This window comes from Epinephelus fuscoguttatus, linkage group LG22 (genome assembly GCF_011397635.1).
Source record: "Epinephelus fuscoguttatus linkage group LG22, E.fuscoguttatus.final_Chr_v1".
NCBI lineage: Eukaryota > Metazoa > Chordata > Actinopteri > Perciformes > Serranidae > Epinephelus > Epinephelus fuscoguttatus.
In genome coordinates this window covers 29716529-29782852 of record NC_064773.1, presented here as the reverse complement: position 1 = coordinate 29782852, position 66324 = coordinate 29716529, and the positions used below count along the sequence as shown (strand labels likewise).

The window sequence follows — 66324 nt, the reverse complement described above, 5'->3', positions numbered from 1 at the left end:
GCAGCAACCTGCAAGGCTGAAAAATAAAGACGATGCAGAAATGCCAAAAAAGTGCAGTTCATCGAAAAAGCCACTTGAGGCTGGCTCCAAAACAGAGTGAATCTCTATAAACCCCCATGTTAAAATGGCCAGCTTTACAGTGGAAATAAACATGCAAAGCTTTCGATTTACTTGTCCATCTTCAGCCCTTTTTAAATAGGAACTGTGCAAATTTGCAGGAAAGCCTAATCAGAGGTAGTGTTCCGCTGGTGGGAGGCCCCAGGGTAGACCCAAAACACGCTAGATTGATTATATATCTCATTTGGCCTGGAAACGCCACGGGATCCCCCAGAAGGAGCTGGAAAGCATTGCTGGGGAGAGGGGCATCTGAAGTGCTTTGCTCAGCCTGCTGCTCCCACAACCTGGTCCCAGATAAGCGGTTGAAAATGGATGGATGGATGTTTACAGCCCAGAACGCTGTAGATGTCTATAGTTAATTTCAACATTCATGACAACTATATAACACACCCGTTTACATTTTATCAAGGCTTAAAGTTATAGGCTACTAAAGGGCATGGCCACTTAAATGGCAGGCTGTCTGCTGATAGTGTCCTCGGTTTCCCAGTCAGATCAACCCTTCACCCCTCCACAGCACCAGCCTCTCGTCCAAACACGGTCACTTCTGGCTCCACAAAACCAAGATGGCGACAGACCAAATGTCAAACTCGTGGCTTCACAAACAATGGGTGACGTTATGGCAGCTACGTCCATCATTTATACAGTCTATGATTTAAACAAAAACGGCAAAGCGTTGAACACCCTGATGTGTTATGCAGGTTCACTGCATTTCAATATGGTGGGAATTTAAAAGGGGCTTTATTGGCATGGGAAACATATGTTTACATTGCCAAAGCAAATGTAAAATAAAAACAAAAATTGTACAAACAATAAGTAACAATCTCCCAGAATTTTTGTTTATGTAGGCTACATGTAGCTGCTGGCTGGTTACACCTCAGACACACCCACTAAACGAGAGAAAACATACCTTAAAGCCGTTGCCATTTCAAGGAAACACGTCATTCAACTGGGAAACTTTAGTAAAATGGTGTGCAAATTTGCGAATCCTAGGATAGCGAAGGAATAATCTGCCCTACTCTCCCTCTGATGGGCAAGTACTCATTGTCTTCATTGGTTGAATTGGTTAGGTTAAGGCAAGAGGGGTTTGGCTGGTTAAGGTTAGGGTAAGAGTGTCAGGGTAAGCCAATCAGACGCACAATTAAGTGGTGGACTGTTCCTTCACCTTCCTAGGATTCACAAATTCGCTAACAGTGTGCGCCATTTTCAGATTGAATGCACCCCTTGTTGCATTGCCATGTTTCTACAGTAGCGTCAAATGGACCAATCAAACACTGGCTCTAGATAGGAACGTTGGCATTTTTGTGTCTGCCAATGTGGTTAGAAGCCTCTCTGCAACAAGCAACATGGGAAATACAGCATGAAACTGCTTTTCTGTGTTTTTACTGTTAAATTACCAATTCTGTTTGATTTGGAGAGGAGGAAACCTCAGTGGATAATTCAGCTCCCAGCAAAAACCTTTGAGCGTCTGGATCAGAAAAAAGGTAAGTCGGAGAAAGACTGATTTGTAGCGTTAACTGCATTATTCAGTGTTTTTACCAGTTTTTGTCACCAGGTCTGTTTGTTCCGTAGTGGAAGAGACCTCTGCAGATAATTCAGCTCCCAGTAAAAACCTCCTCAATAATAAAAACTGAAGGAATTCTTACTGGGAGAAGTTTCTGCTGTTTGCTCTCTGCAAGATGCCACTAAATCCCCCTAAATCTTACACACTGCTCCTTTAATCCAATGAAATAACAATTTACAGGAAATAGTGGGTGTGCAAGAACTGTGTGAGAGCTTGTTTCAAGTCTAGTATTCTGTATTGCTTTCCAGAGGGCGGTGGAACAAACATGCAGTTGCTGGAATAATTTGGTCTCTTGAGGGTTTTCCGGATGCAGTGGGCTCTTAATGTCCTCTAATGTTGGAATTTGTGGTTGAGTGGTTATGATCATGCTGGTGTAATATGAGTAGCATGTTGTTTTGAAATATTTCAATATTCAGTGGCACACCAGTAAAAGCTGACAGATAGCTGTCGGGAAGGAATGCTTCGTGTTTGTTGTAGAACAAGATGTGTTAATATAGAGGGTTACAGAGTATACCCACCTCTTTTTGTGGATGTTTACAGTATGCCTACCTAACAGCCAAAAAAACATTGGAAGATATAGTTTACCCACTTCCTCCTTGGTAACAATCTACCTATTATCCATCTCATCAGCTACCACCACATCTCTGGCTAGGTTGCTAGCAGTACACCAAGTTAAGTTGATCAGTTTTTCTGTGGGTTGCTGACTCACTGTCAGTAGAAATCAACCCTATTCTGGTTGTATCATCGGCAAACATATTGGGAAATACGGTTACTTCTTTACTTGCAGAGAGTTAGACGAAAACATTGAGTGTGACGATGACAAGTTTTGGTTTTGTGGGTTGTGTCTTGCCTGGGAGCAGTGACTTCTGGGACTCTTGTCCTGACTGTCTGTTTGCCACTCCAGTTTATGTAGTAACCATTCTGCCCCCATAATCTGTGATGGTCTTGCCACAGGGGTCAGGTCTCTGTGTTGGAGTGTCCCTCTATCTGCTATTTGTGGCAGCACCTAACCTGTCTATACCCTTGACGTTTGCCTTGGCTAGGAATCAATATTTCTCCTAGGCCCTGACAAGTCCTGGACAGACATAAAACAAGCATTATGTGAAGAAATCCATATTTAACTCTTACTGTTCATAAGTCACTCTATTGCACACCATCAAATGTTTCAAAAACTTGTAGTACTCAAGATCGGTCTTGGTCTCAAGACTGCTTTTTGAAAGTCTTGTATTGGACTATATAGCATTTTTACATGGCCTTGACTCAATCTTGGACAGATGAAGAGGACTCTGGGTTTTATTTCAAGACCACAACTGCAGGGATACCACTAAATTGCCTGTGCAGAACAAAGATTTGGTAAGCTCCTTAGTTACTAAATTTGTTTGCTCATAGAAAACCAAAGAGAATTCCCACACATAAAATTCATCTCTGCAATGCCTTTTGCCTACTCTGGTCTTGCTCATGACTTTGTCTTGGTTGAGATGGTCTTGACTACAACACTGTCAAAAACCTTACCATAGCCACAACTTTGACAGGCTGGTGGAAATTTTACCAAATAACTAACACCACAGTCTCACCTACCAAACACACTCCCATCTCTGACAATCCCAACTTCTCAGTGAACAGACACACATAACATTTCATCCTTGATCAGTAAAGCTTTCACACACCTCAATCATATAGTCAATAACACCACTCCCTCATCTGGTCCAGAAGTACAGTGTTGGGGAGAATCCCTTTTTAGAATTTCTCCTTTAAATTTAACTTAGACATTCCCCAAATAACACTGGACCTGATTAACAAACCAAAAAAATACTATCCAAAATCTACAAGATAATTTCCAGGCCCCAAATAACAATTTCCATACCTTTGCTTTATCCATCAAAAATATATAACTCAATAATTCAATACCAGATCAATCATAGAGTACACCACATAGGGAACAGGATATTTAAAATAGGTTTACACTGAATTTTGCCTGCACACAAAACACCACAGACATGCCATATGGAACTGCACACCAATTAAGACTTCCCAAAGATCGCTTAACAATTCAAGTGTCATCAAGACTGTAACATTCCTTGGATATTCTGTTGATGTCATCTGGATGTCTGGAAGCAATATTTAGTTCATTCCAAATAAATCAAATTTGGAAGAACAAAAGACATCACCTCCTCTGCAGCAAATTTTTCTTAGGGAAGACTTTCCAGACAGTTTTCAGAAGAAAAAAGAAGTACTAGACACACTACACTTCACTGCCATAATAACTTATGAGAGAAAATAGAAATATCTTTCCTTGTCTAAAAGACCTTAAGACTGACTCAACATGAGACAAAATCTCCTTTTGCAGAATGATCACAAAGAAGTGGTGGTGAGGACTGGCACTCTGCAACAAAGTACAGCCAATGTATTCATCACTCATCAGCTGTGTATGTAATTCCTTTATATCCTAACAGTTTCTCACAAATGTGAAATAATCGCTTTTATAAAACTTACCGTATTCTCCACAGACAATCAAAGAGTTCATCTGTGTTGATGTGAAAGTTTACATTGTTTCTTGTGATGGTGAGTTTCATCAGTGTTTCTCAAAAGTACAACATCCCAGAATCTGTGATGTGAATATTGCCTGTAAAAACCCGCACAGTGCTTCTCATATGTTGACAGTGTACATCCGGGAGAGTCTACACAGCTGTATGTTCTTCGATGATGAGATGATAATCAAAAGTTTCATTCCCTTGAATTAGATGTAACATTAGATTTAAAATGCCCCAAATAAAGATAATTCAAAGAAATAAAGTGAAATAAATTAATAATACAGTATGTATTTCCTTTTTATGTATGTATTTATTGTAATAACAAATCAAATCTCAACATAGAAAACAGTGTCAAGAGATTTATTGTATTTCAGTGTTGTCCAGCAGAGGGCAGCATAGGCCAATACTCTGGTTTAGTATTTTCAATCTTTCATAGAGAGAGTCACAGTTTTATCCTCTGGGGAGGGACCATGTTCAACAGTTTCATCGCTAACACCTGGTTTAATATTGACATGCATGTGTACAAATTTCAGTCCTCAAAATGGCAGGGCAACAGGAAGGGTCATGAGGTCACTGAAACAATTAAAGTTTATTAGAGGACATTAATAAATATTATTATTGCTTTTTAAAATTAATATCCAGAGCAGATTACTCTGCAGTTGCACAGTCACTGAGGAGATAAGTTGCTCAAGAACAAAGTGCAAATGGGCTGATGGCCTCATCCCTAGCATCCTTAAAGGTTGAGACAGTGATTCTGCAGACAGATTATTGATATTAACTCAGCACCCCAACAAATACACCCCTCTCATCAGCGCTCCTTCAGAAGCTTCGTTTTACCGTCACTCCCACTGCCTTTCTCTTGATATTGTCCTGTGCAAGAGCACAGCATGATAGTGTTGTGAAGCTTGGTCCAAGATTGTTTCCCATATCGGAACCAGGATTGTGTATAAATGCCGGATTCAGCGCACACACAGAACAGACAGCTAGTGGACTGTGTGGAGATATTTGCTGAATTTGACAAACAGTGTATTACTGTAAAATTTTAATGAAAAGCCTAGTCCCAATTAAACGCCCAATCCCTTTTACTAGCTTGGTGTTTACACATTTTGACAAATAAACTCTTGTTTCAATTAGACACCTGGTCTGGTTGCCAAGCAGTTTATTTGGACGTATTAACCTGGGTTGTTGGCTACCTCAAATTTTGTGTCCATCACTGGATTACTCTGCAAGTTATTCGATTCCTTCAGTCTGTAGAGGTCCTCATATCAAAATAATCAAATGGGTTTTTCATAAAAATTAATCCAAGTTGTGAGTATTGTTTCATCAGGATAAAGTGGTGTGTCAATATGCCGGTAGGTAATCCTCTCTCTCTCTCTCTGATGCTTTGTCTGTTGGAGCTAGATCAAATGAATGAATGATTGATATTTCTGTATAATCTGGAGCCTAATTTGTATACAAGTCATATTCATACTAGTGAAAAAAGAACAATTTGATCCTATTTCCCATCTTTGCTGAGCAACAGTTCTGTGTGAAAGGAATTAAAGGCCTGTCCCATATTAATGCCTGTTCCAAATTTAGGCCAATTGATCTCAGTGATTTAAGCAAATAATAGTCCCCGGCTAATAACTGAAGTTGTACTGTTGATTAAAATCACAGACTACACCTTTAAGCGTCACAGAAACAGCCTTCACGTATCGTCATTAGAGTATTAAAACTTTGTTTATTTTGTTGTCAGACAGCGCAACAGTTCTTCTGAGCTGAAAACATGACTTCATTGACATTTTTTACTTTTTACTTTTTACTTTTTACTTTACCTGATTCTCATCTATTTTTACGACACACTGATTAAGTTAATTTTTAAAGTTGATTGTGTCTGGCTCAGTGGGAAGATTCACACTTTAAATGCATATAAATGATTTAACATAAAACACATTGATTGTACAGTTATAACCTTATTAATACATTATGATGCTGTGAGATCAGAATGTGATTGAAGCAGATCAGCTACTTTGGAGACTTCTTGAATCTAAGCTGGGTGTATGGGGACCAATTATGTTTTAAACCAGAAAGACATGCAACATGAGACTTTTAGTGGAATAGTTAATGTACTATGTGAGTCATTCTGTGTATTACAGCAGTTATAATATTTTTATTTTTATTTTTATTTTTATCTTAACTTCAGAACTCTGACACACTTTTTGTTGTTTTGCAGTTAGCTGGCAGCAGACTGCAGAAGAGCAAATGACTGTGTTTACAAGGTCTTTAGTATCCCGGTTTTGAGGCTTATCCCAGCTTTGAGCATATCCGGGATATGATGTTTACATGGAACACAGAGAAACCCGGTTAATCATATCCCTGTATACATGATAAATACCAGTAACCCGTTTTCTGATCACAGCATCCTATCTGCGCAGGCGTGTGTTATGTCTTTTACGTCTTTTGTTTACAACAGATTGAGCGGGAAATGTGATGTATTTATTAATTATTAATTATTATTATTATAAATATTAATATTTTCCACCACGACCAACTTATTCAACGGTGCGAGGTGGAAAACCAGCGTCACGTAGCTTGTCCGCAACAGACTTGAATAGGTCGGCATTTCTGTGTCTTCTGCCATCTAAACACGTAGTTATGTTGAGTTCCTTCATCATTTTCAGGCAAAATTCAGTCTTTTCGTCGCTCCAAAAATGGGAAGCTCTCGTGCCACCATGTTGCTTGTATATCTGGTGCGTCACTCTGGCACCTGCACACACAGCGGGCAGCCGTCAGAGACCGGGATAAGGCGTATACATGCTGCATTATCCCGGCTTCTATCGGAGTACTCCAGGTGGCAAAACCGGGTTTCTTGAAACCGGGAAAAGGGCATAACCCGGTTTCTGAATTCGGGATATGGTGTTTACATGCACAAACACAAAAACGGGATACTTAAAAAACCCAATCAAAACCGGGATACTAAAGACCTTGTAAACACACTGTCTCCAGGAACATCCCTTCAACCACAGACCACATCAAATTGCTGTTAAATAAACTGCACCATATCGTCATCTGTGGTCAACACATGACCACAACACAATTAACTAAACAAATATTTTGTATATTGACTAAGTCATTTAGTTTTATTCTGAAATTCTGTTTAGGTAAAAGCCTATTAAGGTTCTCTATAATGTCAACAACTAAAAGAAAAAGTAAATAATAGTAATAGGTTATTATCATATAATTCTATTTATTTTTGTGAAACCACAAATCACATGATCAACTTGAAGGTGTTACAGGGAAACAAGGCTGCCTAGTGTTTAGCATTAACTGCTGGTACGCAGAAGACATGCTGTAAAAAGTCCCACACATCATGATGACATCTGGCAGAACAGGAAAACTTGGTCAAACTTTTGACCCTGACTGAAAGACACTTACAACACTGACTGGGCTGACACATAGACTTAGGCTTTATTGTCCCAGAGGGGATATTCTGTTCCCCAGCAATGTGCCTTATGAGACATCAGCAAATACACTGCACAGAGTAACAACATATACAACATAATATATACTGAACAACAGCACACAGTAACATATTGGACAACATCACAGTAATGACACAGACAGGAGTGCTCACTAAGGCCTGTTCAGCGAGGTCTATTATTCAAGGCAGCTATGACTGCAGGGATTAAGCTCTTCCCAAAGCGAGCCTTTCTGCACCTCAGTGCTATATTCCTGTACCCACAGGGCAGTGGGGTGAGGTGGTGATTGCAGTGGCAGTTTGAGCCTAAATGGCGCCCTGAGTGACACCGCCCTATGGTGCCTCTGAACTGAGAACCACAAGTTCTCAAGTGTTTCCCCTACCATTATATTAGCAGGGCTGTAGTCAACCAAATAAAATTTTGGTCCACTAAAGTCGCACATAATCTTCAACTAATCGATTAGTCGTGGGAAGAAAGTAACGTTTAGTTCAAATCAAACTTTATTTACATAGTTGATTCAAAACACACATTAAATATGGCTTAATAGAGACAGTTTCAAACGCAAGTACACAAATTGGCTTCACTATAAATCGCAGAACTGACAGACAAACACTTGTCTTCATCTGGACATATTTCCCCCACCAATACAACATGCTAACATTATTAGCACAAGTCTATGGCATTTTACATTGTATAAACTAGCCTAGCGATCTTTTCCTCTTCTCACATAAAACCAGGGACAACAGCAACATGTAACAAAGGTAACGGTACATAATTTGGCTCCATTACAACTCACAGCATTCACCGACGAAACAGCTGTCTTATACTAACACGTTTCCAAGCAAATGCAACATGCTAACATTATTAGCGCCAGCCTATGGCATTTTACATTAGCCTAGCGACTAGTGGAGATTTCCTCTGTTCATATGAAGCCAGGATAAATACCGAATTATAAATCCCTGAAGGAGGCTTTATTGTCTTCAAAATGTATAGTTTCTTATCTGTGAAATAGGCCTACAAGTAAATACAAGCTGAGAAATGGTGTCAGTATACAGAAATTGACAGGAGGCATCACTGCAACGCTAAGCGTGAGGGTGGGCGAATTCAATTTTTGTTGTGTCACTGAATAAGACAACTTTGTATGTCTTAACTTCACTTTATTTCAAAAGTAACAAACGGCGTACCCGCTACACAGCAGTTGCAGACAGCCGGACAATCCTTCTTCTACGCTGGATTACCCTGTCTTCTTCTGGTGTTTACTCAGTTACTACAACTCCTGTACTCATACTACCTAGTGTTCAGGCTGAAACATTGAAACATCACATATCCCCCTTAATAAGCAAACATGGAGGCTACCAAACTATACAGTACACAAGTAAAGACAATTTTCTTACTGCTTCTTTTATACTCATACAGTATGTGCTTGGAATAAACAACATAAAATTACCCTCATTTTGTTTTTAGAAAACTCAATTAACTTTTATGTTCACCTTAGCGACTACTTCTTTTTTTTACCATGACCACTGGGCTGGCCCATGGGCTTGTACTGTCCTCAGTGAGGTCCTGAGCTTTAAGTTCATCAGCCTGACGTTTGATTTCTACTTTTTTATGGAAGGAGAGATATGTTAGGCTTTTTGTGAGATGGGAGTGTCACAGCTGGTTGATGTTTTTATGTGTGACCAGGTCTGTCCTTCCAAAGTCCTGTGAATGCTGACTAAACACGTCTATTCTTATTTTGAGCACCTGTGAGGTCAGGATTTGAAATATCAGGCAGTACAGGTGGCTTGGACATGACAGGTTACAGCGGTTTAGTACAGTTTCTGACAACTTGAAGGGCATGTGTCATTAGCTTGTGAGCAGAGATGGGCAAAAATACATCAAACGTACTTTGATACAAAATACAAAAATACCCCTCAAATAAATGTATCAAAATAAAATACAAAATACTGGTGCCAGAAAATGTATCAAAATAAAATACATGTATTTTGCATTTTCAAATACAGAAAATACTTTTTTCTTTTTCTTTTTAGCAGCGACCCACAGCTCTATTGGTCACTCTGTCAGTCGGTTGGGTGGTCGGTTGGTCAGTCGGTCCACAAAGCTTTTCGTGAATAACTCAAAAAGTCCGTGACCAGAAATGCTCAAAATTTTCATACTGCAACTAGAGACCATGAGTAACTATACCAGAAAGAATTCCCACGATTCATCCATAGGTGGTGCTATACTAACCAATTCAAATCTTTTTGTGAATAACTCAAAAAGTCCTTGACCAAAAATGCTCAAAATTTACATCCTGCAATTAGAGACCACAAGTAACTATGCCAGAAAGAACAACCATGATTCATCCATTAATGGCGTGATAGTAGCAAATTTGGTCGTAGCTATTGCAAATTTGCGCTTGTTTTCTCACAATTTGGGATAGCAGAGTATTCAGGTTTGGGCTATAGGATATACACAAAGGTCTGGTGAACCCCACAAAAAGGCAGAACAGTCACAGAACTAACTAAGTGTAACTAAGCAAAGCCATTAAAAGACAACACCTTGATTATGTATTTATATGTTTATTAACCAGACTTAACAGCCCATAAACTTTTTTGTATCAACAAATAAAATATTCAGCTTTGCTAAACACTGGCTATGCACTAACCTAGACAGTTAGCACAAGCATCGCTAGCTTGATATTGTAATTATCATCACCATGTATTTATACAATAGGCTATGTAGCAAGACCCAGACATAAATCATACATCTGTTGAACTTGGAAGACGTGAGCAGCATATCTGGCAAGTCTATCAGGTTACTGAATGTTGATATTACACACAGAACTTTCCATCACAGTGCACTTGTTATTGTTGCTGCCAGATATGGCATGAACAGTTCTTATCTGAGTGCCACACTGTAACATGACTTCCTTATATAACATGACACACTCGCCATAGTCCATGCAAAACTAGCAGATGAATGATCAGTGTGGTGTGGTTCAAACACACCTGCATTGTCATGAGGTAGGCCTACTAATCTTTCAGTGGTACATCTATCATTTGGCTGTAACTGTAACTGTAGAAGATACTGTAACAAGTCAGTTTTGGGACATACTGATGTGGGCTTACCAGTAGCACTACTTTGTCATCTACTATGAGAGCCATGTTGCATGTGTTTACAATAATGCCGTTAGCAACCAGAAAATGCCAGACCAAAATCAGGGGTTTAGTACAGTTTCTGACAACTTGAAGGGCATGTGTCATTGGCTTGTGAGAAATACTCAGATTGACTGTGATTGAACCAACTGAGTCCAGAGAGTCACCTGTGACACTAGTGAGAGGAACAAACTGTTTCACTATGGGCTTTTTGTGGAGAGAATTTGTTGACATCCTAAAACCTTCACTGATAACTGCAATGTCAGCTCCAGTGTCAACAAAAGCATGCACAATACTGTCCTCAACCACAACTGACACATATCTCACATATCTCATAACTGTCTCTGGTAAAGTCAAGTGGGGACCCTTTCCACAGTTTCATTGTGAATAATGCTTTCTTTGGCTACACAGGACTTGTCCGAACCCTTGTTCATCAGCACCGGCGCACCCCAGGGGTGTGATAGTTCACCAGTCCTGTTCACCCTGTAGGGGAGACTAGGGTAAGATGAGCCACTTTTCATATTCAGAATCACTACATCAAGGATATTATAGTTTTGTTGCTAACTAATATATGTGCATATATTTCAGAATGAGTGTAAACATAACTGTTTTGATAATATAGCATGTCCAAAAAAAGTGGTTTCGTGGCACAACTTACCCTGTGTCTGGGGTAAGTTGAGCATAGGAGTGGGATAAGTTGAGCCATTGTTTATTAACACATTTGAGCATACTGAACCAAAACTCTCATTCTCTCATCATCCTTCCTCTCTAAACTCCTCCCTCCATCTTACTCTCGTTCCATCCACCCTTCTCCCTCCTTCCATCCATATCCCACCTGCCCCTTTACTAAATATTCCACTGGTCCAGGTTGCAGGGGAATACAAACTGCCAGGACTTCCTTGCTGTGCCACCAACTCTGTGAGCCGGTGGCTCAACTTACCCCTGTTTAAATTGCCCAACTTATCCCATAGCTACCATATTGACTTTATTAGCCCCACAACTAAAATGGTGCACTTTCATGCTAGTTGTACTACCTCATTTTGTAGTTAATAGATACCACAACTGATGTATAAAACAAGTTAAAAATGATCTATTTTGGTCTAAACACAATCCCCATGAAACTTAAGATAGACTAAATTCACTTTCATGAGTGAAAAATGCTTTTTTGGACATAAATCTCTAACCGCTTAAGTCATGTGGTTCTTACCTTCACAGACTCCATGAAATGATGCCTTCCTCCTAAATATTTGGTCACATGCTCAATCTTATTTACGGTTTCCTAGGGGCTCAACTTGCCCCTATACTCAACTTACCCCAGTCTCCCCTACACTAATTACAATTACATTATAAAATTTTCTGATGATACAGCCATGCTGGGTCTCATGTCTGACACATGTGACACAACTGTGTTCAGCATTGGCACCCAGAATTTAGTCCAGTGGTGTGATAAACATTTTCTCATCATCAACATTAATAAAACAGAGGAGATGATATCTGACCCCAAATTTATTGGAGACTATTCACCAGTGGTTATCCATGACCAAATCATAGCCCAGACTGAAACATATAAATACCTGGGCATACACATCGACCATAAACTAACATGGGGTGTTCAGGTAGATAAGGTCTGCACTAGGGTCCAACAGTGCCTACACTTTCTCCACAAGCTGAGGGTCAACCAGAAAGTGTCGGTCCTCTTCTACCATGCTGTAGTTGAGAGCATCCTACGACATCTCAGCCTGTTTTGGCAACCTCAGTGTACAACTGAAGGCCCAGATTACCAGGCTTACGCAGAGAGCTATGAAAATAATGGACATCAGACGGGCCCAGATGATTATCTCAGAACCCATCATGTCCTCCTTCATGAGTACCAACTTCTCCCCTCAGACAGATGCTTTAGAGTCCCCCAGTGCAGGCTTAAAACTGAAAAAGTCTTCTGTCCCCTTGTCCATTAAAGCCTTAAATGGGAAGCTAACTGTAGCTTAACCATACATACGTATAGGTATAGGACCCCCAAACTGACCCCCAAACTGGGAGAGTGGCTCCAGCAGATTCCAGGAACAACATTTGAAGCCTCAGTTCAGAAGTGTACAGACCAAGGAACTACTACAAGATACTGTGCAGAACCCTCAAACTACCAGGCCTCTGGTAGAGGACCTGAGCTTGAGGATGATACAGATACCACCCTAAGAGGGTGAGAGGGTGATTACACACACACACACACACACACACACACATATATATATATATATATATATATATATATATATATATGTATATATATGAATATGTAAAACAGATGTTGGGTGCAATGGGCAGCGTGCACTAGGCCACTAACACTGTTTGAATCTTCAGGGAGGAGGTGTTCTTGGATCAAAGTGTTGACACAGACATGCCATGGGAAGTTGTTGGCTGATGGCAGACTGTACATGTACTGTACACAGCTCTGCATATGGACTGTAGATTGATGTAGGAACTGTATGTATAACTTTTTTTCTATCTTTTAACGGCAGGTACCACATGTATCCAAGACAAATTTCCTTTGGGACAATAAAGTCTATCTTGTCTTGTCTTGTCTTGTCTGGGCTTGGCTTGGCTTAGCTTAGCTTAGCTTAGCTTAGCGTATCTTAACTTATTACTTTCAGACACCACTGATGATATATTAATAAAAGATTAGGAAATAATGATGAAATAAAAATAATAATAAGAGTAATAGAAATAATAATAATAATGTTTTTTCACTCTGTTGTCATATATACACAGGTCAGAAATACACACACACACACACATACACAAACAGGACCTATGCATGCATTAAATGGAGAGATGTCAGAGTTTACGGACTGCCCATGGACAGGCCACCCCAAGCAGTTTGGGGTTTGGTGCCTTGCTCAGGGGCCAGCTACCAGTCCATGCTCCATACTTGGTCTGGACAGGGACTTGAACCTGCAACCCTCTGGTTCCCAACCCAAGTCCCTATGGACTGAGATACAGGTATAAAAAAATGACACATATGATGGTGTTCTCAACTTTATTAATATCATTAGTTTATCTTAGCTTTTAGCAGGTGTAATTAGATCGCGCCGGTTCGATCCCGGGTGTGGGAGCCCTTCTGTGTGGAGTTTGCATGTTCTCCCCGTGTCAGTGTGGGTTCTCTCCGGGCACTCCAGCTTCCTCCCACAGTCCAAAGACATGCAGATTGGGGACTAGGTTAACTGATAACTCTAAATTGTCCGTAGGTGTGAATGTGAGCGTGAATGGTTGTTTGTCTCTATGTGTCAGCCCTGCAATAGTCTGGCGACCTGTCCAGGGTGTACCCTGCTTCTCGCCTGATGTCAGCTGGGATAGGCTCTAGCCCCCCCGCGACCCTCTAGAGGATGAAGCGGTTAGAAGATGAATGAATGAATGAATAATTAGATCGCCTACAGAACATATTTTTAACCAATTTTAACAAATCAAGTTTGAGATCAAACTGTAAAACTAGGCAATGCTGATCAATATAAACCAAGATTCTGTTACTGTATTGCCTTTTTCTCAGCTCAAATGTTTTCAGAAACATATTCAAGAATTTGTAAGCAGTCAAGTGGGTGCCATACTGTTTCCTGTACTAAAAAAAATGGAGGCTGAAAATACTAAGAACAAATGGTAAAACAAGGTAATGCTGATCTAATATGAACCAAGATTATTTTATGGCGTTGCCTTTTTCTTTCCTTAAATGTTTTCAGAAGCATATTTCAGTACACTGTTTAACTTTCCTTCCCTTTAGTTTGATTTGAATACCAGCTGGCCATCATATGGTTTCCTGTTTTAAAACAGACAAAGTTTACATTATGTCACCTGCCAGCAGGAGTATTACTGGTCAGGTGTGGCGCATTGCATTCTGGTAGTTTTAGGTTTTCTACCTCTTGAGAAAAAGCAAATGACCAATTGTATCCTCCTGAGACTCAAACTTTTGTTTGCTATGCATTTTTAATCTCTCCTAGCTATTTGGGATCAGCAGTGTGTTGTTGCTGAAATTGGTCAAATTTGTTGCCATATCAAACTATGAACATAACTAATCATAAATAAACAACTTTCAATCATAAAATTTGCTCAGGTTTGAACCTTCTCCACTTTTGTGTCTTTATCAGATGCAGAATGACTTGGCAGAGATGACTGCCATCTTGTTTTTACATGGATTAGTGTATTGTGCTCTTACTACCACTAGATGGCACAAAAAAGTGTCCACGAACAAGGACAATATGTTTAAGTTAAAGCAGCTGTGCGGATCTTTTTACTATTTATAAAACTGTCCCTAGTTCGTATCACCCCCCCTTGAAGATCCAAATATTTATTTGAACCCAACAGTGACAAAAAAGCCTTTCTCTGTATGGCTATTTAGCGTAGCCTCGGTCGGGTCGATGCTCCCAATGTGTCTACACACAGAGGTGCAAGACTTTTACCCATCCACACACAGGTCGCAACATTTCTATTCGTGGGACCATCACATGCAGTACCACACATGTGATTTACATGATCCGTTGCCCATGCGGCCTTGCGTATATTGGGAAAACATCCAGGGAATTACGTACCAGAATCAGTGAACACAGGAGCAAGATCAGATTAGGCGACAAGCACAGCCCTGTTGCGGCCCATTTTAAAAAAGCAGGCCACAATGTCAGTGCTCTGTGCTATCTAGGAGTGGAGAGGGTTAAAAAACAACGTAGGGGTGGTGATATTGAAAGAAGACTCCTTAAAAAGGAGACCTACTGGATCTTCTTTCTCAATACCATGTCACCTAATGGCCTTAATGAGGATTTTGACATTAGGCCCTTTTTGTGAACTGGTATTTGGTGTTGTTATTCTCCAAGCAGTGTTCCTGTTTAAAACTGTACTCTTTTTTTAGAACTGTAATCCCATGTTTGTTTGTTTTGTTTGTATCTACAAAATTATAGAATATCTTAAAATATTTACTAAAATATTCTAAAAAGTTTCTTGTCTAATAGTAAAGTTGTCTCTTTTGTACTATGTGTTTCCTCAATAACAATTTATTTATTTTGTATATCTGTATTCTTTGCACTTATTGATAAGCAAATCCTTTGTGCATACTAAGTAGCCATCATATGCCTATATATGGCTCACTTGAACGACTGTCTGATTGTTTGATTGACAGATGACGTGGGTGGGATGACACCTGGCTCTTAGCCTATATGTATACCTGCCACCTGCCTTTTCATTTATTCTTTTGAAGTTGCCTGAGGAAGACCGTTTGGGTCGAAACGTTGCTTTTTTAATCATTAAAAACTTACTGGGAGCTCTAATTCAGTGTGCGGATTTTCTTCTTCTTTCTGGATAAAGAAGGAAAACCATCTAAAAGAAGAAGAAGAAGAAAGAAGAAAGAAGAAGAACAGAAGAAGGCTAAACGGGACAGTGATAGGGCTCGAGCCCAAACGCGTGTAAACCTCGGTCGGGCGTTCACCAAGTGGAGAGAGCTGAGAGATTTGAAAGGTTTTAAAACTGATCCCGAGTTGGCCCTTTTCCTAATCGACAGGTATGCAATTTTTGTTTTTATTTAGAGAATATGACGCAACTTGTTAGACGTTGTTTCACTTCAATATATGACGACATGGAAGTTGTAAGCGAGCTAAATGTAAAGTTAGCTGATGTGAACCGCTGTTGTCTAGTAACATTACAACAAACACCACAAAATTATCTGTGACTGTGACCATGAACACGAATATACAGCAGGCAGTTGTCCTCAGTTTATAAGAAATTCAGAGCTACACCAGAACATTTATGATTTTCCTCTTGCTCTCCAAAACAAATGCATGCAGTAATTGCCGGTTGCAGTCGAGATTTTACGAATGAAGCTGAAGGCTGCAGTCGTAATTTTATGACACCAGGCTGTGGGTGTCATACCGCTTCGACCAAAGGGGCACTATAATCAATGAAAACGGAAAGTTCCGCACAGCTGCTTTAAGTAGAATGAAGTATACAGTCAAGTAAACCCAAACTGTGATGTCCTTATTGAGGACACAGCATCTCAGGAGGATATCTAGTGTTTCTACATCTTCCTGTTCTGTTGTGAGATTATAAGCTATCGTTTACATTTCACTCTGATAATTATGACTTTTTGCTGTTTCCTAAAATGGAACATCCCTGCAGGTAATTAGTATCACTGTTTCATCACTATCACAAGTGCTTTATTAATGGCTCTAATGATGTTGCTCATAATTAACAACCCTGCCTCTTTCACATGAATGCACTTGTGGCTATATAGAAAACCCAGAGTTGACTGAGATTGTTGATAAGCAGCTTTGTGATACTGGTTATCCATACAGCTGAGTGAGGGTTAGTGAAGCCAGATAATAAAAAGATATCCTGGGTATGTTGAACTTGCTTCATAGTACAGGCCTCAGGACTGGACCAGTCTAGCAGGGTAAGTTTCCATGGTAACTTATGTCAGATTTATTTAAACCTCCTTGATGATGTCCACTTTACTATCCCGTACTGTCCCTGTCCCTCTAGCAGACCTGCAGTATAAATAAGGTAATTAACAGGTTTCTGAAATGCTATTTTCTTCTATTTCAGTGTTAGAGGCAGTAGAGATTATTATCTGAGGCTCCTGGAAAGTATGAGTGCCTCTTGAGGTGGAGGCTTATACTTAACCACCTTTGACCCCTGGTGAGCACAAAGCTGAACCCCCTGCAATTTGCCTATCAACCAGGCATCACGGTGGATGACACAGTTATCTATTTCCTGCACAGATCCCTCTCACACATTGACAGCACTGTGAGGACCACGACAGTCATGTTTGCGGAAGGATCAGTTAGCTTGTCAGAGAGGACGGAGGCAGAAGAGGGACGGAGTGAGTGAGTGTTGGATTGAAAACCTTTGGTGGATTGCATAAACTGTACTCTGAGGGCCGAATTCAGAAAGAATGAACTGCGGCCGCTGACAGCACCTTGAATTGCACTTCACTTGCACCCACAGTTTGCTCCGTCTTAACGTCCTATTCACAAAGGATATTGCGCTACACGCCCACAAAGTTTGGCAGCTGAGTGCAGTTTGCCCCTGATTGCAATTAGCCATATGTATGAAATGTATGAAAGCTCATATTCCGGGTGCTATGGCAAAGTTTAGAGGAGTTGTTTCAGGAGTACTGCTGAGTATGTTAATGGAGGATGTTAAAAAGGAGATTCGAAGAGTAGAGAGATGGCTCACTGAAAGGAAACCATGTCGGTGATACTGCACCTCGAGGAAATTCTCCCAAATGTAGTGCAAATAGGATACATGGACTACAATGTGAGAGAGTATATTCCAAGACCACTCGGATGCTATGCTGTGCAAGATGCGGAGGACCACAGGAGTATGGACAATGTGATAAAGATGTCAAGATGAAATGTAACTGTGGGGGAGAGCATAATGCTGCCTATGGAGGATGTGTAGTGCAGAGACTCCATGTATATTTATTATCAAGCCAGAGCCCCAAATATTTAAATTCATCTCCTATCTCCATAGGCTGCCCATATAATGTTAACTCATTAGAACCAATATTACGCTTTCTTGTAAACAGCATGTAACAACTCTTGCTGATTAACAATTTAAACCTCCAGTCATAAGACCATTTCTCTACCTTCTCTATTGCTTTCCTTATATTTTCTATCACATAAGGTACATTTCTTTCCCTCATCCAAATTGCCCCATCATCCGCATATAACGCTGATTTTATTCATCCATCTAAATTTGCAAATATGTAATAATAATAATAATAATAATAATAATAATAATAATAATAACACATTTAATTTGTATAGCGCTTTTCAAAACACTCAAACACACTTTACAAAAACAAAAAAAAAAAACAAGATAAAAACAACATAAGAGCAGTAAAACACAGTTAAGAGAAAAAATTGGGATTGAATGCAAGCCTGAACAGGTGGGTTTTGACCAAAGATCTGAAGGAGTTTAAGTCTGTACAGTTACGGATGTGTTGGGGGAGAGAGTTCCAGAGAGAGAGGGCAGCAGTGGAGAAGGCTTTGTCACCCCAGGTTTTGTGCTTGGTCCTGTGTGGTAGAGAGAGGAGATTTGCATCAGAGGAGCGGAGACTGCGGGAGGGGGTGTGACGGTGCAACAGGTCAGTGAGGTAAGATGGGGCCTGGTTATGGAGGGCTTTGAAGGTGAGGAGAAGGACTTTGAACTGAATGCGTTGAGGATATTATTTATCATTATGTTAAATAACAATGGACTAATTGCACTTCCCTGAGGAATACCATTTACTATTTCAAAATCCTTGGATACCTCTGCTCCAACCTTGACTTTAAACCTCCTTCCTGTTAAAAAGTCCATAATCCAGTTGTATATTCTGCCTCCAATTCCCATTTTACTTAATTTGATAAGCAAACCTTCCCGCCACATAGAATCATATGCTTTCTCTATATCAAAATACACTACTATCATTCTTTCTTTCATTTCCAATGTCTTCTCAACCTCATTAGTCACTCTAACTAAAGCATCTATTGTGGACCTCCCTTTTCTAAATCCATTCTGATTATTACTTAATAACCCTCTCTGTTCCAGAGCATATGACAACCTGTGAACTATTATCTTTTCCATCCATTTACATAAGTGAGATGTTAATGCTATTGGTCTATAATTACCACTTTTAGCAGGATCTGTCCCTGGCTTGTTGAGTGGTAGAATTATTGCTCTATCCAGCTATTTGGCATTTCTCCCTCCCTCCATATTTTATTAAAAAGTCTCAACACTAAGTTTAATGATTCCTCGGGAAGTTGACGGAACATTGCATAACATAAATGATCTTGTCCTGGAGCTGTATATCCAGTATGATTTAAGACTATTTTGAGTTCTGACATTGTGAACTCCATATCTAAAGTTGTCCTATCAGTCTCTCTTTTCTCCCTCACATTCACATTTTCTCTAAGTACACACTCTTTCTGTTGTCTGTGAATATCATCTAGGTGATCCACGATGAACTGCAGCAAATGCCTTTCCTAATACATCTGCCTTCTCCTTGTCTGACACTGCCATTTTCTCTCCACCCACCAATGCTGGAATTCTAACTGACTTTCTTTTCCCACTCATTTGTTCAAACATTGACCACACATCCCCTAACTTAACTCCTCTACCAACAGTGGAACAAAAATCTCTCCATGTCTACCTTTTGGTATACTTAACCCATAAGAACCCACTGTGACACAGGTGCCACACATCCTTTAAATGTTCTGGAAAATTCCATGAACAGCTTTCTCCTTGACTTTAACTCATGAAGTCCCAGAGTGACACATACTTAACATCCTGGTGGATCATGTGACAGGTCATGTGATTTGGTCTTCCCACAACAACATTTCCAAGATGTCTGTGTGCCAGGTTACCACTAGGGGCAGAGCTAGCAAAATTTAAAAAGCTTGTTTTTGGTTGCCAAAGGTAAGATTCAAACCATTTAAGAATTGTAATGCTTACATAACAAGTCCTTTATTACATTTAACCTGTTATGAACACATTTCATGAACAAATTGATATAAAACAAGTCAGGTAAATATCGTTGTGACAAATATGTCACATCGGACCTTTAACCTTAAAATTGTCATGGAAAACCTATTGTGCAATAAGAAAATCTGCTCAGTTAACTTAACTTTTCAATGATATTTAGTTAATACATTTTATATTGTTCAATTCAAAGCATATTAAAACAAATGTAAACAAAAAATCACATCATATGAATCCAATTATTAACAAAATCCATATGTGCCTTTTACCCATCAGTGAATACACACAGACCTTTCATCCAATAATTCTTCTACCATAGTATCATTTTGTCTGTAATGAAAATAAATAAATAATAAAAACTGTTGTGTGCATTAAAGAATAATTGAAAATTGTAATTTAATTTTATCTGCAATTATGGATAAACATTTCAACAGTGTTCAGGATGCACTGAAATTTATCAATTTGATATTTCCTTCAGGGAGACAGCAAATTTCTACTATAATACACTCAGATGATCAGTGGAATCAATTTTTCCCAGCAACAAAGAAATGGAGAATGACAAGTCACCATTTTGATTGTTAGCTCTATCATTCAGACTGCAGTCCAATCACAAAATTTAGATGAGGTCTCAACCAAAGATGAACCCTGGACAGCATCCAACTACCCAGTAGTATATATTTTATTTTGTCCATTGGCTATAAATTTTTGCATGTATTCTATAATATGTGTAAAACAAATATGAAAAGAAAATGTTGTGTTAAACCAAAGAGGTCAAAGTTAGAATCCATTCTCTGTCAGAAAAACATGACCAAAAGACTGTGCTTTAATTTCTTTTATATCAAGGAATCTTCCTGCAGCCTCCAATATGATGAGGTCTTGATTCTGTTTTTTAATTCAATTTGAGCTGCAAATGTTTGTATTGTGAAATAAATCTGTTGTTAAAGATTTTGTTATTAACCCAAGAGGTAAAGTTATGATACTGTGGAAACGCAAATGACAAAGCTTTGTTATCAAACCGAAAAGACTAAGGCTGATATATGATATTTCAAAGAGTGCTGACATTTACCATTTATTTGAGATCTTTGACACTAATGAGTGTTATTTTGAGAAAAATGTCAGAAATGTGTTCTATATGGTCTATTTAGTCTATTTTATATCCCCCATAATTACCCTTGATGGATAAATTATCCAGGTTCTTAACGCCCAATGTGACATATATGTAACATTACAGATCTCTGACAGTGAGGGGTGGTATTTTGAAAAAAATGTCAGAAATATGTTCTATGTGGTCTATTTAGTCTGTTTTATGTCCCCCATAATTTTCCTTTAAGGAGAAATTGGTCTGGGTTCTTATGGGTTAATTACTCTACGTGCCACTGCCCTTTTCCTTTGGTAATCAATAAGATTTTCTTGTGTCATATTTTTCCTCAGAACTCTAAATGCTTTGTTTTACAGCCTTACTACACTCCTCATTCCACCAAGGAACTACTTTTTTCCCACCATGTGTAATTCTTTTTGGTATACTCATATTTGCAGCATTGATAATATGTTCTGTCACTTGATTTGTGCATTCCTCTATATTTCCCTCTAATGTTAGCAACTGAGCTGATTCCTTACAATGTGCTCTAAATGTTTAATAAGCTTTACTAAAACACCATCTGGTAATTGTAACCCCTTCTTGTATACATGCATTTTCATTTATTATGGCGAGCACTGGGAAATGATCACTTCCTACATTTGATTCTTCCTTTATATGCCATTCACAAGCATTGACCACATTATCTGATCCTTTTATCAATTTGATATTTCCTTCACTCCTTGGACAGCAAATTTCTACTATAATACACTCTACATCATCAGTGGAATCAATTTTTCTGTAAGCCAACCCATTTTTGAGAAATGTAGCACACCTTCCACCATTTTGATTGTTAGCTCTATCATGTCTTATAGAACTAAATCCTGGTATCACAAAATCTAAATGAGGTCGTAACCAAGTTTCTTGTACCCATATCACATTTTCCAACTCATATATATATATTTTGAATTCTTGTCCATTGGCTATAAGACTCCTTGCATTCCTCTATAATATGTAGAGTACCATACATAACAATTTAACAGTCGTCCTGACCATTCTCTGTCATTGTCAGTAGTTGATGTATCTGTCTGCTTTAATTTCTTTTATATCAAGGAATCTTCCTGCAGCCTCCACAATGGTCTTGATTCTGTTACTTTTCTTTTTCAACTGAGCTGCAATGTTGATGGTATGACTGATGAATTAACGCTGAGGAAAGCCAAGTGCTGAAACGCGTCCGTTTGTGATACTGCTGTGCGTTATTAAAAGACTGATATATATGATATTTGTGAGTGCTGACATTTGGATTTATTTAGTTTGTGAGTTTTGGGTCGCCACCCTGTGATTTTTCAAACGGTGAGTCGAGCACGTCAATTCTTTTGTTTTTATGACAGATGAATGCTACAAAATCTACTTTATTCACTACCAATATGGAATCGTTGACTACACACTGATGGCTACAACTACTTTTTTCAGGTACTTTGGCATGTGTTTGAACATACTCCCTGATATGCTTCTTTCCCATTATGCTGCACTTCTTTGACCCACCACATTAAACATCATCACACTGTTTGCTCCTGTTCCCCTTACTTTCTTCTGTGCTTCTGCATATGATACTTTTTCCATTATTTTGACTCTTTGCTCTTCTCTGGCTTCTCTCTGCCAGTGGCGGTTCTAGGCCAGTTTCTGGGGGGACAAGCTAGGCCCCTTGATACAGGGGCACATACAAGTAGGGTCAAATATCTAAGTCTGAACAATAATATATGAAAGGGATAATGTATAATGAGCCGGTCGGGAGTTATTTTCCCAGTATTCACCGGCTCATTATACATTATCCTGCTTATTACACGGCTAATTATCAGTTAAATAAATAATGTTGTCTGCCTCCGCGAAGTGCATTAAAACCGACCGGATTCGACAACTTTTGGTGAAAGTTTTGTACTCACCCAGGCTTAGTGGACTGAACCGAGTAGTACAGTACAGTATAGGACAGTAGCCCATTTTGTTGTCTTTTTGTATTTAGGCTATCTCATCTTTCTCCTCCTATCACTTGAAGCTCTTCAGGTGTCAGTTCCTTGTGCCATTTTTCGCTTGATTTTTTTCTTTCCTTCTCTATTTCTTTTTCTTCAGCGGCATTATATGATGGCAGTCGTTGGGCCAAAGGCTTAATATGGAAGTCCACAAACTGAGAAGCAGGCTCTGTGAAGGATCCATAGACAATTAAACTCTGAACTGAACCTAAGTGAGATGCAAAGGAAATAGTCTGCCAAATATGCAATGGTGCAGTACACCCATGGTCAGGTATGTTCAGTGTGTACCATACTGCTGGCATGAAGCTGATGGTGTCTGTGCCCAGATTCCTGGAGAATGCCTTGGGGTCCCCCAGGAAAGTCCCTGCAGCTGGTGATCTACTGCCCATTTGCTGGCTATTTGGTCGAAGCTCATCCATAAGACAGGGCAGGCAGTGGCGTGCACAGACTCTTTGAAGGGCAAGGGCGAAAAGAAAAAAAAGGGCACATACAGCGCATTCTCGCCACTGAAGAGGGAACTAAGTTCTGCGTGTTTTTGAGGGCACTTTAGACATGTTTATTTTGTAGTATCTGACGTGCCACATGTTATGTGATGAGGTCTGTTATGATCAGTTAGGGGCCCAGGTCAAGATTTATTATGGCCTAGGTCAAGGATAGATAAGTAAGATGAAAGGTTGGATTCCATCTCGATTGTCTTTCTGTCACCTGTCACATTTTGTCTCAAAGTTCACAAAAACAACCAATCCCTATATAGGCAGGGTACTTGGAGCTGTTTTTCAGAGCAGTTCATATTGGCTTCAAACACTCTCTCAGGCAATCTAGATGCTTGATTTGATGCTGTACTTCTTGTAATAAACCTTTTCTATATACAAGGAAGATGGTGTCAGCGGAGTCTCCTTCATCACCCTCACATCATCGCTATTTAATAAACAACAATTTTGGTGTCACGAACAGGATGAGGATGAGGATGAGGATGAGAAGAAGAATGAACAATTTTGGTGTCACGAACTCCGGACGTGTTGTGGCCTGCAGCGTCGCCGACAGCTTCAGTGCATCTGCTCCCGCACCAGGCCTGCAAATACGGTGAGCGTCTCACGTGATTGAGTGCTGGTTCGCTCTTTCAGGGCTGTTATGCGTTTGCTGTTTGGTCACACTGTAACAAATCATTTGTGTGTGTGTGTGCCATGATGTGTAGGTGTTTGGGGTGTTTCTCCTTCTAAATTTGTTTTTGATTGCGCTGTGTACAGAGCAAAAGGGGGGAGTAGCCTATCTTAGGAAAGACAGAGGATAAACATTAATGTAAGAAATAGTCTGTCTTAGGAAAGATAGAGAATAAACATTAATGTAAAATAAGTAAAGAGAATAAACTTTGAAGTAAACTAAGGAAAGAAGAATAAAAAGATGAAGTAATAATAAGAAGTAGAATAGCATAATAAGTAACGATAAGGTGTGCTAAATAACACCATGCAAGATTAATGAAGACTGGGTAAGATATGTGTATATTAGTCACTGCGTGAAAATTTGCTTTGAGAAACAGTCGGAATTTGGCTAAAAACAAAAAAGGACAGTAACAACCCTAGGCCCAAGGGAAATTGGACATAAGGTAAAAGAGATAAGGTTAAAGGTAAAGATTAAGGAAATAGAGAAGACAAAGGAAAAGTAAAGAGATAATGGAGAAATAAAGAGAAATAGGAATAAGATTAGGACAAAAGCCCTCAAGGAGGCGATTTTAGATGGGCCTAAAATCCTGGGATATCACTAGGTGAATTTCAGGTCAGTTCAGGGAACTGGAGGTGTAGAATGAAAAATTCAATTGTACGTTCTCACTCTTAACATTCGTTGACGAACAATGTTTTGATACAGCCTCTCACTGAATATTTTACACCTCATAAGGCAGCATAAATTTAGAAAGAATAAAGAAAAAGGAAAATAGGAAAAAGGAACTGTGATAGATTTCATATTGAACAGGCATATATAGGTTGTGGTTGAGAACAGGAGATTTAGTAATTCATAAGGAAAGATATTTTGTCCTTTAGTGTTAAAACATATGAGCCTCAAAAAAGAGGACTTTATAAATATTGACTAAAACTTATGAGCCTTTGAGGGGGACTTTGATAAAAGTTATGAGCCTCTTTAGGGGGGATGGTTTTTGAATCTGTTAACAACGTATGAGCCCCAAGAAGGATGTTTATGATTTTGAAGAGAAGTGTGAAGATCAGTGAGAATATTTTCAGTGAGTCTGTGTGTGAGTGTGTGTGTGCTCCAGCCGGTGGGTGTGTGTGTGTTCTTTGTGTCAGACTTTGTACTTTCTTATGTGGAGTTTATCTGATCTTTAGGAGACTGGGCGAGATGTTCACTCTCTGAGAACTAGAATATACTGGAAGTTCTTGCTAAATTTAAGAGGTGGAGCAAGGGGGGACACCCCATATAGAACGCAAATAAGATTGATCTTTCTAATGGGGGGAGTGCTGAGGGTGCTCCCTTCCCTTTTCTCTTTGTAAGGTACAAGTAAAAAAAAAAAAAAGAAAGAAAGAAAAATGTTAGATCATTATGCTTTGATTCTGATAGTTTGACAGTTTTTAGGATATTCAAATTAATTTAAAAGTAAAAAGAGCATTAAGAAGTACAGCCTGTGGGTAATGATATACTACTGGAAGATTTAAGATGTTATTAGAGTAAAACAAACTAAAACTTTCTAAATTGATAATGTATTGTATGTAATTATAATTGAGTATTGGTTAATAGGTGTAGTTTGAAGGAGGAAAACCTCTGTTGTAGATAGAATGACCTAAGTGTTGGCAGATAATAGGCGTGAATCACACTGAATTATTTGTTGCATTGTTTATAAGGACCTAGTGGGTTCATAAGAAACTGAACTCTTGTCTGTTTTCTTTTTTTCTTCCCTTATCCACCTATGGTGTGTGAGAGTTTGGGGAGGAGTCAGAGGAGATGGAGTGCGTCTGAATTGGGAACTTCCAAAGCGCAGATGAAAAGGCTGGCCAGTTTGTCACACGGATTGAGGTTTGCTGACGACAGCGTGGGCAGCTCCTGAATCCAGTCTGATCAAGGCTAGTGCTGTTTTGCCCACAAATTCTTTTAACAAAAAAAAAACCTGCGTTTAAATGAATGTGTGTACACTCATTTATAGCTATTATTGTTGATATGCTTTTAGTTTGCTTTTACTTATACTAGGTTATTATAAGAATATTTCTTAATTTGGGGTTGATAGAATACATCCATCTGTCTACATATACATGAGATACTATATGCTGTAGTCATTTAGAACGGGCTTGGCAACAGACTGACCAGTCGATGCATTTAATTAATTAACGGAAGATAATTATTTGGTTAAATACTGTGGAGAGTTGCAGATGTGAGTTTCATTGTCTGTGTATGGTTTATTTTGATCCGAGCCGCATTAGGGATTCAATATTGAGATTATTTTGATAATCTTAAGGTGAAAGGGTGTGAGCATTGAGTGATAATTAGATAATTGTCTTGCTGCAAACACATTTGGTGGTAGTTTATCCCTTGTGGGAGTATGTGACCTTTATGAGCCTTTATATAGGATTGGATTTTCCCTTCTATTTGCAGGATATTTGAGGGAATTTTACTTAAAATTTCATAGATTATTTGTGTGTTTAGTTGATATTATACGTGGACTTAGTGTTGTGATATTAGTAAGTTTTTTTGATTCCTTTGAAGTTGGCAAATCTATTTCATTTGTCATTTTACTGACTGTGGTAAATCAGTGGTGTATAAAGAATTTACATAACTTTTAATTCGTCTTAGTCTTAGAATTAGTCTTAATTACAATAAGGAAACATAGGGGAGCCATTACAATGCAGAGAAAGGACACTAAAATTCCAAAAGTAATTACTCCTGTTGATGTAGTACAGAAGAATAATCCTTTAGTTAAGGGCATTGCGAAGATATCGGAGAAATGGTATAAGCGCTGGCCTGAAATTGACCAACCATGGCCAGTGGAGGGGACCCTTAACTCAGATGTAATTAAAATAATGCAGGTGCTTGTGTCCACTTATAAAGCTGATCAAAAGAAGGGAAAAACGTGACTCCGCATATGCACATAATGTGTGTCACTTATTTGGATCAGTGTGGAAGAACCGAGGGTTTAAGAGAACAGATGGTTCTCCAATACAGCATCACATTCAAATAATGAAACTGTTGCATGCTATGATGAAGCCTAAAGAAATAGCAATAGCTGAATGTCCAACACATAAAATAGATGTGTCAAAGGTTATGCAAGGGAATGAAGCGACTGATGAAGCTGCAAAGAAAGCCGTCACAGGAGCAGACAAATTGAGCAAAGTTCTTCTGGTTACTCATGAAGTGAACTTGGAAGATAAAATTACGCTGAGGGATGTGATTTTGATGCAGGAAGCTGCAACTGAAATGGATAAACGGTTGTGGCTAGACCGAGGTGCCACCCAAGATTCTACTGGCCTATGGAGAAATCATGAGGGGCTGTAGCACCTCCAGACCTGTTAGGTCTAATGATTCAGGAAGCACATGGGTTAGCTCATGTTGCAAGGGGGGAAGTAAGGAGAAAGATTATGAAGGAGTATGGTTTTTGGGCACCATATTTGCTTGAACAGTTTGTTTATGTCATAGGCAGGTGCACTATCTGTCTGAAAAACAATGTTCGGAGGGGTGTGATGGTTCCTCCTGGTCACATTCCAACTCCGAGGGGTCCTATGCATGAGCTAGGTGTGGACTTTGTTGACATGATAAAACCAGTTGGAGGTTAGAGGTATATGTTAGTTGTTGTGGACAGATTTTCGCGATGGCCTGAGGCTTGTCCAACCAAGCGGAAGGATGCTCAGTCTGTTGCCAAGTTTTTGTGTAGAGAGGTCATAAGCAGGTAGGCTCTTCCAGATCAGGTATCCTAGGGACAATGGGGAAGAGTTCGTGGATAAAACAGTGAAATTGATTTTGCAAAAAAACTGGGAATTAAACAGGGTCTTGGGGCAGTCTATCATCCGCAAAGCCAAGAGATTTGTGAAAAAATTGAATGGTGTTTTCAAAAATCGCATTGTTAAAATCTGCCAACACACAGGTCTAAATTGGATAGCAGCACTTCCGCTGGTGCTAATGCTGTGTCGCTGGAGTGAGCTGCGTGATTTGCATATGACACCTCATGAGTTGGTTACGGGAAGACAGATGCCAACACCTTGTTTGCGCACAAGTGGAAAGGGTCCAAGCATGGCCCTTTTGGAAGATGAAATGTGAGCTTATGTTACATATATGGCTACTCTGCATAAAAGAATATCCACGTATGTTTCTGACAGGCAAAGAAAAGAGGAGGTGCAGGAGAGGCTCGATGAGCAAAAGAGGAGCACAGTGCAGCTAAAACTGGAGTTATGTGCTCAAGTCTCATTGAACTGGTGATCAGTCTGGCAGCAGCGTTTTGCACCAACTGCAGACAGTGGAGATAATTCTGGCTAAGACAAGTGTAGAGGGCGTTGAAGTAGTCTAAGTGGGAGGACACAAGGGCATTTACAATTTTGTTGAGGTCATGGAAAGATAAAAATGATCTAATTTGAGAAATGTTTCTTAGGTGCATGAAATAAGATTGCATGGTTTTCTTAATATGGGCAACAGACGTGGATGTAAAAATCTCCAAGTATAATAATATTGTTAAAGCGCTGAGTGATGAGGGACAGAAGTTCAGAAAATTCTGTAATAAAGCCAGAATTCAGTTTTGGGGGTACTGGGTTTTTACTGTTAATTACAAAACTAAAGATTTCAAAGGTGGTAAAATTTCCAAAGGAGATGGGAGATTATTTATGGACATTCTTGGAGAATACAGCGAGGCCTCCACCTCTCCTTGCTGGTCTTGGTTGGATAAAATAAGAGAAATTAGAAGGGGAGGTTTCATTAAGAGGAACATTGTCCTCTGGGCTAAGCCAAGTCTCGGTGATCATAAAGAAATCGATATTATTTGATAAAATGAAATCATGACAGATGTAGGACTTGTTGGACAAGGATCTGACATTTAAGAGACACATTTTAACAGAGGAACAGATAGGTGGAAGATGATAGGCAGGCTGACGATGAATAGTAGGTCTGACTAGGTTGTCATTGTTAACAGTGCATGCTTGGGGAGCACTCAAACCTAGCCTATTATTAATAATAACTGGAATGACCATGGAGCAAACAGTGTGAGAGTTCATTAAAACAGATGATGAATCAGCAGAACCTGCATTATCCAGTTTTGGTGAGTTAGGAGTCAGAGATAGGTGATCAAGATCATTCTGGGGTTAAGATAGTCAGAATGGGTTAGATGCAATATAATTAATAAAATTCCACCCAGGAGCTAAAGAACGAGCTACTGTAAAGCGACAGACTCTTTTGACACCGAACTCAGTCACACACACAGTCTGAGTCAAAGAGCTAATGCCATTACACAATGATAGCCTCTTGTTCAGCAGCTAACAGCAGCTAATGTTAGCAGAAGGCTCACACTCACAGGAGTAAGCAGTAACTGTAGCCGATTTAGTCCGAGAGACTGAGAGGTTTGTTAGTGACAGCTGTTCAGCTTGTGTTTATATTATTCTGGCATTTAACAGAGATGTTTATTCATGTATTCATTCGGTTTAAAAAAAAAACAAAACAACATTTTCCTTTACCATTAAGTCTTTACCACATGTACATCAGTAAAATACTTCTAAGACAGGGTCATGGAAGTCCAGGTTTAAAAGCCTCGATAAGCGATTGATTAATGAACATCTAAATAATGGATTAAAGCTCCAGTGTGTAGGAGTTAGGGGGACGTATTGGTAGAAATGGGATATAATATAATCAGTATGTTTTCTTTGGGGTATAATCACCTGAAAATAGGAATCAGGCTACTACTCTAGCTACGACTTTGAAGGGGATAAAGCAAACAGTGCGTGTGTTTAAATGATACAACAGCGATGGTGTTCTACTTTTGTCACTTCTGGAAATTTACAAGTGAGGTTGTGACAAGGGCAACCTTTGCCAATAAAACAGTGACAACATCTCAGGTGCCTATGAAATTTGTAAATGTAACGCAGACACCTGATAGGATATTTTTGAAATTTAAGGAGATAGTAAATGTAACTCAGAATCCTATGTTAAAGATAGAGCTGGTGTGAACAGTAGTAAGGAGATTTTTGAACTTAAGAAACAGATGGTGAAAGAGAATGATGCAGATTAATCTTTGACAGCTGAGATGACTGTTTCAGATGTGAAAGATGAGTTTTTTGACTTAGACAGGACATCAGAAGACATGACTGACCATCACCATGCATTACAGAAGAGAGACACTAAGTGGAAGGCATATGGATTTGATTCCTAGGTGTTACAAATCGCAGACCCATGGGCAGGAAGGAATTTATGATTTCAGCAGTTAACTCATTTTGTAAGATCGGTTAGGAGAATGAACAGTCCATGTGTGGTGAAAGGTCCATCACCAGGCACATGGCTTTCAATTTTAGAGAGGGTATCAGAACCACTAACTACTGTATGCCAATCTTATGCATTATAGTGGCTGTTGTATAAGCAGCAATTAGCAGAAGATACAGTAATGGCTTTATCAGTGAATCTGTTCAAACCTAGACTTAATTGTTCTTGGTTGAGGGAATTATCATATGTGAATTTACTTGATCAGTAGGAAATATGATGACAGCGGTCCCTGATGCAATGGAAGTGAAATCTGTAAGGGCTAAAGATTGTTTTTGTTCAAATGATACTCATAATAGGCATGGAATGTTTATGGGAATCTCAGATTGTAACAACTATATGATGAACGTGGGTAAGCGTAAACATGAGGCTATTGATGACTTGTGTGAAGTAACTTTTTATGTGCCACATCGCAAACAGAGCAGAACTGTGATGCTGCAGAACCAAATTTTGCCTGGTAACGTGACTATAGGGAATTTCGGCTTTGAACTTAACTGGGGATGCTTGTTATACTTTGATTCCTGATAGTTCTGACAAGATGACTAGTGTCATAGATGCACTGAAGAATATAAGGGATGCATTTGGCTCATCGGAAGGATCTGGATGGTCTGGGAATGCTTGGCTGCAGGAGAAATTAGGACCGTTGGGAGCAGTGTTGGTTCAGATCTTGGGAGCAGTTTTTCTATCATTATGTCTGATGTTTTCTTTTCGTACGCTGCTATTGACCTTTGCAAAGGCTATGATATTGAGATGGATTGGAGTTGTGATGCCTGGAGATCATGTTCAGATGCCATTATTACATAGGACTGACACAGACGTTGACAAGGAAGTGGTGATAGAAGGTGAACTGGTGGAGAAATATCCATTTTGAATGTTTAATTATATTATAGTCTTAACATCTATTATTTTGTTATGTAGTAGTTTCTTACTATGGAGCGGTATGATTAAAGGGGGGAAATGGAAATGTGACTTATAATTTGTAATACTGTGAAAGTATGATATTGTGAATTTCACATCTATGTATAAGGTGTTAATCTGCATTTGATGTTTTAATTAATTTGCATCGGCTGTCTTTCCAAGGATACTGGTTGGTATTTTCTTTTCTTTCCTCCTAGGACGATATTGGGGGAAGACCACCCTGAGGGTGGTTGGTTGTTCAGGGACCCCGACGTTCTGAAGGGATTCAGATACTCAAATATGGACAATAAAATGGACTGGAGGGCCCTGAACAAGAACTTTGTGATAAAAATGTCCAGAATTAAAACACAATCAACACTACATTGAGAGTCGACGCTGCTGAGGAGTTGCAGTGTGATACATTTTTATGTCTTCTCTTACATATATTTTTGGATCTTGTTCTATTATATTGTAATCTGTGATATTGATAGAGGATGATTATATGGTAGTGTTAATCTTAGTAAGATATAATAGTTTGACTTAGTTTTTGAGTTTTCTTTTACTGCATGAGTAATACTTAAATTTTATAATATTTTCTTTATTTTAATTGTTTGAAGAATGATGGTTTCTGCTATTGGGATACACTGGGACCTCAGATGTTTTCTTTTTTTCTCAGGTGTTTAGGGATATTGGTGCTAGGCAGGGAAAGGTCCACTGGAAGGTGCGATGGGTCGACCAGCCTGAATTTGGACATTTTATGATTTTATTTACTGAGGTTTCCACATGTATTTGTTTAAGTCATATCCCTACATAAAATGTTAAAATTCCTCCTTTTTAAACTGGTCTGGAGTAGTATATGTGGTCGCCTAAGGCAGAGGGACCGTGAGAGAATCTTTCCTGTCTAGATTGTTTGATGGACATTTCAGGAAAGATAGCTGCCTGACAGGTTTTCGCTCTCGCACTCCATAAAGTTGCTATTTTGTTAAGGTTATGCTGTAGGCAGCACTGTAGGAGGAACTGTTATTTTTGTCAAAACTGCAAGTATGTATGTATTACTCTTTTATTTTTCGAGACTCTGTGTAGTCTGTAATCTGACGTGCCACATTTTATGTGATGGCCTGGGTCTGTTATGATCAGTTAGGGGCCCAGGTCAAGATTTATTATGGCCTAGGTCAAGGATAGATAAGTAAGATGAAAGGTTGGATTCCATCTCGATTGTCTTTCTGTCACCTGTCACATTTTGTCTCAAAGTTCACAAAAACAACCAATCCCTATATAGGCAGGGTACTTGGAGCTGTTTTTCAGAGCAGTTCATATTGGCTTCAAACACTCTCTCAGGCAATCTAGATGCTTGATTTGATGCTGTACTTCTTGTAATAAACCTTTTCTATATACAAGTAAGATGGTGTCAGCAGAGTCTCCTTCATCACCCTCACATCATCGCTATTTAATAAACAACAATTTATTATACAAATGGTACATTATATAGCCTTAAAACAGACTAACTAGACAGACTACTCAAGTTAGGATCAGCACTCACGAGAACTGTGTAGATTAAATGGTGGACTGTGAAGAACACACAGAGACATGGATGTATGAAGGAAATAAATCCCTGCATGTGTTTTTACCACTCAATAGGTTACATCATATACAAGAGCAACAATAACCTGAAGGCATGCAAGAACCAATGCAAACATCAGGGAGGGCTTTTCATCAAAGACATCGAAGACCTGGATGGCAGGTGAGATCCCTCTGGCAGAAGCACGCAGCAGGGATGATGATGTTTTAATAGAAATGTTAATTACAGCTGAGATGCTGCTCTGTTTCCACAGGACTGTTAAATGCACTAAACACAACTGGAAGTTAAACGTGTCAACAATGACATATGTGAATCCACCAGACAGCTTCCTGCAGGATGAGCTTGGTAAGTTCAGTTTGTGTTAATACTTTGTTTGAGTCTCTAATAAATATATTTACGTGTGATCTAGCCTATATTTCACAACTCCTGACAACAAAGATTTTTGATTGGGTTACTGTAAGGGTTTACAACTCAAACTAAGTTTAGAAAATACAGTCCCTTCTGGCTCCAAAAAACCAAGATGGCAAGGGCCAAAATACCGAACTTGAGGCCTCATAACAAGAGTTCACAAATCAATGGGTGGCATCACGATGGCCATGTCCATTTCTTTTTCTTTTTTTTTTTTTTTTTTTTTTACAGTCGAAGGGGTTATGTTTTCCAGTTAACACATAAAGGCACTATCTCAGGAATGTCTCAGGGGACTTTCTTCAAATTTGGCCCAAACGTCCACTTGGACTCAGGAATTAACTGATTTTGGTGGCTAAAGGTTACTGTGACCTCACAAGACATGTTTTTGGTCACAACTCAAGAATTTGTATGCTAATAATGACTAAATTTCACACTGATATTTAGCAGGATATAACAATGAAGTGATGACATTTTATACCCAATAGGTCAAGGGTCAACTTCACTGTGACATTGTAAGTGCTATATCGTAGGCAACTGGACTTGCTTGCGTTTCTTGAAGACGTTTCACCTCTCATCCAAGACGCTTCTTCAGTTCTAGAGGACTGGTACAGGATTGCAGGCTTTAAGGCTCTGTACCAGTCATTTAGAAGTGAAGAAGCGTCTTGGATGAGAGGCGAAACGTCTTCAAGAAATGCAAGCAAGTCCAGTTGCCTACGATATAGCGCTTCTGATTACCATGATCTGGATGACTGAGAATCTTCACCTACAAGTTCACTGTGACATAATAATGCTCTGCAAAAAAAAAAAAAAAAACAACACCTCTGGGCATTATTTAACACCACAATTCAGGAACAGAAGGTCAGATACTGAATTGGTGACACTAATCTTGGGTGTTCCTCTTGAAACTGTGCTGATTGTATAGATCTTCTGTGCTGTCAGGTTGAAAATGTGCTTGAAGCATCCACGTTTTAGAATTTGTAGCTGCTGTCCAGCAACATCTATATATGAACCACTGTCTACTGTCATGGCTACATACACCTCTGGATGTGAATTTGTGTTTCCTTGGAAGCAAAGACATAACCCACCCTTCTTTGCCTTACTCTTACCTTTGACTTACTCTGACATTCTTACCTAAACCCAAAGCAATCCCACTCCCACAGCAATGACTACTAGCCGCTCCCAGTGAGAGTAGGGCAGGTCATGCCTTCCCTTCCAATGCAATGCAAATTTGCATTTTGGACAGACAAGCAAGTAAACTGCAACTTTACTGGTAGGTGGAGGTAAACAACCACAAGGTGATAATTCTAGTTGATTTTTGCTGAGGAGTTGTTTAGTTGGAGTATTTCCTGCTTCTTCACAGCGTGAGGAGGGTGCATTTTTGATAAATTCGGGAACTGTGTGAGTTTTTAAAGCTCAGTGAGTCGGCATCTGTGAGCCAAAATATAATTACCTTCTTAAAAACATTCAAAACAATGTGACTGACTTCTGAGCATGTATGTTATGTCACATACAGAGGTAGAGATGTTGGATGATGGGGGGCTTCAGTTGGTCGAGTTAAGCCCCATGGACCCCTGGCTGGCTGACCCTCGAGAGCCTCAGGAGCTCCAGGAAGGAGAAGTGAAAGTATGTATCCTGCTGTTCACACAGTCTACTTTTTATTAGTAAATGGTAATGGACTTGCATTTATATAGTGGCTTTTTAGTCTTCTGACCAGTCAAAGAGCTTTTAGACTACATGCCACATCCACCTATTCACACACAGGGTTGGGTAATAGAAGTTACTAAGTTACTTATTTAGAATACAAAATATGTGAAACTGTATTCTGTTACACTTTGAATTGATAGCATTCAGAAAACAGTTACTGTCTTTGACAATAGATTATTTGAAGGGATTAATTTATTTGTTTTGTTTCATTTGCTTTAACACTGTGTCCAAGCAACTGAACATCAGTTTGATTCCATTGTTTTCTATTGGAATGTCCTAACTGGCTGCGAACAACGCAGCGCTGCTGTATTGAGCTGAACTTTTGTCCAACACCCTGTTTCTATTTATTCCTGTTGCTCGCTTTGAAAGCGCAGCAAACGGCTGATTTATGAAGTTGAAATGAGGAATTATCGATACAACACCTCCTCATGTAACTGCAAAAAACCTGAATAAAGTGTCAGCTTACCGGAGGGGATCACCAGGGAACTACAGTTTCTGGTAAATGACCATCGCTAATAACATCCTACCTGCTGTTTGTATGCAATTTTAATAAATATCACAATATAAAATGTGTTTTCTGTTTAAAATGTACAAACGTAGAGCAATAGAAAGTACCCGCCCATCTTCTGAGTGGTTACGTCTCCAGTCAAGCGCACAGCTGAGACCCAGAGAAATGAATTCGGCAAGACAATTGTGAAGTATTCCAAAAGTAGTTCAAAGTACTTAGAATATGTTACATAGCTTAAGTAATCTAATGGGACATGTTACAAATTACATTTTAGCGCATGTATTCAGTAATCTGTGGTGGAGTTTGTTTTAAAAGTAACCCTCACAAAACTATTGACACACTGGTGGCTGCCAGCCCATTCTCACTCCAGCTCATTAAACACTGACACTTTGTCAATAATGTTGTTATCAGATACCGTTTCTCATGCTGCCGGCAACAACTGAACTTGTCAAAGACCAACGCTCTGTCAGTGGATGTTGCCCTCTGACAAAGACACGCAGACTCACTCTTCACAGCAGTATGTAATGCGACTATTTCTGATGCTGCCAACAACTAGCATCAAATAAGAAGCTATAAAGTCCCAGATATTTTAAATGAAAAGACACAATACATGTAAAAATCATCAAGCATCCAAAACTGACACAGGAGGCCACAAGTCCTATTTTGACATTTAGGTTCATTGACAAAGCGATGGTATTTGACAAGTTGGGATGAGGATGTGTCTTGAATACCACACAAGGTATTAAATGTGCATATACTTATTCAAGGCCATGTAATGAGACAAGCTGGTGAAAGAGAAGCTGATGCTCTGAAATGCAAATTGAGGGGCGTGATGGATCATGCAACCAGTCTAACCAGTTTTGACTGCCAAATACAGAATCAAAACTGTCTCCAAACTGGGGGATAGGGGATTGGGATATTGTTTTCACTTAAACTACCAAAACAAAGGCACTCACTGATCCATCTTCTTTTGTATTTTAATTGTGGACAGAAAACGAACGTGCAAGACCATCAGATTATACAATAGCAAGGGCGTAGGAACTGGAGGGGATGTGTCCCCTCTGATATTGGAGACAGGCGCATTTGTCCCACCAAAATATTATACTGGGAAGGAGAAAAATATTTGAAATCTCTAACTCACTTGCTTTTATTTTGAAAGTGCAACAAAGCGTCCTGTCACTTCTCATGGCTGCCTGCGCTTTCCCTGTCCTCGCAGCTGCAACTTGCGCTCTCTTCTCTTCTTCAAACTACAACACCCATAATTCATGTAGGAACTGCTGCAGCCAATGTGCAGCCGGCTGGAGCTGCAGGACGACTCAACCACCATGATCAGTTTTTAATGTTTTATCAGGCAATAACTAATCCAGACTATGCTCTAGTGTCGTTTTCGGGACAATTAGGGCAGGATTCGGGATTCGGGACAACGGCTTGGATTTTGGGACTGTCCCGAATTTTTTGGGACATCTGGTCATCCTAGGTCACCCACCTGGCGAAAAAATGACGGACTTTCCAACAACGGAAAAAAGCAATTTGACACTAATTATTTAAGGTTTTTGTAAAACAACTTGATTGTTCTATTAATCCATATAACTTGAAAACGAGTACACACCTCCAATATCTAGAAAGGAGTTAGTCTGTCTCTGTGTTTTTCGCTTGTTCTTGGCTTTCCCATCAGTATTTTTCTATACCTTATTCATGTCAACTGCTTTCATATTAGAGATCAGATGAAGTTCAGCTGGCAACTGACGTTAGAGAGGGTGAGGCAGGGAGAGCCAGCACTTCAAGGCCCTGACACACCAAGCCGACGGTTGGCTGTCGCTCAAAGTCAGGCCGTCGGTGAGCGTCTATCGCCCTAGTATTTGTGGTGTGTCCCGCACCATTGGCATTTCGGTGTCGGTGTCGGAGTCGGCGGCTTTTCAGCCGATTGAGCATGTTGAATCGGCAGTGGAGCTTGTCGGTGAGAGAGATCACTCTGATTGGCTGTTGAGGTTTTATTTCCTCGCCCCTGTAGCGAATCTGCCTGTAACCGGTGCTTCCTCTTCAGGCTCCACTTTACTCAGCTGCCTGACAGACCTGCTGCTTCTTCCCACTTTAAGGCCCTGACACACCAAACCGACATCATAGATAGATCTTTAGGTATTCGAATCCCCAGGTACTTAATTTCAGATGAATTCCATTTAAAATCAAATTTATTTGGCATGTCTTTCTGAGGAGTGTAATTATAACATAAAATTTGGGTTTTTTGCACATTTAATTTATATCCAGAATAGGTTCCAAAGTTTTTCAGTGTAGACATCAGTCTAGGGATGCTGACCTCTGGCGCTGTTATAAGCAATAACACGTCATCCGCATATAGGCAAATCTTTTGCTCCAAGCCACTGACCATTATTCCTTTTATTGCCGGGTCATCCCTAATTGACTGTGCTAAGGGTTCGATAAATAGCGAGAAAAGAGCTGGACGGAGAGGACAGCCTTGACGGAAGCCTCGCTCCAGCTCAATGGGCTGATGTGATGTCCGTTAATTTTTATTCTGGCATCTGGAGAGGAGTATAGTGTTTTAAAACATCTAATCGAGTCATCTTTAAATCCAAACCTTCTCAGCGTCAGATATAAGTACTCCCAGCGAACCGAGTCAAACACCTTTTCAGCATCTAGACTGAGTGCTACAGCTCTGTTATTCCCCTTAGTCACATGATCAAGTACGTGCAGCACCCGTCTAATATTGTCTTGCGTCTGTCTATGACGCACGAAGCCTGTTTGATCTGGATCCACTAGGTCTGGTATTATATGTTCTAGTCTTTTAGCCAGTATTGATGCGTACAGCTTATAATCAATATTCAGTACAGAAATTGGTCTATATGCACTACATTCTTTTTTATCCTTCCCCTCCTTATGAATAACTGAAATTATTGGTTCCCTCCATGTTCTTGGTGGATCCCCTTCTTTAAGTGTGTGGTTAAAGCAGTCCAAAAGTATAGGCACTATTTGCTCTTTAAAGGCCTTATACCATTCGGATGGGAAACCATCCGTTCCCGGCGCTTTATTGGCCTTCAACTTAGAAATCGCCTTTTCTGTTTCCTCTTTTGTGATATCTGCCATTAGGGCTTTATTCTGTTCTTCACCTATGGAGGGTAGATCTAGTGATTCTAGAAATGTATTTATTTCCTGAGGACTAGTTGTATTTGGTTCCCTGTATAGTTCTCTGTAGTAGTTTTCAAAAATGTGTTGTATGTCCTCTAATTTGTGGCACACTTTTTTAGTTCTAGGGTCTCTAATTTCAAATATGGAACTCTCTGCCTGTTGCTTCCTTAGCCTCCATGCCAGAAGTTTCAGGGCCCTAGGGCCATTCTCATAAAACTTAAATTAAAATACAAAAGAAGATGGATCAGTGAGTGCTGTTGTTTTGTTTGTTTGTTTGTTTGGTCTTTATTGCAACTGTGCACCCAACATTATCTTGAGATTTTGAGTTGTGCGCAATGTTTCTAAGTACCAGTTCTACATATTGTTTTCACTTAAAATTTACTGAGGTTTAAAGACATTCAGAATCTATACTGCCTGAATCCCAGTTCAGTATTTTGTCCAAGGATACCTGGACATGCAGACTGGAGGAGCTACGGATCAAACCTCTGATCTTCCAATTAGTGGATGACTCACTCTACCTCCTAGACCACAGCCACCATCACCTTAAAAAGTGTAACATGCAGTATAACAATGTACATTAAAACAAAGTAATTCTAATGAAAATCTATGAAAATAAATAATTCAGAAAATTAAAGTTTGAATTTTGACATTTAGTCTTGAGACATTTAAGAATTGTAGCAGAAAAGCTTAACACAAACAAACTTAACACTTATCTTTATCTTTATAGTGACAACACAATACTGATGACATATATCAAATTCATTACTATTTGTAAAGAGCTGACACTCTGTCACATCAGAAGTGATGTGTCTTCACAGAGGCCACCTCTATTCAGAGTTCATTAGGATTGTCAGATCTGTCCATTGTGACATGACGGAATTGTGAACTTCCCATCCAGGTGACGTACTTGACCCACGCCTGCATGGAGCTGCAGCTGGGACAGAGGCGCTTCATGTTCGACCCGTGGTTGAAAGGTCCTGCGTTTGCCAGAGGCTGGTGGCTTCTGCATGAGCCTCCAGCAGACTCCCTGGACAGACTGTGTGCAGCAGATCTCATCTACATCAGCCATATGCACTCTGACCACCTCAGGTAAACTCTGGCAATGTTGTGAAATACACTGTTGTCGCCTTGGCACCTGGAAGAACCACTGTGGCTCCCTAACACCCCTGCCCGAGTGCCCGAATGACATCAAGGCTTGGTTGGCCCAAAATTTCTTAAATTTAAATGAAAGCAAAACTGAGGTAATCGTGTTTGGACCCAGTGGAGCTTCTGTTGACCCTTCCTTAGCTCTGGGCTCCCACAGTCACTGTCTTAGAACAACAGTCACCAACCTTGGCATCATTACGGATACAGATTTTTTTTTTTTTAGTATTTTATTTAGTATTGGTTTTAAGTATTTCATTTGTGTTTCTGTGCAGCACTTTGGAAACCTCCGTTTGTAAAATGTGCTATAGAAATAAAGTGGATTGGATTGGACTGGGTGAGAATAGTCACATTGCAGCTATTTGACCTTTTACATCCATCCCTATGGCAGGTTTTTGGATGGAACCCACTGCATGCTGTGATTGCCTACTTGTCGACACACTGTCAGCTAGAGGCCGTCACCACCACACAGTCACCACTGTGATACATGCTCTGCCAGCTTTATATGTTCAGGCTCTCCTCTTATTTGTATGAGATTTTGATACTGCCACAGTGTGTAACAACTGGAGAGGAAGTATCTAAATCCTTTACTCTGGTAAAAGTAACTGATACCACCCTGTAAAAATACTCTGTTACAAGTCAATACAAGATGATTCTGACTCATGCATTAATATCAAACCATGATTTTACTGTTGCAGTTGGTCGAGGTGGTGTCACAACCGAATTATGAACCTGAACCCAAATGCACGACTCGGAATCAATGTTCAAAATAAAAGTTTTATTAATTGAAAAAAAAACAAAAACAAAAAAAAAACAAAATGAAAATGACTCTTGACAGAAGAAAAAATCCTACACTAATTTGAGAAACTAAAACTCACTCGACTAAAGCTAGACTAAGAAAACAAACAGAAATTCTTTCTACAGAGGCTGAACTACGGCTAGGGAAAACAAACAGAATTCAAACTTGAACAAACAAAGTATCAAAACAACAAAACCTGACAATATCAATGGCAATGGCATGGACATGACGCTGGTTCTCTCACACAAAGGACAAAACGAACTGGCACAGGACAAAGGGAGACGCAGACTATATAGGGCCTGTCCCAATACCCCCCTTAGCCCTACCCCTTGGCCCTACCCCTACATTTGCGCATTCCCGCGAGGGGTAGTGGTGTCGCAATTCCTTTTTGTGTGTAGGGGTAGGGGGCATAACAAGAGCGAGGTATTTCAGATGCTGACTTGCGAGCGAGGGGTACACTTCGCCATGGCTACCACCGAGCAAGAGACGGGGAAAAAAGTTCAAACATAGCTAACGTTACCATCGTCAGGTTGCTTGTTAGCTAGCTAGCTAGTTCGCACTTTTCACATTACGATAACACGCCAGCTAGTAGAACTATGCTGCCTTGTAATGTTAGCTGGTTAGCTAGCTAGCAGAAGTCCCCTGTCGTCTGTCGTTCATCAATGAAGCATGATGAATGCGGCAAACACAATCGGTAGGATCGTCGCTTCATTTTGAGGGCCAAGGGGTTGTGGACGAGGGCTAGGGGGTAGTGGACAAGGGGGGGGGGGGGGTATTGGGATTGGGCCTATATATACACAAGGTAAGGGCACAGGTGGAAACAATCAGGGGCGGGGCAGACAATCAGACCAGTGGGAAAACATACAGGGGAAGGAGCAAGTTGCCTGAAACAAGAGGAGAGTTAGCTTTCAAAATAAAACAGGAAATCACAAGAAAACATAGACACGAGACAAAACTGATTAAATTAACTTAACATTGTTTCTTGGACATGACAGTTGGAGCTCATTCTAAACTATTAAGTAATCATTATTTTGGATTAATCTGCTGATTATTTTCTCCATTAATTGACTGAATGTTTGATTTGTAAAAACAATAGTAGTGATAGTGAGAGACACTTACCCAGAGCCCAAAGTGACACCTTCATAATGTTTGTTTTGTCCACCAACAGTTCAAACCTCAACATAAAAATTAATTATAAGATAATAAAAAGCCAAAGCAGTAAAAAAATCCTCACATTTGTGAAGCTGGAGCCATGAAATGTTTTTGCATTACAAAATGACTGAGATGATTATCAGAATAGTGGCAAATGTATTTTCTGTCAGTTCATTAACTCAAGGTTCCAGCTGTACTTGATCATTTTCATATGTTTCAAGTGCAAAATCTTAATTTGTAAAGTAACTAGTAACTGAAGCTGTCAGATAAATGCAGTGGAGTAGAGGTAGACGGTGGCATGAGAAGAAAAGACTCAGTTTTGTACTTACAGTACCTGAGTAAATGTGTTTAGTTACATTTCACCACTGGGTGCAGTTATTTTATCTTTATGAGTTTGTGAATATGACAACTTGTGACTTGCTTGACCTGACCAATGACTTGACTTGCTTGATTTTCACTGCAGTGACTTGGGACTTGCTTGAGACTTGAAGGTTATGACTTGTACATGTGTGACTAACTTCCACTTCTGCCATGTGGTCACGGGTATGTGAAAGCTGCTCTTGCCACTCTTGCCGCTGTCACTGCTAAAATTTAGCAGCGGATCTGGTGGATTTGCTGGCTATGATAACTGTTAAATTGTGTGCATGGTGTGCACACCACAGGCTTACCGCAGGCATGGTGATGGCATGGACCCAAGTCAAGCACTGCGTCAGAACCAATGAGGAGCTACAATAAAAATGCCGCTATAAGCCCCGTTTCCACCAAACACTTTCAGTATGATACCTCTGGAACCAAAAGTACCCTTCAGATATGGTACCTGGACCCCAGCGTTTCCATTCCAAACAGCACTGTCATGTGGGCGGGGTTATTGTCACTCACTGCTCCATCCAGCACTCACTGTATTTCACAGAGGGAAGTCTGCACCTTGTTTATCGTCCACAGAACGAGGCTGAACGCCGACATTTTCAGAACAAAATAAAACAGGCTGCAGTTAGAGTCCCTCTCCATGGGATATTTAAAAATAGCAGGTTGGTGGATTTAGTCCTTCTCAGGCAAGCTGAGGGATTTAGTGTTGCGGGAGCCCACAAGAATGATGCTGGACAGTGCTTTTGTTTCTCCGAGTGAGGATTAGAACATATGCAGTTCACATAACCCAGCAGAACTACTATATATAACCCCTTGAAGATCCACTAATTATTAAAAGTGTGTGTCATATAAAAACTTGTGTGATGATCAAAGTTGTTAAAATGAAACTCAAGGTGTGTTGATTGATTCAGGTGGTCAGCTCATGCATTGAATTATATTACAAGTTAATGTTCCACCTTAGAAGTCGCTGGCAGTCGGCCCAGTGAATTAAGTTATTTTTTACTCTGACTACAGCTGCTGCGAGAGGCAGCAAAACATCCTTTATAGTTACATCCTTTATAGTTACATCCTTTATAGTTACAGTGATAAAACTCTCCACGGTATGAACAGTGGTTACATAAGCCACAACTCAGCCTTAAGCAGAGTGACTGTCTGCTATTGACCAATCAATGGACTGCAGTGGGTGGTGGATGGGTCCAACAAATGCTAGACTTTCACCTGGGAGCCTAATGCTTGCTTCATATGTATAACCAAACCATGATGTTTATTTCTAAAAGCTACCGCATGCTTTTTTTTTTTGCCTAAACCTGACTATGTGCTTTTGTTGGCATCCCAGCGTTGGGTGTGGCAACCCAAAATGGCAACAGCAGATGCAGGAGTATACCTAACCTGTAATATATAGATGTGAAAGACTCCTGACAAAGTAGCGATATGTGATGGCTTGGGATGAGAGCATTTTGGAAAGTCAGGAGATGTGGTACAAAGAGTGACACAGTCCATGGAGAGGGTAAGTTGTGGTGGGCTGAGTGGGTCAAGTCCATGACTTCCACATAGAGGATTAGGGTTTGAGTCCTGTCTAAGTCAGTGCTGGCTTGTTCTTTTTAGACTTGATTGACTTATTATTTTCAGTTTGTAGCAGTGGCGATTGCTCTAAGACTGCAAAGGAAGCTCAGCTTCCCCTAAAATGTCAAAAAATAAGTGGTCAAATATGTACTCTTGTGTTTTCATGTCATTGACTAAATATGTGCTAGAACGCGTTCAGCTTTTGTTCAGAATCAGCTACTGATCACAGGTCACTGATGCAACTTTCTTCTCATTCATTTCCATAGCATCACAGTGCATTAAACAGTGTTGAAGCTCAGCATCCAAAGACTTCAATGGGGAAGCATAGAGTGGGTTGTTCCACTGCAGCGAAACTAGACAGTCATTGGATAAATGCTCGGTTTTGTCCCGCCCATCGGACACTCAGCGTCTCTGGGGGTCTATGGGGCAGTGGGCTGGCCTCGGCTGGCCTGGACGCTGGGCTTCTGCATGATGATTGGATGATCTGTCTGAGGCTGAATCCCTTTTTGATTGACAGCAAAATGAGCGAATCAGCGATCTTGAAATATAAACCACCACCGGAGCATTTTTCAAGTTTCACTCCATTGTTCCGAGTTGATCTGGAGACTTTTCCAATCCTCTTAGTGACTTTTTCTTTGTTAAAAACGACTAGCGACAAATCTAGCATCTTGTTCTGGTGTTATTGGAGACTGTACTCGTGTTTGGAGACTCTGACTTCTGTCGCTCTGCAGTTACTGTCCCCAACGAGCAGCGGGTGCTGCTGTGAGCCCTTCCACCATCCCAAAGCACTCACAGACGGTCACACTAGCCTTGTGCAGCAGCCCCAGCGAGCGAGCGAGCGAGCTAGCCAGCTGCACATAATGGCAGACAATTTGAATATTGTCGACTGGATTTTGGCGAAACCATAGATAGTCCTCCTTACGAGGAGAAACTTAGAGTTAAACAGCAGGGCAGATCAACGCCTCAGACTGATTTGGTGCAAAGGGTGGGGAAAAGTAATCTTTGAGGTGTGTTTTGCTGTGGTTCTATGGCACGAGTGTGGTTGAAAAACAGCTTCAATTAAATGCTCCTTTTATAAGTTACTGCCTCGCTACAATATGACAACTATTACAATGTAAACTTAAAGTGAGCTTCCCCTGTTTGAAAGACCAGCATTCGCCACTGGTTTGTAGGATGCACAGTGCTGCACACTGTGTACATTAACTTTATAGCTTGATAGACCAGTTTGTGTTTACTTCATATTTTAACTTTGTAAGGACACAGAGTAATACAAACAGCCAAGTGTAAATAACCGCACTGGCTATTCCACCCATGTGCAAATAACATTGTCGGCTACAGACAACTGGGTGGTAATAGCTTCTGTCTTGATAATATCTTGTCATCCACATCACAGCATTGCGACATCATGTATTATCATGAATGACTAAAATCCTTGTCTGCAGAGACTGCAACCTTGTAGCTTAGTGACACTGACCGAACACTGACTGAGGTGACCAAGACTCCAATAACAATATGATGTTTAACACAAGCAGCAACTATTGAATTCACCAAAATAAAGCACTGATTTGTAGAGATGCACCTTGTTGTGTAAATCTGATGGCAATTTAACATGTTGGTCTAATGTCTGAAAAAGTGCTGGAGTTACTGTAAAATGAAAGTCACAACAAAATCTTCACTGGCCAAATAATGCTGAAATACTATCACTGATGCAGCCTGTGAGAACATAAAACACATCTCAGCAGTGCTACTCCCATCACACAGTAGGTACCAAATCTCTCTACAAACTTTGTCACTCTTTTTGTAAATGTGATGCCGTGTCTGAATGAAACTGTAGCCAACATTTTATTTACAGACACCCAGCAATTACTTCAGTCAGTAACAATAAACATTTTCACACGTCTTCCACTTCTTTTGTGTCTCTTGAAACACTGAGCATGGTTACATGCACACAATAATCAGATAACTGGGAATAATCAGGCAATGGTAATAATCCGATTTGACACATTTACGTGCACTTCAATAATCTGATAATCAGAAAAACCTGGTTTACATGATTCAGTCCTTCAGTTGGATTTCTCCTCAAGTACATGACATAAAACTCAAACTTCCTGTTACAGTAGGTACTCATATCCTTGAAAAACCTCAAAAAGTACGCAAGTCATATATTTGCAAAGTAAAGCACTCATCATGCTGACAGCTTATTTTCTTACAGTACTGTTTGTTTTTATCATTAACAAATACATGTGAGAGCATTCTAATGTGTAGTTTATCAATGTGGAGCCAATTTTACATACTTCGGGTAGATTCGGAATAAAAGTAAAAGCAATATACAACTGTATTGTATATAAACTTGTCACACAAAGTGCATAACATATAAGTTAGATAAAATAAAAGTGACAATTTAAACACTGAGAATATAAAAATATATTATTTTATGTAAAATCTTTATCTGAAAGGAAACAAAAGCTGTCAGATTAATGTAGTGGAGTAGAAAGTACAATATTTCCCTCTAAAATGTAGTGAAGTGGGAGTATAAAATAGCAAAACCCGAAAGAAACCAGATTAAAGGGTATACATGCACCGAATAATCTGACTACTGGGGAAAAAGCTAGGTGTGTTTATCTGATTTCTCATAATCAGATAATGGCTTTTATCTGATAAAGCCTATCGGATTATGCTGTTTACACGACCACTTGAATAATCAGGTAACTCCAGAAATCAGATAATGATCGGTTTATTAGTGTGCATGTAAACGCACTCACTGTTTGTCTTTCACAAACAGTGTTTATGCACACTGTACCTTTTATTAGGTACACTTATTCTGTAACAGTTCATCTTGGAATAAAATTAACGAAAGGAAAGTTACAACGCTACTTATAAAGGTTATGGGCGGATCAGGTGCGCGGTGTTTAACACACAAAAGAGATTAATTAATTGGCTTTATCGCCAAAAATAAACACAAATCCTCACACTTTGCGGTTTTAAATCATTCAGAAAAAATTGAATTGAATTAATAATCAATCTTTAGTGCAATAAATTAAATCATGTCCACGTCCGGACAGAAATAACACCCAACAATAATGCCGTGGTTGCCGGTTCAACAAACAATTCAGAGGTTAACAAACACTTTTTTCTCGATATCCAAAGTTCACAACCTTCACAAAAATAACCCGAATAATCCCACAGTCAGTCAAAGTCCCAGAAGCTGGCAAAAAAGAATAAAATATATATTAAAGGGAAGTTCGTTCGAGCGTAATGAAGCGCTGCGGTTCACAAAAAATAGACAAAGAACCACACAATCTCACCACTCTGTCTCTTGAAGTAATCCCACAAGGAACAAAAAATAATCCATGGAATTCGGTTTAATCCTACGGGAAAACTTTTCACACACCTCCAAACGCCAACTGCTCATTGTTTTTTTTGTTTCTTCTCAAGCGTCACTTCCCCTTATATCAACTTTTGGCGCATCAACATGATAATAATATTTCAGTCCATACAATACCTACATATAAATGGCATTTGATAACATTCACCATACAGCATTTACAAATGTGACAGCAGAACATGAAAAATTATGAATTTTTCCCATTACTAAATGCCTTGCGGAATGTAGAACTAGGCGACCTTTACAATTCAACTGCTCCTTCACGCAATTAGCTAATCAGTCAATCACATGGCAGTAACTCAATGCATTTAGGCATGTAGACAAGGTCAAGACAACCTGCTGAAGTTTGAACTGAGCATCAGAATGGGAAAGAAAGGTGGTTTAAGCGACTGTGAATGTGTCATGGTTGTTGGTGCCAGAGGGGCTGGTCTGAGTTTTTCAAAAACTGCTTATCTAGTGGGATTTTCACACACAGCCATCTCTAGGATTGACAGAGGATGGTCTGAAAAAGAGGAAATATCCAGTGAGCTCTCTTAGCAAAAATGCCAGAGGTCAGAGGAGAATGGCCAGACTGGTTCAAGATGACAGAAAGGCAACAGTAACTCAAATAACCATTACAACCTCAGTACAACCAAGGTCTGCAGAAGACCATCCCTGAACGAACAACACGTTGAACCTTGAAGCAGAAGACCACACCAGGTGCCACTCTTGTCAGCTGACAACAGGAAACTGAGGCTACAATTCACACAGACTCACCAAAACTTGACAATAGAAGATTGGAAAAACGTTGCCTGGTCTGATGAGTCTCAATTTCTGCTGTGACATTCAGATGGTAGGGGCAGAATCTGGCATTAACAACATGAAAGCATGGATCCATCCTGCCTTGTATCAACGGTTCAGGCTGGTGGTGGTGTAATGGTGTGGGGGATATTTTCTGGGCAAACTCTGGACCTCTTGGTACCAAATGAGCATCGTTTAAACACCACAGCCTATTGAGTATTGTTGCTGACCATGTCCATCCCTTTATGACCATAATGTACCTATCTTCTGATGGCTACTTCCAGCAGGATAACGTGCCATGTCACAAGACTCAAATCATACCAAACTGGTTTTTTGAACATGACAATGAATTCACTGTACTCCAATGGCCTCCACAGTCACCAGATCTCAATCCAATAGCACCTTTGGGATGTGGTGGAACAAGAGATTTGCATCATGGATGTGTAGCCAACAAATCTGCAGCAACTGTGTGACTCTATCATGTCAATATGGACTGAAATGTCTGAGGAATGTTTCGAGCACCTTGTTGAATCTATGCCACCAAGATTTAAGGTAGTTCTGAGGGCAAAAGGGGGTCCATCCCAGTATTAGCAATGTGTACCTGGCTGGTGAGTGTATATATTTGTATAACCATACATGTATTCAGGGTCACGTAGTGAAACAAGCATGGAACATAACCAGCCGAACTAATTTTGACTTCCAAATACAGAAGCATACGTATGACAAAACTGTCATACGTATGCTTCTGTATTTGGAAGCATACGTATGACAAAACTGTCATACATATGCTTCTGTATTTGGAAGCATACGTATGACAAAACTGTCCCCAATTTGGGGGATAGGGTTAAGGATATTTAATTTACTTCTGGTTTCAGCTAAAAATTGAATGGAGTTGAAAGGGTGCCAACATTCAAAATCTATACTGCCATGGGATCTGACCTGTCCTGTGTCTTTTCTAGTTACCCCACACTGAAGGTCTTGTCAAAGTGGAGGCCAGATGTCCCCATTTATGTTGGTGACACATCCAGACCTGTCTTTTGGTCAGTGAAGTGACAGAGCTCAATTTATGTCTTTATATTTAAAACTGATTCTTTAATTATTAATATTAATTATTATTATTATTAATTATTATTTAATTATTCACACGTCCCTCTCTGTGTTGATGCAACAGGTATTTGGAGCAAAGCCAAGTCAAGCTGACCAACATCAACGTTGTTCCATTTGGTGTCTGGCAAAATGTAACTCACTGCTGCTCACATCTGGTCAAAGGGCAACAACAAAAACACTTTTATAAAATTTGTATTTTAAATACTAACTGTTACAATATAATAGAAATGACAAAAATCCTCTGCTACAGCAAAATTCATAATACTGTAATCAGTCACTGCTCTGTCCCTTGGTCTCCATCAGATTGACGAAGACCTGAGATTCATGATCATGATGGATGGTGTGCATCCCGAAATGGACACCTGCATCATTGTTGAATATAAAGGTAGAATGGTTTTCATATTTGAAAAACCATCACTAGAGTTGCAGACTAACATGTGTTTGGATTGCAGGTCACATGATCCTGAACACTGTGGACTGCACTAGGCCAAACGGAGGAAGGCTACCACAGAATGTGGCCTTAATGATGAGTGACTTCGCCGGGGGTGCATCTGGATTCCCCATGACCTTCTGTGGAGGGAAATACAGCGGTGAGGCTCCGTTGCATTGTTGTAATTCACCTTACTGCACACCACAGTATAGTTGAGTTTGAAACTTTTAGTTATTTCACCCAAAATCACTCATTTTAAATGTGACAATTAAGTGTATCTGTTTACTTTTAACCAAAACTACTAAAAGAGAAAGTTATACTGAAGCAATATCACATGAGAGGGAGTGATGTTGTACTGTATGACGATATACAGTACAACATCACTACCTCGAGTGTGATATTGCTTTTATACAACAGTTCAACAACAGCTTAAACAGCAATGCTGAGTAAGGAAATGTTAACAAAAGGTGATGAAATAAATTATTTAAGTAGGCTATGTTATGTAGCTCTGCGAAAAAACCCCAGTTCCCCCAGTCTGTTGCCAGGCAACGCAGCACACATGCCAGGAACTCACAAGCTACTTTGTATTTACATTGATTTGCAACTGTGTAACTTCGTCCAGTTCGGCTGATGAAACATTGGCAAACCTGGATGTTGGCATGGCCGGATGCAGTATAAAGCTATAGTGTCAGTTTGCATCAATGTAGCGAGTGTGGCAGTTGGTTAATTAACGGTTGTATTTATATTCATAACATCTGTGAGCGGAGTGATTTTACTGTTACACGTCCCAGTGATGTTGTACTCTATATCAGCACTCATGGAATGCCTCTTGTCCAATCAAATTACTCTGTGGGAACTAATTGTTGTATAATCTAGTGTAACATTACGCGTACATGTTTAAATCTCAGTTTACAAGCACATCTTTCTGACAGGTTTAAAATTCCATAATTTAAAAGTCAAGGAGCGATAAAGATATCAAATACCTTTTAAATTATAAATATTCTGCTTTTCATTTCCGAAATGCAGCAAATTCTGAATGCATCAGAGACTATATACATGGGTTACTCTCCATGTCCTTAAGCAGGAGATAAATCTAATTTTTTTAAGTGTTACTATAAACACTTAGATGTAAAATTCACCTAAAGCACTTATCCAAGGCATACCCGTCTTGTTCCATTTTTAATACATGTACATGCATGTTCTCATTTGAAAGGTAACGCTATGAAGTTTTTTTTCCCCCAACTCTCAGAATCACTGTGAATGTCTCTGTCATTGAGTTATGTAAGTTTCAACACACCGAAATTATGATTATTTTTTCTTTGCCTGATTATTTTCTTTAAAACAGATGATGCAGATGACTAGAACTGAGACTTATTTGCTGGAAAACACAATGGGACTATAGCACGAACCATCACATAGTCAGTATATAACAATATGACAGAAAATAAACATTTTAAAGGCTTGTCCTGGTGCTTTTCAAAAACATAGGGTAAAACAATGAACTGAATGTGTGAATGTGAGTGAAAAGCAATGCAACAAAGACAGCAATGTCTATTTAGGGGCTTACTGTATATGAAACACTTGTAGAAAACCTAAATTGATAAGGAATTTTTTTCCTTAAGACAACATAGGAGCCATTTGTATTTCTGTATATTTAGAACAGTAACCTGTTCAAAAGTATACTTGAGGTGAGGAGTGTCATTGACAATAAGACCCATAAGCCATCAGACGAATCGCTGGCTATTGACTGGCTGTGCAACCCTAGGAAGTAAGACAGACCCTTCATTTGAACACACGCCCTTGTTGGCTATTGAAGCCTAGACTGTCAGTATAGAAGCTCCTATTGGCTCAAGTGAGGTGTCAGTCAAAAGGTAAAAGTTCAGCTACCATTTTGATGGCGAGGAATCAGCATGTTTACATGCAAACAGGAGTTATTGTATACTTAGAGAAGAGAAATATGAACATTTGAAATGATGCAACAGCAGTGTGTGGATATCTATGGATGCAATAATGTGTTTGGACTAAATATTTCACTAGTCTGGACCTTTGGGAGTGTATGAGGACTGTGTTGGAATATAATCAATCTGTGGATTATATTAATGACTTCATAGGTGAGTTGTAACTGTTTGTTTGTTTGTTGTTTGTCTGACAGAAGCCTTTACTGAACCTGCAGTGGTGGTTGTATCTTGCAATGGTCCACATCAGTCACACCACAAGGAGCGTAGCTTTTAAATGATAGATCGTATGAGTAAACCACTTAAGCACAGCAAATACAGCACTCGTTTACATACCATAATCATCAAATAAAACCTAACAAAGACCTGTGGATGTCAGATTGTTAACAATTAAACTCTGACCTGGACTTAACTGGGATGCGAAGAAAAAACACTAAGATGACGGTGTATGTCTGTGCCCAGATTCCTGGAAGGCAGAATTCATCAAGAATGAAAGGAAGAAGCTGCTGAATTACAAAGCGCAGCTGGTGAAGTCCCTGCAGCCGATGATCTACTGCCCATTTGCTGGCTATTTTGTGGAGGCTCATCCATCAGACAGGTAAAAGTTTGTAGGTAGGGTCTTTACAAAATCACTGACAGTAAAATGAACTACAGTCAAGAAGAAAAGGGTTTGAAAGGCCTTTATAATTCCCTGATGTCACATTTCATGCAGCTGGTTAGTGCTATATCAGATTTGGTTAAGAGTTAATATGCAGTTTGTCTTGGAAAATAATCTACAATATGATTAAACATTATCTGCAACTGCTAAACAGTAACTACATGAACAAACCTTTTTAGTGGTATTCTTGGTTCCTTGTATAAGTGTCTGTTTGTACAGAGGTGTTGACCAGGATCTGTACAATATAAGCTATTATATATATTGTTGACGCACGACTACAGGAAGTACAGTCGACTGATCCAAGGAGTCGGTCTGTAATCTGTAATGGATGTTTACAACAGACAGTTTAGGTAATTACTGCAGTTTGCCTTTGTTTTGCTTTCAGAATACAGTTGACTAATGTAGAAGTTTGTTAACAATCTGTCTGATTATCATCAAAATCACAATACAATATCAGAGCATTTTATATCTAGCTGGTTTACTATGATAGTCTCTGTCTCTGGTCCAGCTCCTGTTTCCTTTTTTCTTATTTCATTGTCCAGGTGTGTAGATGGAAAATGATCAAAGCCTCAGGTGACAAGTTTTGCTGTTTAACGAAATAAAAAGTAGCAGCACGTGTGACCATTTCTGCATAGTCCAACTTGGAATTGACAACTAATGATAACCACTTTTTGTGCTTTACAGAGTTGATGCAATGGACCTTTTTTCACAGCAGATATTTTGACTTGTCATAGTAGGAAGAGCCCAGGTAAAATTGATAATAGCAATGATGGCTCAGTTTGAGTAAGCTTTTCCAGTGAGCCAGCATTGACAGTAGCAGGGATTCCCCAAAGTGGAATGCAGCTATCATTCATGTTATTGAATACAACCAGTGCTTTTCCCACTATAACAGGACAAAATGTCTGCCATGAAAAAGGTCTGTTGTGCAACTAAACAGCATAAGGGGTTTTATAAAATCAGGTTTTATCCACGTGTAACATAGATAATCGTTATGTACAGTATATAGTTTTAGTTTTTCACAGCAGTGATGCTAACATAGGCTTTTCACAGGGCCAAGGGGCACATCTTTGGCTAACATTACATTATTCTGGGGGGTTACAGGTAATGTCAAATGAAGCCCTGACGCCATGTTGCTGAATGTAGCTGTAGCTTTTCTTAGTTTAGCCTCAGCCCTTTGGCACAATAAGTAGCCACTAATTTAAGATCATTTTACATGGTTCTTGTTTTTTAAGCGAGTCAGTCAAAGAGAGTGTTTTTAAACCAAAGGGGTTACCATTAATTAGCAAACTATGCTATGCTAGCTAGCTGTGGCTGATGAGTGGCTGATGTCTTTTTAACTAGTAATATTAATATTTGCCATAGAGAAATGAGAAGCTTTTGTCTGCTTCTGTCTGAAATCAATGCATTGTTTAAAAAAAAAAAAAATTACTGCTATCACTGTAAACCACACAAGAAGCATGAGAGACACAAAAGCTTGACAGACATAGCAACACTTACTATGTTTCAGGCAAAGTTAAAGGACAGTTAACTTAGTGAGTAGCCTACAATTATATTATAACCAAGTGGAATGGTGGCCAAAATACAAATTATTATTCAAATAGTAATACACTGAAATGATCCTCAAGGCTGCACATATGAAGACCTACAACTTCCACCTCATTTTCATGTGAATATTTCTTTCACTACACCACCAAACATAGTGAGGCCATCACCAACCCTCCAGCCAGTGCAAAAATCTACAAGGACAGTTGGGATTTCGACTTGTATGTGGATGAACTGAACAGTGCCATCAGCTGTGAGACATTTAAACATCAAAGCTGGACCAAGTTTTATTACACTTGGGCAGGCTTTAAAAACTACAACCTTGTTGTGCGGGTAAATATACTTGACAAGCTAGATCCTCTCTGTTCTTCTGAACCATCTATCGCCGACACTTTTGCCTCCTTCTCTGAATAAACTTTGCTGAACTTTGTAGGATCTTAATGTGGTTTGACCTTTTGGTGGTGCATACTTTGTTCTGGTGCTTTGTTCTTCTTAAGGTCCAGTGTGTAGGACTTAGGGGCAGAAATGGCAGACATGGAATATAATATAATAAGTATATTTTCTTTACTGTATTATCACCTGAAAATAAGCATTGTTGGGTTTTTGCTACCTTAGAGTGAGCCGTTTATATCCACAGAGGGAGCGGGTCCTTGTCTACGGAGATCGCCATGTTTCGCCGCACCGTTTCTACAGTAGCCCAGTATGTATGAACCAAGCACTGGCTCTAGACAGGGCAATTTGAGTTTTTGCATTGACAAATAAAGTTTGCAGCCCTTCCGCAACGTACAGAATTGGAAAAACAATGACTGCGCTTTTCACTGTTGCCATTCCTGTAAAATTCCCCTAAAATGCCTATCCAAGGCATATCCAAAGTAAATTGAACGCTGTTCTTGAACCGGAGTATATGGATGGTTTTGGTCTCTTTTGAAAGGAAACACTCTGAAGTTTTTTCCCAAATTGTAAGAATCACTGTAAATGCTACTGCCATTGAGTAATCTAAGTTTGAACACACTGAAGTAGAAGTAGAAGTAGAAGAATTCTTTTTGCAAAATGAGTGAATGTTTTTCCAAACAGATGCCTGCAGATGAGTGTAGCTGGTACTTTTTAGCTGGAAAACACAATGGGACCACAGCATGAAGCCTTACCTAGTCCTAGTTCAAATTTGATAACAATCCTACAGAAAATTAGTATTTTACACATGTTTTTCTAAGGGTATATTTCCAAAAATGTGCCATTTGGAGACCCAAAAATGACCCTTGGATAACCATGGTCACATAGCTAGGATAAAAGGGCATAACTCTTGAACGCTTCAACATACAGTCATGATTTTGGGCTCTGATGAAAGATGACACTTAGAGGTATCCTATCCCATATCATCACTATCAGTATTGCTGAAAAAAAGTTACTGAAGCATAAACTAAAATTTATGCATATAAAAGAGTGAAAACAAGTGCTGTTATGGAAAAGTGTTTTTTATATGAAATGTAAACATAATAATTAACTTTTACACAGCAAACTCACAGCAAACTATTTACATTATGTTAGAAATATAACATATTATAGGTTGTTAGCAACATGCCAGTCATTATAGTCACGACTTGGGACAAAGCACAAAGACACAGACAGGAGGAGCATTTCACTGGTGTCTTTGCATGGCAATGCCTGCACTTCAGCCGACCACTGGTGCTGTGCGCAGTGATATGCACTGGTTTGTGATGTGCTCCGTGTGGAGCAGGAGATGGTACGGGTCTGGCTGTGGAGGAAGCCTCTCCCAGCTCCTAAGCTAGGGTCTCTCTGAACGCCTTCTGGTGCAGAGGTGTCTCTCCTTTACCTTTCGCAATTTCTTTGTGGAGGAGGAAGGCATTCACAATCGCAATGTCCATGAAATGGTAGAAGGTCTTGTACCATTTCTGTGTCTTGTGGAGGACTTTGTAGTACCCAATCAGGGCGTCAGACAGGTCACTCCACCCATAAACCTGGAACAACATAGAGAAAAATATACAAACACATAAATATATGCAGCACACAAATTATTACATTTCAAAGGCCATCATATATAGTTGAATATACAGTATGTACTGGTTGTACTCCTTCACCGCTGGAGGAATTGAGACGTCCTTCATCTGCCAGTGCCCATCTGCACCTTTGACCCTCCTTTGTACTGTGTCATCGGAATGGACTGTGTGAAGTGCTGAACACATGAAGACGTCTCTCGTGTCTTGCCACTGGACAAAGAAGAGGGAGTCCTTCCTAATCCAGCGTATGCTGCCGCGGGGAGATTTTGAGACCAGACTGTTGTTTCTGGTCTTTGGTCTTTCGTTCCTGGAGTCCGCCAGAACGAAGAGTTTGTATCCCCAACAAACAGGCTTACTTTTCATATATTGTTTTAGCCCAATGCGGCCTTTGGAGGCAACTATTCGCTCATCGATAGCTATTTCCTGGCTAGGATGATAGTTCCTCCTGCAGGCGTCCCTCATCTCCAAGTAGAGTGGCTTTGTTTTGGCGAGACGATTGAAGGCTGGTGTGCCTCTCCTCTGCTCGTTAGCAGCATCATCCACCAAGCTGCTGAGGTGATGGGACTGACAGATCCTGAGAAACTTCTTTGCAGTCATTATTCGTTTTGGGAATGGGAGGCTGAACAATTTACCCCGTCGCCAGTAATCGATAAATGCAGTGCATTTTACTACACCCATGTAGATGGTCAAAGACATGAAGGCCAACATGTCCTGCACCGTTACATCAATCCACAGGTTGGAGGGTGTTGAATGGTGAGTGGAGCCATAGTCATTCGTGTTTTGGGTAATTGTCTGTATAATAGTGTTTGTGAAAAAAAGCGTATGAGCTGGGGTCCAGGTGAACGGATGGGTCTGAAGGTGGGCTGTGGTGGTGTGATATCTGGCTCGTCAACATCATTCCATCTCTCTACAGGACTGGCTGACAAACTTGTCTGACTGGTCCTGGCTCCTGCAGCAACGACTCTCCCTCTCCCTGGTCCTCTGCCTCTTGATCTTCTGCTGGGAGTGGTAGAACCTCTTTTTGAAGTTGGAGGAGGTTGCTCCTCTCCTGAGGAACTACTGTCCTGCTCCTCTCTAGGCCGCTTGCCTACAGGAGGACTATCTGGCTCCCATTCCATATCTGAGTCTTCTTCAGATGGTTGCCTATCGTGAAAATAAAGAAATAACAGATAGTTCTTTACACACACACACAGGCACACACACACACAGGCAGGCACACACGCGCACACACACACACACACACACACACCCCTCTATATTCATTACAGTATAATATAGTGTAGTATAATATAGTAATAATATAATCATAATAATACAAGATATACGTAATATTATAATGTAATATAAGTTACTTTCCATCTTTTTTGTATTCTAGTTTTGCAGTAGGGGATGGGGGCCACACACACACACACACACACACACACACACACACACACACACACAAAACTAAAAAACTAAAAACAAACTTTGTATTCATTACAGTAATACGTATAATAACACGTAATATAGTAATAATATAATCATAATACAATATATACGTAATATTGTAATATAATGTAATCTAAGTTATAATGTGATAAAATACTTACTTGTCAAGAGTAATGTCTTCTCCCCCGAGAAACATTTCCTCTGCAACAGAGTCATCAGACGAGATTTCACTGTCTTCCTCAGATACTTCTTCCCCTGGGTCATCACTTGCACGCCGAGTGCACAGGTGATATGCACATCAGAGACACATGAACAATTAACACACCCATGTGTCTGCAATTAGATGAGTGGATATAAAAGCATGCGCAAAGTGGTGCAGAAAATACCGTTAGCAAGAACGGCTGCTTTAGCAGTATTAGACGACATTGTAAATGGCGCAATATGAAGAGAGCGTGTGTTCCGAGACAGACGGCACTGGCACATGATGACAACTGGCTCATCAGCTGCTTTAGGTTCCCGAGGCCAATCCTCCTGGAACTGTGCGCAGAGCCTTGGAGCGCGACACGATGAGGAGCCATGCGCTGCCTGTATCCATACAGGTGCTGACCACACTGGGGTTCCTAGCAACAGGGGCATTACAGAGGGAGCTGGCCGACCGATCGGGATTGTGCCAGTCGACCCTGAGCCGAGCCATGCCAGCTGTGTGGGACGGAATTATCCGCATGTCAGCCAGGTATATCAAATTCCCATACAATGCAGCTGAACAGGCCAACATTAAAGCGCAATTTGCAGTGAGAATCGGTTTTCCTAATGTTATCGGAGCTATCACTCACATTGCTATAAAAGCGGGATGAATTTGTTTATGTCAACAGGAAGCATTTTCATTCGATCAATGTACAAATCATATGTGATGCACAAAGGCAATTAACCAACATTGTGGCGAGGTGGCCCGGTTCAATGCACGATTCATACATTCTGAGTAACAGCATGGTTGGGAACAGACTACAAGCTGGCACTGTGCGCGATGGGTGGCCTCTTGGTGAGTAAATAATTTATTCGTTTAACTGTCCTAATATTAATCCCCCTGATGCGCACTGAGCATGTGTGCCCCCAAATATCTGTCTTCACAGCGTCAGTACTAGTCAGTGGTTAAAGTTAGTGACTTGCTGTTTTTGCTGGTTAAACTGCAGCTTCAGAGCTTTCTAACAAGCCCCTGATTGTCTCTGTGTGTAAAGTGCTCATGTCAATAAACCCGTAGGTAAAGTGTGACATTTCTTAATCAGCCTCACCTTTCCCCGGCGCACCTCTGCATTCATTTACAACAATAGTGCGTGATCCCTGTAAGTGGTGTATAAAATTAACAAATGGAAACTGTAAATCCAGTTAACATAATTGTCTGCTTTCAACTGACCCCAGGCGACTCTGTGTTCAAACAGGGTGAGCTCCTCCTCTCCTGTCCCCCCATCTGTTTTAGCCACACTTTAGCAGTGGGCAGCCCTCCTCCGCTTCACGTCCACCTTAATGTCGGACCATTTCTTTTTTTAATTTTGCGTGTGTACGTGACCCCACAGCATTGACAGCCTCACACACACTCTCCCACTCACTCCTCTTGCGTTTTGTATTGATGCCTCAATACAGGACAGCGTGCCAAAAAGTACATTTTTGTGCGCCAGAAGCGTCTCCAATTCGCATTCTGTGAAGTCTTTCTTTTTTACCCGTCTTACTCATTCTTTTGTTTTAGTTTTCTGATCATGCAGAGAGGGGAATCTCAGGTGCAGGGTTCATTTAAATATGATTTGCATATTTAAACAGAGGCGTGCACAGGGAGGGGTCGGGAACTCCCAACATGTGCGCTCAATTCCACGTCGATTGGGATGTACAAAGGAAATGTGCTTGGATTCATGCGTATGCACAGATTCATACGTCTGGATGTTTTTGTGCGTACCACGTTTTGTGGATTTAAGCATACGCCATGTTTCAGTAGGAAATCCATGCAAGTCTTTGTACATGAGGCCCCAGGTCCTTTTGTTTTGGAGAGGAAGAGACTCTGTGAATATTTGGCTTGTGGTAAAAATCTCCTGAATAATGAATACAGAAGGGAATTCAGGCTGGGTACCTTGGAGATGTTTCAGCTGGTTGCAATTTGAGATCCTCACTGCAAAATGCCACTTAATCCTACACACTGCTTCTTGAGAGTCGTGAAGAGTCCTTGGCTGCTATAATTGCAACGTTTGACAGCAATCTGAAATCTAATAGTTGGTAGCAGAGCTAATAAACAAAACAATTTGAGATAGCTTAATTTAAGAATGAAAAATAGATAATGGGTGCTTGGGTGAGGGTGGTGAGGTGATTATGAACTTACAACTGGTCCAACTAGCTGACCTTCTCTTCCTTTCTTCCCATTGTTTGTTCAAAGTGTATGTCTGTTGAAGTAAATGTCTCAATATGTACATATTCCAGGTGATCGAGACAGATGACAACTTTGAACCCCTTACTGATGGCTACGACTACTTGGTGGACTTTTTGGACCTGTCGTTCCCCACCAAGAGGCCTGACAGAGAACACTCCTACTTAGAGGTGAGACACTGTAGAGCATCAGACAAACATCACACAACAGCATAACATTTGACAATTTGGGAAATATGCATATCCACTGTCTTACAACCACTCAGATGAGAGGTGTTAACCCTGATGTTTCTCGATTTCTTCCTCGAAGATTAAAAACAGGGTTGGGGTGCTGAGATATGTGGTGCTGCACGGCCTTCTCTGGGATGATCTGTACATTGGCTTCCAGAACCGCATAAGCCGAGACCCGGATATCTACCACCATAAGTACTCACACTTTATCTCAAATTTTAAAAACATCAAGGTTCAGTAAAAACAGGAAACAACACCTGATATTTGCTAATGATCACAACAGAAGAGACCTTCATTATTTGTGTGCAGGGTTAGGTTTTAACGAAAAGTAAGCATTCAGAATACAGAAATTAAGTATCTGTATTCAGTACATCATTAGTATTTTGAACACGGGGTGCTTTTTTAGGTACACTTTAAAATAACACTCCTTATAAAAATCAACATTTTTTTTACACTTGGACTGACACCTCCACTGCTCTCATTTTCTTATTGTTTGAGATTTCATCTACTTTCCCCTCAGCTGACACTTCAAGCTCCATATCTAACACTTTGACAATTTCAGTTCCTTCAAGGGAACCTTAAACTCCTTTCAGCATTTTCACTTCAACTTCACTCAGTGCTTACACTCAAATTACCACTTCAAATTCATTCAGCGCTAACACTTTAACTAGAAGGTCAGTTTCTTCAAAACTTTTATTTCAACTGTCTTTTTAACTTCTTTTCCTAACTGTACATTGAATGCCGCTTTAACTTCTTTCAGTCTTGCAACTAGTTCAACAGCAAATTCTCAGCTGCGAGCGCACTTGAATTTCTTGCGTCATCCCATTTGAAATATCTTCTAATACATCATGTAATCTACTGAGCCATAGTTATGCTTATGATACAGGTTATTGTTTGATCAGATTTTGCTAATCACATTACTGAGAGATGAAAGAAGAATGAACACAATGTTAACTGTTAAACACTGTAAATATTCTGAATTTTCCTCTGTCCTGTTGGTTCCCAGGTTCTGGAACCACTTTCAGACAGAGCTACCAGTTCGCAGGCCAGACTGGAACCAATTCCTGCAGCAGGAGACTTCCATCCAGGAGCCCAACACACAACAAGAGAAGCCAAAGAAATGGAGCTATTGTGTAGTGTTATAAATGTGGGTTAGTGGTATATGATGATTAAGAAACTGATTTTTGTTTACCAGTATGTTTGATTTACAACAGCTTCCATGCCTTCCAGGCCATTCCAACCTTTTTTGAGCTGTACTGAGATTAAACAAGTGAAGAGTTAACCAGAAAAAAGGGACAAAAAAACAAAAGAAAACACAAGATAAGAAAACTAGTGACTTCACTGAATCCATCTCTTTTTAAAGGACCATACAGCTGATTTTACATATTTTGTCATATTTATAGGTTCCTATACATTGCCTGATATAAAAATCACCTAAGGGACTCTTAAGACTTGGATATGTGATCTTTCACAGTGAACATCATGTCTGTATCATGTCTAGCCAAATATATTTTCATTGTGTGGTAATGCTGTTTTAAGTCTGTCTATGTAAGTTTTGAAATGATAAAAAAATAAATCTCTGAAAAATTAAAAGTAGAAGCACCCTCTGATCAACTCAACACACTCATGTGTTTTGCTGCTACAGTCTTATTTGGTCTGGTATGACCAGTAGGTTAGGTTATGGTGGGTAGTGAATTTAAGAGATAATAATAATAATAATAATAATAATAATAGGGCAGCACGATGGTGTGGTGGTTAGCACTGTCGCCTCACAGCAAGATGGTTCCTGGTTTGATCCCAGTGTGGCAGCCCTTCTGTGCGGAGTTTGCATGTTCTCCCCATGTCAGCATGGGTTTTCTCCAGGTACTCCGGCTTCCTCCCACAGTCCAAAGACATGCAGGTTGGGGATAGGATAATTGGTGACACTAAATTGGCCGTAGGTATGAATGTGAGTGTGTCTGTCTCTGTCAGCCCTGCGATAGTCTGGGGACCTGTCCAGGCTGTACCCCGCCTCTCTCCCAATGTCAGCTAGGATAGGCTCCTGCCCCCCCGCGACCCCCAAGAGGGTAAGCGGTTAGAAAATGGATGGGTTAGGGTTAGGAGGATAATAATAATAATGATAATAATAATAATAATAATAATAATAATAACACCTTTCAAGAACAGACATCACAAAGTGATTCACGACAAAAAAACAGCAAGTAAAAGACAAAACAACAGATATGAAATGCAGATACCATGCTCAAAACATACATTTAAAAGTTTCCACAGAGTCCACAGATCTTAATCCAATGAGAGAGAGTTACAGAGTTTAAGAGCCACAATCTCAAAAGCACAGTCTCCTTTTGAGGTCCTCAGAGACCGGGGGCCTGTATCACGAAGCAGGATTAATGTCTTAGCAAGGTAACTCCAGGGTTAACCCTGGGTTTTCGGTCTCACGAAGCTGGTTCAATTCTTATCGGGGTAGATCACCATGGAAACTTAATCTGAACAGCTATCCTGCTCCGGAGCAGGGTAAGTTCAGGGTTGAATCTGATCCTATAAAAAGCACCACCCACTGGCCAATCAGCTGTTCGGAAAAAAATGACTCCGCTGACAGAAATGCAGCCCAGTCATGACGGGAAGTTTAATTCATTTGATTGATTTTGATTTGAAAGTTTATTTTGAACATTAAAAAAGAAAAGAAAGCAACAACAACAGACAATGAAAAGATTGTTCAAAAAGGAGTGGAAAGAAGTCGAAATTTCATCCCACCCCTTCATAAGAAAGAAACTGATCATTTGCGGACACTTAATAGCACCATTAATTAGTGCCAACATTTCTTGTTGTTGGAGGAAATGATCCCCGTTAAAGATAATGGGCCTACTTGACAGCTTCGCTGCTGGAAATGTGGAAATGTGGAAATGTGGAAAGTAGCCTATCATGTCTACACTTCATGGTGTTTGAGGGATTTTCCTTTTTGTTTTTTAAAGAGGGAGACTAGGTATATTTTTGTCCACCTGTTAATTTCTAACACAGCTCAATATCAGGATGATTTTATTCAGACTATCAACTTGGTGTTGATATGTTTTAATTGTGGCGTCAGCTTTAAGCTTTATTGTAGCATATATAACGTTATGACAAAGAAGACCAATTTATCAGACGCAATGATGTTAGACGATAATTGTAATACACGCAATTCATCTGCGCAGCATTGATTTCATGGGATTCAAGGGTGTGATCAGTGTCAGATGTACAGGTACAGGTACTGTAGCTACTTGAACCAGTGATGAGTAATTTAACCTACACATCATTTTATTTGCTTCCTTGTTTTGTCTTGATTTTTCCCTCTCTCTTCCTCTGTTTCTTCTTTCCTGACCCGTTTTTTTTCTTCTATATTATGTGATTTCATTGATGTTTTGACAGGGGAATTTCTTTGATAAGCTTTTAGTGGCTTCTAACCTCTCCGGCACTTTTCTTTTTTTAATCTTGTAAATTTTATACTGTCTGTTTTTAACATTATGTGCAAATAAACTAATCTAAACTAAAACTAAACATTATTCATCCTGTTATGCGTTGCTACGCATGTTTCCTCCTCCTGCAGCTGCCACAGTGTTGGCCTTTTCTGTAAAGTTGCATTCTCCTCCTCATATTTTAGTAGAATTAATCTCTGATCCTCACGAGAAATACTTTTTTCCTCACATACGGCGCTCTGTGGCGCTCAGTGATGCTCAGTGACGCTGCGCCTCTCTCATGACTGTGATTGGTCCACCGCGTGCGCGTTCACGGCTCTTGATAAAGCAACCCTGGGTTGAGTTACCGAGTTGATATCCAGCATCGTGATACTGATTATCCTGATTGCCATTGTTAGGGTTAGTCAACCCAGGATAGGACTGGGTAACCCAGGAAGGGTTGATCTCGCTTCGTGATACAGGCCCCTGGTGTATAATTCCAATGGGCTACCCTCCCAGTTGCCCACCAACGTTGTTAGATATTGATATTTGGTTGAATTTAGGTTGTGACATCGGGTGACCAAAATTCGATGTCATGATAGCATCTAATGTCAAAGTCAATTTGATGCAGAAAACTGACAACAGATGACACTGACATTTAAAGTGCAACACACACCGCCGCCATACACCGCGCATCAAAACGCCCGCCTCCATTACATTCTATGAACCAACCCACACTGGCGCCGGCCACCGCGCCACGCCGCGCTGCACTGCGCCGCTCTGCTTCAGCCCACTGTTCTTTTTCCAGCGCGGCTGGCGCTCATGGCGGCGCTGCGAGAAAAGCCTTTTATGTACGTCTCGTCTCGTAGGATCAACTCCGGTTGTTTCAAATTTTTAATAAGGCGACTTTGATAAGAAACTCACCCGTGAAATTCAAGTTGTTGTTGCCTCAAAGCTTTTCCTCTTCTTCTTCTGTTATTAGCAGTTTGCAACCGTTGGCAACTAGTGTAGGTACAGCCACCTAGCGGGCTGGGGTGGGAAATACATATTGACGGTGCCACTGCGGCCTTACACAAAACTTCCTGCAGCAAATCTGAATTGGAATATTAAGAGTCAATTAGATAATGTAGCACTGTTAAAAGTGAGAGGCTGGGCTGGGGCTCTTGGGGAATTTGAGTGGAAGGCTTCTGGGGCTCATCCAGAACTCTGAAACAGTTTTTAAGCTGTAGCTAGAGGCTCAGGTAGATATACATGGGGGAGATCCCTCCTTTGCTGCATTTTTCCTGAGCAAGGGTCCTTAAATTTGGAACAAAGGTTGTGGAGCAGATGATGGAACTAGATGTAGGTTTTGCACCCAGCTTTTACCACTGTGTCACTTTTTTTTCAAGTGATATTGCCTTTCACTTTGCTTTTCTTCTGGTCTGGCCCTTTATATTTAGCCACTTCTTGACAGCTTGCCACCCTCAGGTGATGATCCTGAACAGTATGGACAAGGTGCTGAATTTTCTCACCTCCAGGACAGTCTTTATTACCCATCCAGCAGATGTCTTTCTCACAGGAAGTGTTGGGATAGCTTTGGGTCTTTTCTCTTGGCTTTCACTCTTTAGGCTTTTCTGAGGGGCCTGTGAGGCACCTCTCTGACTCTGTTTTGCTTGACCTGTGGTCAGTGCTGCTGAGAATGTCTTTGGAGTTTGTCTACACTCTCTCTGGCACGTGCTACAACCTCTTCAACCGACTTTGTAGGCCACTCCTCAACTGGCTACTTCAGCAACTCAGTTCCATTTAGCCATGTTTTTCAACATACTTCCTGAGTCTGGCTGCAAAGACTGCACCGCAGATCTCAGCCTAAACTGCTTTTCATTTCTGATCCAATGGTATTAGCTTGGTTTTTGACTCTATCAACTAAAAACTTGATTCTTTGATGTGTACACCACCTCAGCTACATAACAGCTCTATCAGTTTTATTGTTGGAGAATATATTGTCCCCATGGTTTCCCTCCTCAGTAAACTGGTGTGAGACTCCTGTGGAATTTAACTTGTCCAAGCTGCACATATTCTTCAGTAATTTGAACGGCTTCTTCTCTGAGGCCCTCTAAGAGTGGTTTATCCCAGGTCTCTCGGGTCAGTTTTCAACCCTGTTAATCCCTAAATGCATTATTGACAAGAATTGATAATGATCCTTGAAGGATCAAGGTTTGACTTTATCTCCAGTGTTCTTCCTACTCTCAGATCGTATGCTGCAGTTCCTTGCCTCCCACTTTGCTCTGACCATTTCAGAAATAAAGTCTTCAGCTTTCAGAATTCCCTCAAACCCCTCTGTGGTTTTCCACTTCCCTTGGGCTATTATGAGAAGTTAAGAGGATGTCCACATAACTATTCTCCTCAAGGACTCTGCATTCTCAAGTAGGCAAAGATGGGCAGTCTTGCCATCTCCTGCATAGCTTACTTTGCAATACAGCTGGCCGGTCTGTCCCTTGAATCTTGTAAAAACATATTCACCTATCTCTTTATCTAGATGGTCCCTCCGAAGGAATATGTGGAGATGCATTTCACGCTCCTCCAGCCACACTGAAGTATACATTTTCTTGATATCTTCTAGGGCTGCATACACACCTCTCCTGACCTCCAACAGAACAACTCTGATTGGGTTGAGAACATTTGGTCCCCTATGCAGAAGACCATTGATGCTTAGTCCCTTGAACTTCTGGCTGCTGCTCCATGCAAGTTGGAGGAGTTGTCACTGAATGAGGGGTTTGGTGCCACCAACTGGCTTACGTACAATACTGGTCCTTTTAATGATTTCATCAATGAGTTAAATGGCTGTGCCCCATTCCACAATGTCATGAACCTGGGAT

The 66324-nt window shown here is 40.1% G+C and overlaps 1 protein-coding gene across 1 annotated transcript; it reads left to right on the top strand.

The window, feature by feature from the left end:
* Nucleotides 1-23695: 23695 nt before the first annotated feature.
* Nucleotides 23696-61598, top strand: cmah (cytidine monophospho-N-acetylneuraminic acid hydroxylase). Its single transcript, XM_049567427.1, has 14 exons — nt 23696-23768; nt 33377-33479; nt 33571-33662; nt 35239-35348; nt 39977-40167; nt 49226-49306; nt 49438-49504; nt 49677-49758; nt 49826-49963; nt 52221-52356; nt 54117-54291; nt 59862-59978; nt 60118-60233; nt 61045-61598. The coding sequence occupies exons 1-14, from the start codon at nt 23696-23698 to the stop codon at nt 61181-61183; spliced, it is 1620 nt and encodes a 539-aa protein (XP_049423384.1). The 3' UTR covers nt 61184-61598.
* Nucleotides 61599-66324: the final 4726 nt, after the last annotated feature.

What these genes read in the sequence shown, in the direction of transcription:
- cmah (XM_049567427.1), top strand. Translation starts at nt 23,696, where the DNA reads ATGAAGCTGATGGTGTCTGTGCCCAGATTCCTGGAGAATGCCTTGGGG. An exon ending in ACATCCAGACCTGTCTTTTG is followed by an intron (nt 49,307 to 49,437) that starts GTCAGTGAAGTG and finishes TTGATGCAACAG; the next exon opens with GTATTTGGAGCAAAGCCAAG. An exon ending in ACTACAACCTTGTTGTGCGG is followed by an intron (nt 54,292 to 59,861) that starts GTAAATATACTT and finishes TACATATTCCAG; the next exon opens with GTGATCGAGACAGATGACAA.